We start from the raw sequence: 72,089 nt of genomic DNA, 5'->3' as shown, positions 1-72,089 counted from the left end.
TTACACTTCTAGACCATTGGTATAGAAGATTTTAGAGTAACCTCAAAAAACCCAATGCTGATGTCGTTGTGCGGTATATCTGTTTCATCCGCCCCGCATTTGGGTTATTGGCAGTTATCATCGGGTACTCCAAAAGTAGTGGTGTTGCCCGCCTCAACCCGAGGCACCTCTGGTCTATTGTGCAGTGTCCAGAGAAGTGAAGAAAAAAGTGTGCAAATTAAATTCTCAAAAAAAGGAAAAAATAGTTAAAAACTAGAGAGTCACCCTTAAAGGCTTTTAATATTGGTGTGATTTCCAGATTTACTTAAAAAAGAATAGGTACTACTTTGTAGATCGAGTTACTGGATCTAGGTAGTGTTATATATACAACGTCGACATGTTTCAGCTCTCTGGGCCCTAGGGGTCTATAGAGCTTTCGTCAGGACTCACATACAAATAAACAATGGACTTATTACTCACACCATTTGTGTAGTTTTACCAAAGTAGGTTCCTGTTTTTATTTCAGGAAAATTGCTCCTCCGGTTTCTGTAATAGAATGGGGAGAGTACATAGAGAAATACACACTTGATTTCTACATTCTGAATCAGGTTCATGCATTTAATGAATAAAATTATTATTCATTTAAGGAGACTTAGGATTCGGGAGGGGATCTGCGGTTCGAGTTCGAGCAGTAGTAATGTTTTGACAAGTTATAAATCAATATAAATAGCTTTACGCGCTGGCTCTGAATGGTGCGCGCTTATTTATGCTGCTGTTAGGGCGTCTGTATGTAACTGGAGACACTCAAAGGGCTATATTAGATTTAAGGTGACTACGAGACTAAACATTACTGCTGCTCGAACTCGAACCGCAGATCCCCTCCCGAATCCTAAGTCTCCTTAAATGAATAATAATTTTATTCATTAAATGCATGAACCTGATTCAGAATGTAGAAATCAAGTGTGTATTTCTCTATGTACTCTCCCCATTCTATTACAGAAACCGGAGGAGCAATTTTCCTGAAATAAAAACAGGAACCTACTTTGGTAAAACTACACAAATGGTGTGAGTAATAAGTCCATTGTTTATTTGTATGTGAGTCCTGACGAAAGCTCTATAGACCCCTAGGGCCCAGAGAGCTGAAACATGTCGACGTTGTATATATAACACTACCTAGATCCAGTAACTCGATCTACAAAGTAGTACCTATTCTTTTTTAAGTAAATCTGGAAATCACACCAATATTAAAAGCCTTTAAGGGTGACTCTCCAGTTTTTAACTATTTTTTCCTTTTTTTGAGAATTTAATTTGCACACTTTTTTCTTCACTTCTCTGGACACTGCACAATAGACCAGAGGTGCCTCGGGTTGAGGCGGGCAACACCACTACTTTTGGAGTACCCGATGATAACTGCCAATAACCCAAATGCGGGGCGGATGAAACAGATATACCGCACAACGACATCAGCATTGGTTTTTTTGAGGTTACTCTAAAATCTTCTATACCAATGGTCTAGAAGTGTAACAAGTGTCTGTTTCTCCTTTCTGATTAATCATTAATGATGGATTATGTCATACTTTTCAGTTTTTAATATAGGCTGTATAAATTGCTGTTTCACTTTCACAAGATCCAAAGTATATATGGCATAATTTCAACCAGGCTTATCGATTGGCTTTGAACAACCAATATGATCACCCTATGCCTCGTTTACATCGCTAGTCTGCACACCACTAAGGATGCTCGCCTTGTTATGAGTTACATTCAACATAAATATTTCCCTCAATTAATTGTATATTCACCTTTAACATCACGAGTGCTTAGACTTAACGCTACTACTTCAGATAGTTTATATACATATACAATAAGCATTCTCAATTAAGTTCTCGCCCGTTAAATATGGTGACCATGATTTATATTCTACTGTGTTTTATACTTTTACAAAATGGCTAACATCATTTAAGATTTTGATGGCGCATTTCTGCTTTCTGTTCTTAACTTTGTATTTTCTCAACTTATCAGGCTACATTTTATCGTGTATTTCAACCTTATAAAATGGCCGACACCTGATAAGACTTTGGCGAGGTATGTCCGCTTTCTGTCTCTGCATTTTGTAGTTGCCTAATTTCAACATCATGATTACTTAGACTCTATGGCATTACTTTGGATAGCTTGCAAACATACATAAGGAGCATTGTGAATAAAGTTCTCGCCCATTATAATATGGTGAGCATAGCTTGTATTTTAATGTTTATTATACATTTACAAAATGGTTCACACCACTTAAGATTTCGGGGTGCGCATGTCCGCTTTTTATTTTTATCTTTGCATGTTTTCAACTCGTCAGACTATACTTTGTCATGTATTTCACTTTTACAAAATGGCGGACACACGGTATGATTCCAGCGAGACATGTCCGCTTTCTATTGTTAACTTTGCAGGTGTTTCAATTTAGTAGATCACAGCATACAAATGGGCGCCATTACATGTTCTGCTTTGCACCTTCTCATCGACACAAGCTCAGATGCTTATTGCTGGCCACCCTGCCGCTTCTTGGTATGTGCTGCTAGAAGTTTTTGATTGCATATCTGGTCATTTATTTTAACTCATGTTGTGGTCTTTATTAGACCAAAGTAATTTAAATTTTAAAAAAAAGTTTTTTTCCTTCCTTCATTTTATTTGCAGTTGATGTTAACTTAACCATCATCGTTGTGAGGTACTTTTTTGCTTAATCCTTGACACTTGCCACGTAATTTATGTTGTAGCAAAAATATAGTCAGATGATTCTCTGTGACAATGGTACTATTCAAAGATGGCGCTCCCGCACCATATCAAGTGTTTAACTAGGTTGTGCGCACTGATTTTAAAATAAGCCGAGTGTGGGAATGGATATGCACATTTTATTACTGCACTGCTTCTCATTGCCTCTTACGCAGTATTTTTTACACAAATGCTGAGTTTATTAATAGCTATACCTATCTCATTCATACTGGAATGGCCTTGATGCTTGCTAACGTTAATCTATACTTTTGTCTGTTTATATTACAATTCGAAGATGGCGCCCTCGCATTGCAATTTTTGTCATAGCATAGAACTTATACTGCTCACGGTATTTATTCTGTTGCGTCTTCAAATATATATGACTGATGCATACGTTTTATTATTATACACTTTATCGATGCAAAATATTATTCGCTTTTTTGTTTATCGTGATGTTGTTTCCAATGGAACCACTACTGTATTTTCTACTTCCTAACAAACGGTACTCATTGGATTGGCTTTTCGCTATTATGTCTCTTTGTTTACTATAGTTTAATACTTCGTAACGCAAACGACCTTATATGTTTTTACCAATCTTCTTACTATTGGATTTTTGGATACAATACTTTGATATTATCTAGAGGTATGTTGAAGATGGAATGTGGTGTGATATCTGCAATAGTTGATTTGCTCACAACAATGTACCTCCATGGTTCGCACATATTCTACAATGGTATTAAAGATGTATTTTGTCTATTGTTTATCTAGGGTCAAATGTCACAATGAATTTTGTGAATATTGGATTTTAATGATTGCATCCATTTTTCAACAAAGAAAATAATTCTGATTATAAAGAAAACATCTGATCCTAACATTCTTCTTCAAGTCGTCATGGAAAATTTAATTTCATTTGAATTAAGAATGATATTGTAAATTGATGTGTGCTAATTCCATTCTTTTCTAAAGGATTTTTTTGTGTTTAAATGTAAAATTAAGAAAAAAGGAACACAACTCCACCGCAGCATTGAAAACTGAGGTTGAACTGGGAACTAACGTTAGAAAATATAACAAGGAATACTCCATGAGAAAAACTTGGAGATTAAAATACAGACAGAGTGATTTAACAAAGAAAATCGTATCCTAATGAGAACTCAATCAAGGAAAGTGTAGAAAGAAGAAACCCCCCTTCACTGTTGGATAAATTCATATATTTTACTATAATTGTTTGTCCTGAAACAGGTGGAGAGATCAATTAAAACAAACATCGAAACTCCTAGTTAACAACTTGAATTATAAACTTGATCTTGATATGATTTGATAATGAACATTTGAGTTACTTTTATCGTTGGTTTAAACTATTTGTGGAAGGGAAGTATGTATTGCTAGTGCTATTCATAACGATCAGAAGAAGAAAATCAGATTGAGACAAAATTAATGTATTCTGATATCTACATGTACACTAGCATATTTTTTTTGCAAAACAAAAAAAAGTTTTAATCCAGTATAATGTATTATATTGTATTTTTAAACATAACACATGTGGTATAAATTAGATATTTACACATGATACAGTGTGTTGGTGTTTAGAAATGTATACATGTTAATTAACTTTAATAGTATAGGAATAAGATCTATTTGAATGGATGGTATGAGTCAGTGAATGGGAGTAAAGAAACAAACATGGAGCATAACTGACCATACATGATGTTAGTAGATGAGAGTATGGTGAATTTTGAAAGTTCTCACATTTTGACCCAGATTCATAAATTCTAATTTCATTCAGCTTTCTCTGTTGACAGGCCTTCTACATGGCGTTGGCCTCTGATGCAGCCTGTATTTAAATAAGAACTGTATGCATGTAGTATTTCAGCCCAGGTTCCACTAATACCTTGTCAGAACTTCTGGTGGTGTGCCCATATCACACTCTACTCAGAGCATAATGGGGCTAAAAGATGCGGAAAAACACATTTGGCAACAATGGTGGAAATTCAGGCATAACTGACATATCAAAAGGCAACGTGCGATGTTTGAAGATGGCTGTCGTGTTTACAAACTCTTTTAGGAGGTTCTTTTTGATGTTGTCAGTTGCCGGTATAAAAGTGATGCAGAGGCAGGCGAGCGTCTACTATTCAGAGTATTTCCAGAATCGTGTGTGGCTGGCAGTATTCTTGGTGGCATGCAGAGGATGCGCTGTTCCACGTTGCTGGGCCACTTGTGTTTGTTTCCTCTGCAGGGGTCCCATTTCAAAGCAGTAATGGTTTGGAGTATGGGCACGTACGGCAAATGCTTGTTGGGTGCATGTGTTCCTTCAGGCAGTTTTTATTTTCTCAGAACGCGAGTCGGTCGCTGCACACATGCTACAAAGTTACCCAGTAAACTGTGCATATATCGTACTTTTTGTTTAGATTGCCTTGGGGTTTTTTTTATTGGACACTTGCAAGTCAGCAATTTCTTGGGGGCATTGTGAAACAAATTACTATTGTTAGCTCATTATCTTTGAATGCAGGTTAGGTGGGGCACTGAAATTCAAGTCTGATACATATTTTGTGTGGAATTTGAGCACTCGCTTTGAAATTCATCTGCATGTGTATGAAGCTGCATAAACAATTGTGTATTAAAAGAAGTATGAAGGGGTTACTGCCATAAGGTTTAGGCAGATGGAATATACCTTATACTGTAGCTACATATAAGGGTACTGATAGCACGACTTTATTTCATGTAGGTGAGCAAACATATGTTGATTTCCAGGCACACTAATATTGTTATACTGTGGCAATGTATGCAATGAGCAAATCACTATTCCATGCTGTAATAGAATGGGTGTAGCCACATACTATTTTGCAGGCATTTACAGCTCTTTTATGGTTGTCTTGTTTATTCCTGGCTGGCTCCCACACAAGCACTGTGTGCCTACTTCTTTTTCATTATTTTTATCTTACAGGTCTCCCGCCCTGATGTACCTTCCCTAATTTACCTTCCCTTAACCCCAACTAGCCATTCTGATCCCCTGTTCTCTTTTGTCAGAGTCGGAGCTGCTAGAAGGTGGGTCACTGGGAGACTACTGTTCCCGATGATCTCAGAAAGAGTGACACACATTGACATTGTTGGCACATAGACTTCACAAACAGCAACTATAGGGACATGTAATGTCACAAACGTTTTCCAAGGTCTCAAACTCTTAACTGGTAATGTATGAGACACTCTGTAGGGAACGTATATAAACGATTACAGTGTGTGCACAATCAAATGTTTGTTCTTCTGATCAAAACGGGGTGTCCCGTGCCTCCTGGGTATCACTCCATGAACCTGAGTGAGTTAAAGGAAGATTAGCTGCATCCCCACGGAAGTGGAGCTTGTCCCCAGGGCACCGATATTATGTCCTCTTGAATGAGGTTAATCCATTAAATCCCAAAGTATAATTCAAAACAACTTTACACTGAAGATGATATATTGCTATCCTTAGTATTGTTACATCACAACATGAATTCATTTATGTTGGTAGTTAAAGAACTACATATCCCAACGTGCATTATAAAACACTTCACTGGTCCAAATGCAATTCGGCCTTTGTCTGGGGACAAGCTGAAAATAATAATGAGAGCCACCGCTACTAGATGAAAACCACCTCTAGAAACCACATATTATAACAGAGACAAGATGTAATGCTATACCGTTCTCTTGAAATAATCAGTGATAAAGATGATAAAGCGGGAAAAATATGCAGGATAAAACCAAGTAATCTAGTGTGCTCCACCAGCTGAAAACTGAGAAAGGTTAAAAACGTGTGCGGATTGAGAGGTTTTCTGAACTGTGCTTATTGTGCTAACATGTGCCTAAACGTAGTGGCTAAAGAAAACCGTGTCTAACGATGCATTTATGCGTGAGCATGCCGTGATCACGTTATAATATGTGGTTTCTAGAGGTGGTTTTCTTCTAGTATAATGAGCGGTGGCTTTTATTATTATTTTCAGATTGTCCCCATATTATTATTATTATTATTATTACTACTACCAACATAAATGAATTCATGTTATGATGTAACAATACTAAGGATAGTAATAAATCATCTTCAGTGAAAAGTCGTTTTGATTTATAATTTGGGATTTAATGGATTAACCTCATTCAAGAGGACAAAATACCAGTTCCCTGGGGAGACATACCCCACATCCGTGGGGATGCAGCTAAATCTGTAGGGAACCTCATGTGTGCAATGCAGGGTCTCACAGGCAATCCTTGATGACTCATCTAAAATGAACCATTCCCAAATCCTCTGTTCTCTTTTCCTAAAGAGGAAAAGAGAGGATCAGAATCCATATATCTTTTCAGATCTTTATCTCCACATCCTGAGTACCAACTCGCAACAAAAAGAGACTAAGAAACTAGGGGCCAGATGTAGGTAGCCCTTTACCGGTCGGAAACGGCCGAAAATACCGATTTTCGGCCGTTTCCGACCGGTAAAGGGCAATGGAGATGTAGGGGCTAAAAAAATGTACATTTTCGGTAATTTTACTGAATGGGTAATTTTACTGAATCGGTAAAATTACAGAATCGGTAAATTTACCGATTCTGTACATTTTACCGATTCTGTAAATTTACCATTCAGTAAAAATACTGAAAATGTATTTTGTGATGTAGGTAGCACTTCTAACAGTGCTACAGGGCCTTTAGAATTCGGTATTTACCATGCAATACAATTGCATGGTAAATTACGAATTCCTGTGTACATGCACATCTGTGCATGTACACCTGTGCCATGTGGCACACAGACATGCCCTAAGGGCATGTCTGTGTGCCACAGGGCGCAAAAGCCAGTTACAGGGGTGCAACAGGGTGTCAAAGTGACACCCTGTCCCCCTTAGCAATTCGGTATTTTTACCGATTCTGTAAAAACTGAATCGGTATTTGCTATTGAATCCTATGGGCTTCAAGGCCCATAGGATTCAATAGCGAATACCGATTCGGTATTTACCGAATCGGTAAATACCAAATCTTACCGATTCGGTAAAAAATACCGCATTTTTACCTACATCTCATTTACAGATTCATAAATACCGAATCGGTAAAATTCGGTATTTATGAATCGGTAAATGAGATTTACCTACATCTGGCCCTAAGATGGCGTGCACAATCTCTAGAGCAAAACATTAGTCAAAAGCAACTGAATTGCTGGTGAACCACTTCATTGCAATAGTCAAAGCAACTGAAACTAACCTCTAGAACTGAAAAATGTGTATCTCTCCCGTAGAACTGAACTATATGGCTGAGATACCCGCCACCCCCTCTCAACACAATCCCCAAGGATGGGAAACCGGAAACAGTTCTGAAGTCTTTGGAAGACGGGAGGGAGTAACCCCCCCGGCCGTATTTATTAAAATATGAAACAAAAATTAAAACATTAAATAAACAGTTTCATATTATGTACAATTTCATTACCACATTGCGATGTTTGGCTAACCTTAACAGATTCTCTAATACAAAGGTTCTCCTAGCCGAACTAACATCCTGCAAAACATTTACTTGAAATTTTGAAATTGTACATCCTAACGTTTAAGGGCCAACGGCAAGGTCGTAACCGGTGTCAAGACCCCTAACCCAGAAATATCGCCCTCACTTGTGAGGGGCGGCCCAGAGGCGTACCTCAAGTGCAATTACCAATTTCCCTTGACTTGACGGGGGCCCCAATAAAACTCGACGCCACTTAGAGGTCGTACGAGGACTCGTGTGAGGTATCTAGAAGGTCGCGTAGACCCCCCCCCAAACTTCACACAACTTACCATATCTGCCGTCGCAGACGTCCTGGCCCCGGGAAATTCCCCAGGAGGGGGCTGTAACCCCTCCTACCCAGGAAGGGGCCTTGACAGCCTTTCCTCTTCTTTCGGCGACCCATCCTTAGAAGGGACCGCCTCCCCGTTGAGGGGCCAATGGCCACCTCCCCCGAGCGCTCCCATCCGTGCTGGGTGACGCCCACTCATAGGGATCTTCCAATTAGTGCTCACCGATCATGACCTTACCGCCCGACCAAAATAAATACGACAATGCTAACTAAATGACTAAACTACAAATACAGTAGCAACTATACTTTCATTAAAAGCATGCTTACCAATGAACACTAAAGCAGAATTTCTTTATTTGCAAAACGTAACACAAATCGACATTCTTTATTACATACTCAAAATCATCACGATAATACCACAACCTGAAAACGAAAATCAGAGTTATCCATCAACTTTATTCAAAACCACTTGCTGTCATCAGGGGCTGGTGGGTGGGTCAAAATTGGCTCTTCGTTCCGTCTCGAGCTCACGTGCAGCGAGGAGGTGCAGCTTCAGAGCACAGGAACAAGAGGATGCCTTCGGATCTTGCTTCTCCTTTTATCCGTCTTCAGGGCGGGCGTAAACCCGCCCCTGCCTGCCCCTAGGGCGTGGCCAGCCGCATCAGTGTCTAGGCCAACCCACTCTAGGGCGGGAAAAGGCGCGCCCCGGCTACGCCGCTTCGGGCATACCAGCCGAGACTCGCCTCCCGCCCAAGATGGCTTCCCGGGGGGATCGTGGTACTCTGCCATACGTTCGGGGGGACCGAGTGGTCGCCCCTTTCCAAATGCTTTGCAACTGATACTCCCATAGAACTGACAAAGGAAGTATCGATTCAAAAACATCGTGAGACAGAAATATCAGAACTTAAATATTGTGACAAACAAATTTCATGATGCACAAATATCATTGAGTAGAATATCGTTTTTTGAGGTAAGTAATATTGCAAATAATATTAATGTTGTTAATATTGTTTTCACTAATATAGAGGTAAACATTTAATTTTTTTAATGTGTTTTAGTTGATATACTAATTTTAAGCATTACTATTGTTTATATTAATGTCATTAGTGTTTTTAAATATAGATTTTATTTTTAAGTGATGTAGAATCTTTTAATATTTTTAATAGCAACTTGTAGTGTTGTAGCAGTTTGCTGGGTGTGTAGGGGATAGGGTGGGAAACTAATTAAGTAATACTTAAAGAATTATTTAATACATTTTATTTCATTATATGATTGATATTTATTATCTAATTTATGTAATACTAATTTATTTTTGTTATATGTTATTTGCGGGCTGTTAGGTTTGTAGGCGTCTAGAGTGGGAAGTTAGTTAAGCAATATTTTTAATCCTTAGTTAGTTATTTCTTTGATTTTTAATTATATAATATATGGAACACATTCATTTTGGCTATATTTTAGTTGTAGGCTACTAAATTTGTAGTGGTGCAGGATGGGAAGTTAATTAATAATTCATTAACAATTTATTATGCATTGTTAATTAATTTTTCAATTGATTTTTAAATATGTAAAATATGAAATACTGATTTATTTGACTCACATTTTAGATGTGGAAGTCTAGGTTTGTAGGGGTATAGGGTGGGAAATGTGTAATTTGCAAACTATTTAATTGTATTTGTAATATGTACATTGTGGAATACGTATTTAATTTTATTTTATTTTAGTAGCAAGATGCTAGGTTTATAGCAGTATTGGATGGGAAGGTAATAAAGTCATAATTAATTAACTAATTAACAATTAATTGTCAATTTATTATTTAATTTATTTTAAATATGCAAGGTATGGAATAGTTAATTTTTTTGTTATATTTTAGGAGCGGACTGCTAGGTTTGTAGGAGTGCACAGTGGGAAGTTAATTAACAATTTAATAACAACTATATATTAATTGATATTTTTTATTGAATAGTAATTATGTAAATTGATTCACTGTTTTTAGTTTTTTGTATTTCTTATATATATTTTTTCTATGTTTATTCATATTTTTTTTAAAGAGTTTAATATTTTATTCTACATTAATTAGATTACTCCTTAACATAATGGGGTTGATTCCGATTCGGGAAAAAAAGCATCCATCCGATTCGTATCCAGAGCCCTCTCCATACAAATCATACACGTTCGTCCGAATCGCGTAGTACGATCCGTGAAATTAATTCATGTTATGATGTAACAATACTAAGGATAGTAATAAATCATCTTCAGTGAAAAGTCGTTTTGATTTATAATTTGGGATTTAATGGATTAACCTCATTCAAGAGGACATAATACCAGTTCCCTGGGGAGACATACCCCACATCCGTGGGGATGCAGCTAAATCTGTAGGGAACCTCATGTGTGCAATGCAGGGTCTCACAGGCAATCCTTGATGACTCATCTAAAATGAACCATTACCAAATCCTCTGTTCTCTTTACCTGAAGAGGAAAAGAGAGGATCAGAATCCATATATCTTTTCAGATCTTTATCTCCACATCCTGAGTACCACCCTGCAACAAAAAGAGACTAAGAAACTAGGGGCCAGATGTAGGTAGCCCTTAACCGGTCGTAAACGGCCGAAAATACACATTTTCGGCCGTTTCCGACCGGTAAAGGGCAATGGAGATGTAGGGGCTAAAAAAACGTACATTTTTGGTAATTTTACCGAATTGGTAATTTTACCGAATCGGTAAAATTACATAATCAGTAAATTTACCGATTCTGTACATTTTACCGATTCGGTAAATTTACCATTCAGTAAAAATACTGAAAATGTATTTTGTGATGTAGGTAGCACTTCTAACAGTGCTACAGGGCCTTTAGAATTCGGTATTTACCATGCAATACAATTGCATGGTAAATTACGAATTCCTGTGTACATGCACATCAGTGCATGTACACCTGTGCCATGTGGCACACAGACATGCCCTAAGGGCATGTCTGTGTGCCACATGGTGCAAAAGCCAGTTACATGGGTGCAACAGGGTGTCAAAGTGACACCCTGTCCCCCTTAGCAATTCGGTATTTTTACCGATTCTGTAAATACTGAATCGGTATTTGCTATTGAATCCTATGGGCTTCAAGGCCCATAGGATTCAATAGCGAATACCGATACGGTATTTACCGAATCGTTAAATACCGAATCTTACCGATTCGGTAAAAAATACCGAATTTTTACCTACATCTCATTTACAGATTCATAAATACCGAATCGGTAAAATTCGGTATTTATGAATCGGTAAATGAGATTTACCTACATCTGGCCCTAAGATGGCGTGCACAATCTCTAGAGCAAAACATTAGTCAAAAGCAACTGAATTGCTGGTGAACCACTTCATTGCAATAGTCAAAGCAACTGAAACTAACCTCTAGAACTGAAAAATGTGTATCTCTCCCCTAGAACTGAACAAAATGCTTTGCAACTGAGACTCCCATAGAACTGACAAAGGAAGTATCGATTCAAAAGCATCGTGAGACAGAAATATCAGAACTTAAATATTGTGACAAACAAATTTCATGATGCACAAATATCATTGAGTAGAATATCGTTTTTTGAGGTAAGTAATATTGCAAATAATATTGATGTTGTTAATATTGTTTTCACTAATATAGAGGTAAACATTTAATTTTTTTATTATTTTAATGTGTTTTAGTTGATATGCTAATTTAAGCATTACTATTATTTATATTAATGTCATTAGTGTCTTTAAATATAGATTTTATTTTTAAGTGATGTAGAATCTTTTAATATTTTTAATAGCAACTTGTAGTGTTGTAGCAGTTTGCTGGGTGTGTAGGGGATAGGGTGGGAAACTAATTAAGTAATACTTAAAGAATTATTTAATACATTTTATTTCATTATATGATTGATATTTATTATCTAATTTATGTAATACTGATTTATTTTTATTATATGTTATTTGCGGGCTGTTAGGTTTGTAGGCGCCTAGATTGGGAAGTTAGTTAAGCAATATTTTTAATTCTTAATTAGTTATTTCTTTGATTTTTAATTATAAAATATATGGAACACATTCATTTTGGCTATATTTTAGTTGGAGGCTACTAAATTTGTAGTGGTGCAGGATGGGAAGTTAATTAATAATTCATTAACAATTTATTATGCATTGTTAATTAATTTTTCAATTGATTTTTAAATATGTAAAATATGAAATACTGATTTATTTGACTCACATTTTAGATGTGGAAGTCTAGGTTTGTAGGGGTATAGGGTGGGAAATGTGTAATTTGCAAACTATTTAATTGTATTTGTAATATGTACATTGTGGAATACTTATTTAATTTTATTTTATTTTAGTAGCAAGATGCTAGGTTTATAGCAGTATTGGATGGGAAGTTAATAAAGTCATAATTAATTAACTAATTAACAATTAATTGTCAATTTATTATTTAATTTATTTTAAATATGTAAGGTATGGAATAGTTAATTTTTTGTTATATTTTAGGAGCGGACTGCTAGGTTTGTAGGAGTGCACAGTGGGAAGTTAATTAACAATTTAATAACAACTATATATTAATTGATATTTTTTATTGAATAGTAATTATGTAAATCGATTCACTGTTTTTAGTTTTTTGTATTTCTTATATATATTTTTTCTATGTTTATTCATATTTTTTTAAAGAGTTTAATATTTTATTCTACATTAATTAGATTACTCCTTAACATAATGGGGGTTGATTCCAATTCGGGAAAAAAAGCGTCCGTCCGATTCGTATCCAGAGGCCTCTCTGTACGAATCGTACACGTTCGTCCGAATCGCGTAGTACGATCCGTATCTCGTCAATCCGTCTGAATCGTCGTGAACCGTCCGAATTGCAAGGGTGAAACCGTACGACAAGGACCCTTCACAGTGAACCGTACGATTCATAAACATGCTGTACGATCCGACGAGTACGATCCGTACCGGGGTATGAGGACGCGATTCATACGGTCCACGTCAGGTAAGACGGTTCGTACGAAAAGCACACAATCACATACACACCGTAAGGTCCGTACACCCCATGATCGCGGGGTACGGTGCGTACCCCTGCCATCATGGGGTGTACAGACCGTACGGTTGCGATCGCAGGGTGTACGCACCATACACCACATGATCGCAGGGGTACAGTACGTACCCCTGCGATCATGGGGTGTACGCACCGTACCCGGGGGTGGGGGGCGTTCCGCACCTGTTTTGGGGCAAACTCTGCTTTTACGGCTGTTTTCAGCTCCCGTAGAAAAAGGGTCGTACGGTGCGTACCCGATACGAATTGTACTTGCTGGGTCGGAAAAAAACAGTGGCGAACCGTACAGATGTCGCGTACAGCGGGTTCCAAGGGAGATTCGTGCGGGGATTTGATTCGTACGGTCTCTGTGCGATTCGTACGGAGTCCTGCTCCTGGTACGAATCGTACTTCGTCGTACGTACGGGGGACGTTGAAGGGTACGATTTGCACGGGAAAAACGCTCCGAAAGGCTATTCAGAGCGGTTTTTCCCCTAATTGGAATCGGCCCCAATGTGTTTAAAGTGAAGTATTTCCATAATCTAACTTAGACTGTAGTAGGAATAGTAAAATTAACTTCCTTGCAGTTCACATTTTCCCTACTGTTGCGCTGTTTGGAGTGGGAATTGTAAATCGCACCCCTCCAAAATCCAAAATTTTCCCTACTGTTGCCTAGACTGGAGTGGGAATAGTAAATTTCACCCCTCTGAAATCCAACGCTTTCCATACTTTGCAGAGACTGGAGTGGGAAGAGTAAATTTGACCTCTTCAAAATCCGATGCTTTCCCTTCTGTTGTACTGTTTGGAGTGAGTATAGTAAATGTAACCCCTCAAAGTTCATCCCTGTATCCTACTTTTGAGTTGGTTGTGGTAGTAATAGTAAATTTCACCCCTCTGTAGTCTAATGCTTTCCCTACTGTTGCACAGATTGGAATGGAAGCAGTAAATGTTACCCCTCCGAAGACTAACACTTTACCTACTGTTGAGTTGTTTGGAGCAGGAATATTAAATGTAACCCCTCCAAAGTTCATTACTTTTACTACTGTTGTGTAGACTTGAGTGAGAATAGTACATTACACCCATCCGAAGTCCAACACTTTCCCTACTGTTGCACTGACTGGAGTATGAATGATAAATGTAACCCCTCTGAAGGACAACACTTTCACGACTATTGCATAAACTAGAGTGAGAATAGGATATTTTATATTCTTATCCTCTATTAGTTTTCATAATATTAGTTAAATAGATTTTATAGCATTAATTGTTTTTTAATATTTTCTATATTATTAGATTTTATTGATCAATTTCTATTAATGTTTATAGTATTTTATGTTAAATATGTTTTTTTATTTTTCAGTGTCTAATATTTTATTTATTGTCTACATTCATTATTTCTTTTACACTTCATGTTTGTACCACAATCGTGATTACAAGACCCATGAGAGGTGTGTTATTTAACTTTTGCCTGCCAAATGGGCTAACTCAAGTGCAAAGTGCTGTGACTAAAAGTATTAAAATGTTTTGATGAATGAAATTGCACCCTCAACAGTGCAAATGTAATTATTTGCTATTATTCATCCATCCAAACAGAACGAAGAATAGTATGCACCACATTCCTACACATTATGACAATAAAGTGCTGTGTGCTGCTGATGAAATTATCTGTTTAACTTACACTGACAATTACTCTGTAATTGTCCACCTCATGTTGTTATCTTTTCTTATAGCCAGAAATAATAGACAGTATGTTCTTTCTTCACATCATCATACACATTATGAAAATATTTTTCTAATCATACATTTCTCATATTCTTGCCAATAAATGCCTTCATATTAATACAATTATGTTACTACTTCCTCAAATATAGCATTTAAGCATGTAATTGCCATATTATAAACTTCATGTCTTTTACCAACACACAGAGGGCCAAATTACAAGTCTGGCAATGCGAGGATGCCAGACCCGTGGTGGCAGTACAGCCACCGCCGCCCTGGCGGTCGGACCGCCCAATTAGGACTTGGGCGGTCAGACAATATTTTGACTGCCGTTCTGTGGTGGTGACACGGCAGTCAGGGGCTATGTAATATGGTTGTGCTGCTGCGCCACTACCATGCATATTACAAGTTTCAGGATTTTCAGAGGTTTCATAGAGATCTTTTCTCCACGAAAAGGCTGGCGGTGCTGAAACAAAGGAGACCATACATGGCTCCCTGTGCCCCATCAGCCCGGGAATGCATGCAGGGGGGCACAACATGTGCCCCCGTATGTGTATGCACTCAGGTTCCTGCACACCATGGAGTTTCGAGTCCATGCCATGCAGGAGCCACGTGTGGTGTTCCCATTGCAGTTCCTCTATCAAAGGCTGCACCGCCTTTGAAAGACGCACTGCAGTTGAACTGCCCCGCCGCCGGTCTGCCAGACCACAAGATTACTTGTAATCTGTGGAGCAGGCGGCAGCTACTCGTGGTGGTGCGAGCAGTGGCTAATTTGTAAAATAAAAAGTGCCGGGGCTCTCCTCAGGAGGCAGCGCTAACAGGAGAAATGTGCTGGTGCAAACTGCATCCTGACTAGAGCCCCGGCACCTATTAACCTGGAGAAGACTTGGCCTAATGGGAGGAGCTGCCGATTTCAGAGCTGAAGAACCTGGTTCGAGTCTCGGCGTGGCTCAACATCCTGTGAGTCTGGGGAAAATCATGTGCCTTTTAAATAAGTGTGTCCATTACTAGTGCTATAAGCACCGGAAAGCACTGGCTCAAATTAAGCACTGGGTGTGGGGGCACAGTGGTGGCTGTCCACCCAACCCTGCACTGCCAAAAGTTGTAATTAGGCCCATAGTCAGTAAAATTCACGTATTGTTCTTGTCCTTATTTTTACACAAACACAGCATTGGGGTGATATACTTCCTTATGGACTTCTTGTATTTTTTAATGTCCAACAGGTGCCCAAAAGTGAAATTAGTGAAAAAGTGCTCAAGTGATACTTAAAAACAGTCAATGTCTTCATATGACAACATTTAATTTAATTTCATCCCAACCTTCCCATTATATTTATTCAGTGTGTATGGTTGAGTATGTGTTGAGTATGTGCCTCTAAGGGCTCAATTACAAGTATGGCGGTACTCGGGGGGCAAGGCAGTGGCAGTCTTCCGACCGCACTATTGCAGTTAGGGTGGTCAGATTGCCATTGTCCTTCTACAACTGCCTGGGAACCGCTGTTCCCCGTCAGTGGTCTGGCGGTGTAGAGGCAGCAATATGCTAGGCAGGACTGCCGTGGTCCCACCAAGCATATTACAAGTTTCATCCCTGCCACGGTTTTCATGCTGGTTCCTCCTCCATGAAAACCGTGGCGGAGAGGAAACACTGTTGCTTCTGGGCCCTGGAGTGCATGCAAGGGGGCACAAATACGCCCCCCTGTGTGCATGCACGCCACTTCCTGCACGGCATGGAATTTACAGTGCATGCCGTGCAGGAACTGTTTTTGATGTTCCCATTGTGGTGCCCATTTTCGGAGGCGACACCGTGGGAACGTAATAAAAAGCTCGCCAAATACAAGAAAAACTCGTAACCAGACAAGCAGCCCGACTACAGGTGTGGTGGTGCAGCAGCGCGGCAGACCCAGTGCCACACCCCAAACTTGTAATCAGCTCCTATCTGTCTAAAGCTACATCCCACATATGTATAAACAATTCTAACCATCTTTTAGATTTCCAGCTTATTCCTCTCCTCATGTGTCATTATGTACTTATGTAAAATATCATACCCCAAATTTCAGCATTTGTTTTTATTTCCAAAGTTGGATACATGTCTCCATTTTTAAGTTAAGATGTACAAACGATTGCTCATCCAAAGTTATTCCTCTCAGACTCATGCGTTTTAGCTCTATTATGTTCCAGTACTCCAATTACTAATTTGCGGAAAATCTCTTCTCAATTGCACCCTCTTACAGATTTCATAAAATGATCTATAGCATAAAATGTCATCTCTTGCCAATTTGCATTGTGAAAAGATTCAATATGGTATGCCATTGCATAACAGTGATCTTTCTTTTTCACTGCCCCTATGGGCTCTAGAATACGTTTATTTAGAGTACAAATCTGGGCTGCCCACATTTGTAAATTGCATGGCAAACAAGGAAGTAAATCACATATCTCGTCTCACATGTAATATGATGTTTGATTGCATGTATTTGTCCAGAGCCCGTGACAAATTTTATTTTGTTAATAGCGATGTTACAAGCCTTGCATTTACAGCAGCTAATATTTCATGTTGAGGCCACCGTTAAATTTTGCTGATCTCACAAGGTGAATTTGATTCTTTGAGACTCTTGGCTTTCCGGTAGGTAGTAAGTTCTTTAGTGGGATGTAGACTTTTTGGGGAAAAAAATATTTTGGGGAAGTTTGCTCCCCTTGATGTAAGAACATTTATCACCATTTCGAAATTAAATTTAGAGATTGCAGGTGGCTTCATTTAAGTTTTGATCTAAAGATCAATAGTATATTTTCTGATTCCATTGTTACCGTTGGTACTGCCCTTGCTACCACTTATCTCACAGCTCAGGAAGGCAGTTCAAGTTCAAGTTCAGGGATTTATATAATGCACTACTCACCCAGAGGGTCTCAAGGCGCTTGGGGAGGGGGGGTTCATTTTTTGTCGAATAGCCAGGTTTTAAGTTCTTTTCTGAAGGAGATGTGGTTCTGTGTAAGGTGGAGGTGAGTGGGGAGTGAGTTCCAGGTCTTGGCCGCCAGGTAGGAGAAGGATCTACCTCCCATGGTGGATCTTCGGATACGCGGGACTGTGGTGAGGGCTTGATTGGAGGATCTTAGTTGGCGGGTGGGTGTGTAGAAGGACAGTCGAGTGTTGAGGCATTCGGGTCCTAGTTTGTAAAGGGCCTTGTGTGCGTGGGTGAGGAGACGGAACATTATTCTCTTGTTGACGGGAAGCCAGTGGAGGTTTTTTAGGTGTCCGGTAATGTGATCTTGGCGAGGGATGTCCAAAATGAGTCTCGCTGATGCGTTTTGGATGCGTTGGAGTTTTTTCTGTAATTTGGCTGTGGTACCGGCGTATAGTGTGTTTCCATAGTCCAGTCGACTCGTGACCAGTGCGTGGGTGACAGTCTTTCTTGTCTCGGTGGGGATCCAACTGAAGATTTTTTTGAGCATACGAAGTACGTTGAAGCAGGAGGATGAGACTGCGTTGACTTGTCTGGACATCGAGAGTGAGGAGTCTAGGATGAAGCCAAGGTTACGTGCGTGGTCTGTGGGTATGGGTGCTGTGCCCAGAGCCGAAGGCCACCAAGAGTCGTCCCAGGCAGAGGGGGATGATCCTAAGATGAGGACTTCCGTTTTGTCCGAGTTAAGTTTTAAACGGCTGTTCTTCATCCATTCGGCTACTTCTTTCATGCCTTCGTGAAGATTGGTTTTGGCGGTGTTAGGGTCTTTGGTGAGGGAAAGGATTAGCTGGGTGTCGTCAGCGTAGGAGATGATGTTAAGGTTGTGTTGGCATGCGATGGATGCGAGTGGGCTCATGTAAACGTTGAAGAGGGTGGGACTGAGTGATGATCCTTGTGGTACGCCGCAGATGACTTCAGTGGCCTCAGATTTGAATGGGGGAAGTCGGACTCTTTGAGTTCTCCCGGCGAGGAACGAGATGATCCAGTCCAAGGCTTTTCCTTGTATGCCGATGTTGCTGAGGCGTTGTATAAGGGTGCTGTGACAGTCTGTGTCGAAAGCGGCGGAGAGGGCAAGTAGAATGAGGGCCACTATTTCTCCGTTGTCCAGTAGTGTTCGGATGTCGTCTGTTGCTGCGATGAGGGCGGTTTCGGTGATGTGTTTGGCTCTAAATCCAGACTGAGAGGGATCGAGGGAGTTGTTGGATTCAAGGAAGGCGGCGAGCTGGCTGTTGACGGCTTTCTCAATAACTTTGGCAGGGAAAGGGAGGAGGGATATGGGGCAGTAGTTTTTAAGTTCAGAGGGGTCTGCTGTGGGTTTCTTCAGGAGGGCGCTGAGTTCGGCGTGTTTCCAGCTTTCTGGGAAGGTGGCAGAGTTGAATGAGCAGTTGATGACATCACGGAGATGGGGTGCGATGATGGAGTATGCTTTGTTGAAGATGTGGTGGGGACAGGGGTCGGTTGGCGAGCCAGAGTGGATTGAGTTCATTAGGCGGATGGTGTCTTCAGTGGTGATTGGGTTCCAGGCGCTGAGATTGTTAGATGGCGGTGTAGGTTCTGAGGGCGGTGGGGAGGATTGTTCGTAGGGAATGTTCTCGAAGCTGTTGTGAATGTTGGCAATTTTGTTGTAGAAGAAGGAGGATAACGAATCGCAGAGGTCTTGGGAGGGAGTAATGTCGTTTGAGGCTGCGGTGGGGTTGGTGAATTCTTTGACGATGTTGAAAAGTTCCTTGCTGTTATGGGCGCTGTTGTCGAGTTGATCCTTGAATGCTGATTTCTTGGTGGATCGAATCAGTTGGTGGTGTTTGCGGGTGGCTGCCTTGAGGGTGGTAATGTTGTCGGTGGTTGGGTTTTTTCTCCATGTTTTCTCTAGGGTACGGCATAGCTTCTTGGTTTTCTTAAGGTCATCATTGAACCAAGGAGCCTTTTTGTTGCCTGATTTGATCTGGTGGTTTTTCAGGGGTGCTAATTCGTCAGAGCTGTGAGTGATCCATTGCTTGAGTTTGGTGGCAGCTTGGTTTGGGTCCAATGAGAGGGTGGGAGGATTTTGTTTGAGTGATGTGAGGAGATGGTCGGTTGCGATTTTGTTTCAGTTTCTTCGAGGAATAGGTTGTGGGGGGTTGTGGGTCGAGATGGTTTTGTAGCTGAAGTGAACGCAACTGTGGTCCGTCCAATGGGGGGCTGTGGTGCGATCGAAGGAGATGGGTTTGCTGGAGGTGAAGATAGGGTCAAGCGTGTGTCCGGCTACATGGGTGGGGGAGTCAACTAGTTGTTTGAGTCCGAGATTGGCCAGGTTGTCCAGAAGGGTGGTGGTGTTGCTGTCGTTTTTGTTTTCCAGGTGGAAGTTGAGGTCTCCTAGTAGAATGTAGTGCTCGGAGGCGAGGGCATGTGGGCTGATGAAGTCAGTGATGTCATCGCTGAATTGTTTACGGGTTCCTGGAGGCCTGTAGATGAGGGTGCCTCTAAGTGTGGTCCTAGGGTCGGTGTGGATCTAGAAGTGGAGGTGTTTGGCGGTTGCAAGGTTATCGTCGGAGCTGGTCGTGATTTTGATGGTGTTCTTATGGACTATGGCGATGCCTCCTCCTGTTTGATTGGTGCGGTCTTTTCGGATGATCTTGTAGCCGTCCGGGAAGGCTATGGCGATGTCGGGTGCTGATGATGCGTTCATCCAGGTTTCCGTAAGGAAGGCGACGTCCGGTGACGCAGTGTCGAGTAGGTCCTAAAGTTCAGTGGCGTGTCTGTGGACCGAGCGGGTGTTCAGCAGGATGCACTTCAGGTGGTTAGAGTCGGAGCTGTGTTTGGAGGAAGTGGATTTGGTGTAGGTCTTGATGCAGACGAACTTGCAGGAGTGGCAGGTGAATGGACCGTGGGTACGTCCTGGGGCAGCCTCGTAGCATTGTGGTGTGCGTCCGGGGTTAAGGGCTAAGAGGGTGGCGGCGTCATACGATATGCGGGAAGGGTGCGGGTTGCGGGGGCCAGGGGGTCTGGCGCTGGGCGAGGTCCAGGCGCGGACGGGCGTAGACGGGCTTACCTTTGGCGCACCTTCGGCGCGCATGGGCCGCGATTGCTGTGCGTGAACGCTGCGCGCGGAAGCATCTGTCATATGTGGATAGTGGAAGGAGAGGGGCGAGGGAGGGTCAGCTGGGAGGCAGGGCGGGCTGTGGAGGATGGGCTTTGAGGCACAACAACAAGTAAGATGGCAGCGACAAACGAAACTGGAGCTAGGCTGGGGCACTGAGATGAAATAATGGCTGAGACAATGTGTCTGCCAAGCGCGACAAATATCGATTTACAATGCAGGCAATGCACATTCAAATAACGCTGTACAAATAGCACTACAGCTGGAAGAGCGCGATTCAGAGCACGGTGCTATAAAATCCTAAAAGCGCTACAAAATACTTCTAATGTTAAACAATGGAAATTGCGCTATAGCGTTATGCAGTAAAGGATTCAGCAGATTAGAGCAGCAGATCAATGAGCAGCGTCGCTAACGATACCAGGTGATGGCTGGGAGTGAAGGGAGCGACCGCTTCTGAAAGCGTCAGGACGGTCACAGCGCTTACGGGTGTTTGAGCGGGCTATGCAGTCCGTGGGAGGGAGGGTCAGCTGGGAGGCGGGGCGGGCTGTGGAGGACGGGCTTTGAGGCACAACAACAAGTAAGATGGCAGCAAAAAACGAAACTGGAGCTAGGCTGGGGCACTGAGATGAAATAATGGCTGAGACAATGTGTCTGCCAAGTGCGACAAATATCGATTTACAATGCAGGCAATGCACATTCAAATAACGCTGTACAAATAGCGCTACAGCTGGAAGAGCGCGATTCAGAGCACGGTGCTATAAAATCCTAAAAGCGCTACAAAATACTTCTAATGTTAAACAATGGAAATTGCGCTATAGCGTTATGCAGTAAAGGATTCAGCAGATTAGAGCAGCAGATCAATGAGTAGCGTCGCTAACGATACCAGATGATGGCTGGGAGTGAAGGGAGCGACCGCTTCTGAAAGCGTCAGGACGGTCAAAAAAGAAAGTAAACAGGCTTCTAATAGCCCTGTTTGTCTTTTTTAGTTTCCTCTCCCGGAACTTCTGCAAGCTGTGCTCCAGCAAAGAGCAGTGCCAGCCGCTATTTACCGGGGGTGGGTGGGTGGGTGGGCGGTGGGAGGGTAGGGTTGTACATGGGGAAAAAAACAAGAAAAAAACACTTATCAGCAGGCCTGCCACCGAGCAGGAAGCTGCCTCTTGGTAGTGGATCGGCGCTCAGAAGGGGAATGGGGAGCCTGGGACATGTTCTGCACCCAGGCTGTAATGCAGCCTGGTTACAGAACATTAAAAACTAAAAGGGAAGGTGCACTCGAATGAAGTCAATAGAGAAAAGTGTTTTGTAAATGTCTTCTTCTTTATTCAAAATATTTTTCTGTAAGCAAGGGCACAGCCAACGCGTTTCGTTCCCTTTTTGCCATGGGAACTTCGTTAGGGCTGTAAAAATTGCAACACATATATGCATAAATATACAAGTATGAAAAAAACCAAACACACAAGTGAGTATTCTCATTACATACAAACACAAAAAAGTAACACGCTAAAATTCACTAACCCAAAGGACAACATATTCAAAATTACATAAGGTATACACCCCACAAAAAGAAAAATCACAATAAATCCGATTTTCTTTACACATTGCACTAATAGGTGAATCTAAACCACACAAGATAAAAAGTCATAATAAGTATAATTTATCTATAAAATCATACTGAGTATCTCCGAGATAAGACACAGGATAATTCAGATGAGAAGCAACATTAAAAATTTAAAGTACCGGAAAAACAACAATCGGCATTGAGTCTAATTACAGATTTGGTGTGTCTGCATCAATGTCCCAAGAAGAAATGAGCAGAAAAGAAGGAATGAAAGCAAGAAATCCGTGGTTGAAAGGCAGAGAAGAAAAAAGGAAAAAAGGGGAAATAAAATAAAGAAACAAGTGTTTCCACCGAAAAAGTAAATATTATTTGCCCAGTGACAGGATACAAAAAAGAAGAAACAAAATTACAAAAGCAAGTGCTAAGAAATAGAAAGCCGTAACCAAAAATCTAAAGGACCAAATGGCATCATGAAAGAAGTGCAACATGATGTTAATTGAATTATTATTTAATTATGAACAAATGCTATTGAAATAATATACAAAAGGTTCAATATATTATGAAATATCAATTATCACGACCATAGTCCAATGTTAGGATCGGAATTGGCTCGAAAAACATCATGCCTCAAACTATGGACTTTATCTAGAGATACACTGCACACAGGATTAGTTCGAATATTGGCATAGATACTAGTAAGAGATCTTAAATATAATGGTCTCATATATACCTTAGCTGAAGTAAGAGTGAAACCTCGTTTAAGTGTACTACGGGCTCCACACTGTGAAGTAATCACTTGTAGTCCAGGTACTAAAAAGGTAGTAAAAAACAAATGACAGCTAAACATTAATAGTATACAGGAGTGCCTATAAAGTGCTCAAAAGTGTCAAGTTGATGCATAGTACCCCAAAATTGCCAATTGTACATACCGGATATTTGATGAGAGAGGAATTCTTAGTAAAATCCTGAGAGGGTTTCTTGAGCTTCAATGTGGGCTAAAAGGGGAGACCTAGACAGAGAATAATAATAAACCCCCTGCTATTTGTTCAAAAAATTATCGTCAAAACGATAGGTCCTATTTTGAAGTGTGGAAACAAATTATCACACTGTTATCTATATAGCCAAGTCTTACCTATTCAAGTCGTCAAGATCCAAAGTGAAGAAACTAGATAAAGGTAGGCCAAAAAATCATCGTCAATGTATCTACAAAAATGGGGGGAGGGAGAATGTCAAACGTAATGAGCCATGAGGGTCTACTAGTGGTTAATCAATATCAAGTATCGATATGCGACTTAGGCAAACTCATCGTTATAATCCCACCTACTCGAAATTATGGTGTTAATTACTTATGCATTTATAAAGGACTATAAAAACATTGCACGTACCTCGCTAAATATGGCGATGGTGTGACCAGTAATAACCCATCCGTATCCCACCCTATTTGAGAAAGCGTCCATACCTGTAATAAGGCGCCAGCATCAGAAATCCCCGTCAGGAAAGGCATACAGCAACCGATCTTAGGCGCCGTTGTTTTTATACCTATACCGGAAGGGTGCCTGTGTATTGCGTCAGTACGTGAATCACACTCAGGTCACCTGTCATGTGACCTGAGTGTGCCTAGCTTCAAAAAGAGGTTGACGACATTATTAAGGGGTAAACATTGTGCCAAAAACGTCATTTGCACCAAAATTTTAGGTGCCTTTGTGCTTAATATGCTCAATGAGTGCCAATATTACATCGAATTATCCCGCACGACTATTTCCGTAAATTGATAGCGGCTTGTGGTTTGTAGCAGTTTATTGCATCAGTAAGCAACTCGCACTCAGGTCACCTGTCATGTGATCTGAGTGTGCCTAGCTTCCACAAAAGGTCGCCGCCATAGTTCAGTGGTAAAAATTATAGCAAAAATTTCGATTGCACCGAAAAATCAGGTGCCTTTGTACCTAATGTGCCCACTGAGTACCAATATCATATCAAGTTCTCCCGCACGACTATTCTTGTAAATTGATAACGGCTCATAGCGGGTGGCAGTACATCAGTCACCCTTCATATGACCATGGTGTAACCAGCTACGGGCAAAAATACCCTTGTAGAAACAATTGTTTAGAGTAAATGAGAGATTTACCATGTAAAGAAAAAAGAGAAAAGGAAAGAGAAAAAGACGATCACCCAACACTTATACAGAATTTTCTAACAATCAGGGTAAGAACCACAATAGGTATTCCGTATGAAAAAACAGAGAATGAAAAATATATGGCCCAACCTATATAGTTGGCAAAAAATTTGTTGAAACGAAGTTTTTATAGAAATAAGATTATAAATAAAAATATACATATAAAAAGCATGAATAACACAATCAACAAATGATTATATACAAATTGGACATTGCCACAGTAAATGCTTCTAGGACCTCTGTGTGCAATTGAAACCATTCATAGTTGTCTATAGATTTACAGAGTACTATCAAGGGTGAGCACCATCAGATGTTATATTTTCATTCCTATGTAGATTAGCTTAAGAGTCTTTTTAGAGTATGGTTGGCAAATTTAGCAAAGAAAGTAATGGAGCTCTCTATCCATGTTATGTCCCATCTGGGTTGCCTTTAAGCGGCAAATCCATTTGGCTTCCCTTTGTCTAAGTGCTAGTTCTCGATTGCCACCCCAAACATCCTGTGGGATGTGATCAATGCCATGGAACCAAAAGGTTAAATCATTAGATTGGACCTCATTATAATGTGTGCTGACCGGGTATTGAATGTCCCTGTTTATAATTGCTCTGCGATGTTCCTGAATTCTGGCCTTCAGTGGGCGGACTGTACTGCCCACATAGATTAAATTGCATTTACAACCTAAAACATATATCACATATGCAGTGTTACAGTTGACAAATGTATTAATCTTGTACGTTTTGGTGGAATTAAATGCAAATTCAAAGGTCCTATTGCGGCCATATATTACAAAAACCGCAATTGAAAAAACCCAATGGTTTTGGTGGTAACCATGTGTCACGTGAAGTGGTCACGTTGCTGTTGCAAAGTGTGTCCCGCAGGGACCTTCCTTTGCGGTAGGTGATAAGAGGCTTGTCTGTTATCACATTCGAAAACCCCTGGATACTCTTCAAAATAGTCCAATTCTTTTTGAGGATGCCATAAACTCTACTGCTGTTAGTATTATATTGTGCTACAAATCTCGGTGGACAATCATTTCTCTGTTTGGATTTATGGACCCGTTATTTTGTAAACAGTGTATCATTCCTTTTTAGTTTGGTGGCCCTCTGTATAGCTGTATGTACAACATTTTTTCTGTAACCTCGCTTCAAGAATCTGTTGCTTGCCTTTTTGATGTTTTCAATAAAAGTGTCATCATTACTGCAATTTCTCCTTATCCTTGTCATCTCTCCATACGGGATGTTATTAATTACCGTATGTGGATGTGCACTTTCTGCGTGCAATACAGCATTGCAGGCTGTTTCTTTCCTAAATAATGTACTTTGAACAAAATCATCTTTGACAAAAAATGAATGTCCAAAAAATCAATACTGTCCCTGCCTTGTGTCATAGTAAGTTTGACGTTACAGGTGTTATCGTTAAGATAGGAATGGAATGAATGGAGTTGTTCATCAGTTCCTGACCATAGGACGATAATGTCGTCTATGTACCTCCCCCAGAACACGATGTACTCAGTCCAGGGGGAGGCACGACTGCACAATGCGTGCTCCCTCTCGTATCACCCCATGAAGAGGCAGGCGTAAGAGGGGGCAAATTTAGAACCCATGGCAGTCCCACAGATTTGATGATACCAAGTGGTGTCATGTAAAAAGTAGTAATTGCCCAGAATAATATTGATAATTTCCAAAAGCATTTCATTAAAATCATGTTGTTCAGCTCTTTCCTTGTCTAGAAATGATCGTACAGCAGGTATGTCAAATTCTTTGTGTGTACAAGTGTATAGACTCTCCACATCGAATGTTACGAAAGAGAGTTCTTCTGACCACTGTAAATCTTTAAATTTGACTAAATTGTCTTTGCTGTCCCAGATAAAGGAGGGAAGATTGGTAACGTATTTTTGTAGATTAAGATCGACAAATTCAGAGAGTTTTTCAGTCGGTGAACCAATCCCAGAAATGATGGGACGTCCCGGTGGAAAAGAGCCTCCCTTATGAATTTTTGGTAGTAAATTTATACAGGGGTATTTAGGTTTGTCCACCTTCAGATATCTGTATTCATCTTCACTTAAAAGACCGATCTCCCTCCACTCAATCAATCTGGCAGTTATCATGCTGGTAACATTTTTTATGGGATTAGCAGGGATACATTGGTAACACTTGGTATCATTCAATTGTCTTTTGATTTCGGACATGTAATCATAGTGGTTCATTACGACCACATTGCCGCCTTTATCTGCTTCCTTAATGACTATGGTGTTTTCAGTCTTAAATCTCTCTAGGGCAAGTCTTTCCTTAGCGGTAATGTTATGATTGACAGGTTTTATATGGTAATCAGTTGTTTCTAATTTGTACACATCATTTGATACCTCATCAATACCGGGATGGTAAATATAGGAAGGGATGAATTTTGGCTTGGGTTTTAGATTACTACCAGTTCCATAATCTTGTTGAATACCCATTTCCTCTAAAAGGGTTTCCATTCCATATGTATCCTCCCCATCAAGGTTAAGTAACAACTGTATATTTCTAACATCAGACACCTTATGTGTTACTATCTCCTGACCTGTCCTACATTCATCTATTCTAGGCATTTGGCGTGAAAAAAAGTCCCTCAATTTTATTAATCTGACAAATTTGAACAAGTCAATGTGGATATCAGTAATGTCCCTACCTTGAGTTGGGCAGAAAGTTAAACCTTTACTCAACACAGAGATTTCATCTTTGTCCAAAGTTTTATTAGATAAATTGATAACTTTCAAGTCAGAATTAGCATCAGTAACATTCAATTCAGTATCAAGACAGTTGACATTCATTGTTTTGGTTTTGTCCCAGTGTTGGATTTGTTCGAAGGGTTGTTCATCTGGTTCCTTACTGTACCTGCCCTTTGTCCTCCTTCCATCCCTCCTTGTCTTATTTGCTCCCTTTGGGGTTTCCCTAGTTCCCTTTTTTGTTGCAGCCTGCTGCTGATTCTTAATTTAGCCAACTCCTTTTGAAAAGAAGTGGCCCCTTCGCCTAAAGGGATCTCACTTGTCACATTCAATATTATGCTACAGGATGATGCCGAATTTATACTACTCCCTGATCTGGCATCATCACTTTCATCTTTCTCCTCCCGTTGTCTTTTCTTATCTTCGTTCGCTTGGACATTATCACATTTTTTGGCGAACGTATAAATGCGTCCGTCCTGGTAATCCTTATCGTCCCTTCTTATGTTTCGAAGTTTCTTCTCTTTAAGATAAATTTGATGCTCATTCATCACCTTTTTTAGTATCTCAAAGTTTTTATCAATAAGATCTTTCTGCTCCATCCCGTTAATCTCTAGTATAAGGGCCTCAATTTCACCCTGCAGCTTTTCTCCTTTTTCTCGTGCATGTCGAATGAGTATTTGCATCATAATTTGTGATGCATGTTCCAGATTACCCTCCCATTCATTAAGGAGACTATCGCTAAGGTCCTCAAATGTCGGAAAGATTAAAATTCTTAATCCTCTCTGTATTTTTTTATTATTCAGATACTGTTCTAATCTGGCCCCATCCCACCATCAGGACAGTTCTAATTTTTTAGGCGTTCCAGTTTGAGAAAAAGCGCCTTTAAACTCATTTTACTCGAATTTCCCTGTGATGTTGATTCTTTGGGTTTTTCTATTCCGAACAAGTTGAGGGCCAATTCCTACCTCCCGTCATCAAATCTAGCCATAATCTTATGTATGCTTAAGTAACAGAAAGAACCAGGGCAGGACAGTCAATTTTAAACAATGGAACAAAAAGGCATATAGCAGCAGACAAAGGTCAAGCACAATGGTTCCAAGTATTCACAATATTAGATGGTGCAGCCACTTCCAACACCCGCTGCTTCAGGATGTATACATTACAACAACATGAAAAACCAAAAGGGAAGGTGCACTTAAATGAAGTCAATAGAGAAAAGTGTTTTGTAAATGTCTTCTTCTTTATTCAGAATGTTATTCTGTAAGCAAGGGCACAGCCAACGCGTTTCGTTCCCTTTTTGCCATGGGAACTTCGTCGGGGCTGTAAAAATTGCAACATGTATATACATAAATATACAAGTATGAAAAAAACATAACACACAAGTGAGTATTCTCATTACATACAAACACAAAAAAGTAACATGCTAAAATGCACTAACCCAAAGGACAACATACTCAAAATTACATAAGGTATACACCCCACAAAAGGAAAAATCACAATAAATCAGATTTTCTTTACACATTGCACTAATAGGTGAATCTAAACCACACGAAATAAAAAGTCATAATAAGTATAATTTATCTATAAAATCATACTGAGTATCCCCGAGATAAGACCACAGGATAATTCAGATGAGAAGCAACATTAAAAATTGAAAGTACTGGAAAAACAACAATCGGCATTGAGTCTAATTACAGATTTGGTGTGTCTGCATCAATGTCCCAAGAAGAAATGAGCAGAAAAGAAGGAATGAAAGCAAGAAATCCGTGGTTGAAAGGCAGAGAAGAAAAAAGGAAAAAAGGGGAAATAAAATAAAGAAACAAGTGTTTCCACCGAAAAAGTAAATATTATTTGCCCAGTGACAGGATACAAAAAAGAAGAAACAAAATTACAAAAGCAAGTGCTAAGAAATAGAAAGCCGTAACCCAAAATCTAAAGGACCAAATGGCATCATGAAAGAAGTGCAACATGATGTTAATTGAATTATTATTTAAGGAAAGAAAGCAAGAAATCTGTAGTTGGAAAGCAGAGAAGAAAAAAGGAAAAAAGGGGAAATAAAATAAAGAAACAAGTGTTTCCACCTAAAAAGTAAATATTATTTGCCCAGTGACAGGATACAAAAAAGAAGAAACAAAATTACAAAAGCAAGTGCTAAGAAATAGAAAGCCGTAACCCAAAATCTAAAGGACCAAATGGCATCATGAAAGAAGTGAAACATGATGTTAATTAAATTATTATTTAATTATGAACAAATGCTATTGAAATAATATACGAAAGGTCAATATATTATGAAATATCAATTATCACGACAATGGTCCAATGTTAGGATCGGAATTGGCTCGAAAAACATCATGCCTCAAAATATGGACTTTCTTCTATAGATACACTGCACACAGGATTAGTTCGAATATTGGCATAGATACTAGTAAGAGATCTTAAATATAATGGTCTTATATATACCTTAGCTAAAGTAAGAGTGGAACCTCGTTTAAGTGTACTACGGGCTCCACTCTGTGAAGTAATCACTTGTAGTCCGGGTACTACAAAGGAAGTAAAAAACAAATGACAGCTAAAAATTAAAAGTATACAGCAGTGCCTATAAAGTGCACAAAAGTGTCAAGTTGATGCATAGTACCCCAAAATTGCCAATTGTACATACCAGATATTTGATGAGAGAGGAATTCTTAGTAAATTCCTGAGACGCTCCTTGAACTTCAATGTGGGCTAAAAGGGGAGACCTAGACAGAGAATAATAATAATAAACCCCCTGATATTTGTTCAAAAAATTATCGTCAAAACGATAGGTCCTATTTTGGCGTTTGGAAACAAATTATCACACTGTTATCTATATAGCCAAGTCTTACCTATTCAAGTCGTCAAGATCCAAAGTGAAGAAACTAGCTAAAGGTAGGCCAAAAGGTCTCCATCAATGTATTTACAAAAACGGGGGGGAAGGGAGAATGTTAAACGTAATGAGTCACGAGGGTCTACTAGTGGTTAATCAATATCCTGTATCGATATGCGACTTAGGCAAACTCATTGTTATAATCCCACCTACTAGAAATTATGGTGGTAATTACTTATGCATTTATAAAGGACTATAAAAACATTGCACGTACCTCGCTAAATATGGCGATGGTGTGACCAGTAATAACCCATCCGTATCCCCGGTAGTGAACGTAGGTCCAAATACGACCTAAACCGGACAAGAGCCACGACTGCTGCACCTAAGTCAAGGATATAGCAACAGTCGTTGTTAGTTTAAGAAAAGAAGTCTCCCAGTGAAATATCAATGGGCCTTGTAGTCACCCAGAAAGCTAAGCCCACTCTGCCCACCCTATTTGAGAAAGAGTTCATACCTGTAATGAGGCGCCAGCATCCGAAATCCCCATCAGGAAAGGCGTCCAGCAACCGATCTTAGGCGCCATTGTTTTTATACCTATACCGGAAGGGTGCCTGTGTATTGCGTCAGTAAGTGAATCACACTGAGGTCACCTGTCATGTGACCTGAGTGTGCCTAGCTTCAAAAAGAGGTTGACGCCATTATTAAGGGGTAAGCATTGTGCCAAAAACGTCCTTTGCTCCAAAATATTAGGCGCCTTTGTGCTTAATATGCTCAATGAGTGCCAATATTACATCGAATTATCCCGCACGACTATTCCCGTAAATTGATAGCGGCTCGTGGTTTGTAGCAGTTTATTGCGTCAGTAAGCAACTCGCACTCAGGTCACCTGTCATGTGATCTGAGTGTGCCTAGCTTCCACAAAAGGTCGACGCCATAGTTAAGTGGTAAAAATTATAGCGAAAATGTCGATTGCACCGAAAAATCAGGTGCCTTTGTACCTAATGTGCCCACTGAGTGCCAATATCATATCAAGTTCTCCCGCACGACTATTCTTGTAAATTGATAACGGCTCATAGCGGGTGGCAGTACATCAATCACCCTTCATATGACCAGGGTGTAACCAGCTACGGGCAAAAATACCCTTGTAGAAACAATTGTTCAGAGTGAATGAGAGATTTACAAAGTAAAGAAAAAAGAGAAAAGGAAAGAGAAAAAGACGATCACCCAACACTTATACAGAATTTTCTAACAATCAGGGTAAGAACCACAATAGGTATTCCGTATGAAAAAACAAAGAATGAAAAATATATGGCCCAACCTATATAGTTGGCAAACAATTAGTTGAAACAAAGTTTTTAAAGAAATAAGATTATATATAAAAATATACATATAAAACACAATAAACAACAGATTATACACAAATTGGACATTGCCACAGTAAATGCTTTCAGGACCTCTGTGTGCAATTGAAACCATTCATAGTTGTCTATACATTTACAGAGTACTATCAGGGGTGAGCACCATCAGATGTTATATTTTCATTCCTATGTAGATTAGCTTAAGAGTCTTTTTAGAGTATGGTTGGCAAATTTAGCAAAGAATAGTAATGGAGCTCTCTATCCGTGTTATGTCCCATCTGGGTTGCCTTTAAGCGGCAAATCCATTTGGCTTCCCTTTGTCTAAGTGCTAATTCTCGATCGCCTCCCCAAACATCCTGTGGGATGTGATCAATGCCATGGAACCAAAAGGTTAAATCATTAGGATGGACACCATTATAATGTGTGCTGACCGGGTATCGAATGTCCCTGTTTATAATTGCTCTGCGATGTTCCTGAATTCTGGCCTTCAGTGGGCGGACTGTACTGCCCACATAGATTAAATTGCATTTACAACCTAAAACATATATCACATATGCAGTGTTACAGTTGATAAATTCATAAATCTTATACGTTTTGGTGGAATTAAATGCAAATTCAAAGGTCTTATTGCGGCCATAAGGGCATATATTACAAAAACCGCAATTGAAAAAACCCGATTGTTTTGGTGGTAACCATACTTTTTTTGTGTTTGTACGTAATGAGAAAACTCATTTGTGTGTTTGGTTTTTTTCATACTTGTATATTTATGTATATATATGTTGCAATTTTTACAGCCCTGACGAAGTTCCCACGGCAAAAAGGGAACAAAACGAGTTGGCTGTGCCCTAGCTTACAGAAAAATATTCTGAATAAAGAAGACATTTACAAAACGCTTTTCTCTATTGACTTCATTCGAGTGCACCTTCCTTTTTGGTTTTTCATGTTGCTGTAATGTATACATCCTGAAGCAGCGGATGTTGGAAGTGGCTGCACCATCTAATATTGTGAATACTTGGAACCATTGTGCTTGACCTTTGTCTGCTGCTATATGCCTTTTTGTTCCATGGTTGCAGAACATGAAAAGTGCACATGACGGTTTGGCTGGCCCAAGAAGGCCGATCAAAGCTTCATTGCGCACTTTGGAGTGGGCAAACCACTCCTCCCATGCCCTACTCTGGCATTCCAGAAAATATCCTAGGTGAATTACATCAAGTACCTCTGTCATGCTTTAGGTAGAGGAGATATGTGGTTGTCTCCCCAAGAATCCTGCCCTTTTCTTTCCAAAACAATACTGAATCTCGCTCTAAGGAGGTACCGTCTGGAGTCTACAACAAGTAATCCCTCGATGGGCAGGTTAACAGATACTTTTTTGAATATCAAGGCTTATCCCCTCTTTGAAGTCTTTTTGGATGATATCCAGCCCTCCTTGGCCACGAAACTCTATATCCAGTTCAGACACAGTTCATTGCCATTGAGGGCGATAACGCACAAATGGCGGAATGCCCCCCCAACGGTGAATACTTGACGGGGGTGTTCAAGCCGCAGAGAGACAGATCTGCACGTTCTGCTCTTCTGCCCCACCTACGCCAGGGCAAGGGAGAAATGGATTTTGCAGCTATGTAGGGCTAGGGGCTTTAGCGATTACAGGGAGGTCTTTTGGATCCTCGAATACGACACTACCCCTCTGATAGTGTTTGCCACAGCAAGATTTCTCCAATCTATGTGGTACACGAGATGTGCAATACTAAAGCTGGAAGCCCATACCTCGTTTTAAGGGGTACTTTTTAGGAGGTGATACACTTTTTATACAATTTTTATACAATTTTAGAGATTTTTATACACTGATATTCTGGTGTTTTAACTGATGTTTTTAATATCTGCAGGAACTGTTTATATGAGATTTTTTTACATAGTATTACCAGTTTTGTTTTGTTATCTTGATGCGCTTATTTGTGTATGTATGGCCTTTTTAGGTCGAGCAGACCTACATTCAATGCGTAAGCATTGATGGTGTCTGCTTTAGACCTATTGTCGCCCGTATTTAGGAATGAAGACACGGGTCAGACGCGCGCTTTTGCAGTCTCAGTTTTGACCGCGGGAGCGAGCTTCTGACCCGCGCTAGCGCAGACGAACACTCAGCCCCTGCTCTCGCATGCATTAACGGCGCACAGACACAGCCAGCCCCCACCCCTCTGCATACACACACACACACACAGGCGCGCGCACACATACACACGCTGCCGCCCCCCACCCCCCTGCACACACACAGACACGCACGCATACACACGCAGGCGCGCGCACACATATACACGCTGCTGCCCCCCACCCCCCTGCACACACACAGACACGCACGCATACACACGCCGCCCTCTGCTTTCTTGGTATTATTCCAAAGTTCACTTGCCTCTGAGTCAGCTCATCGCCTTCCGTAACTTATTTTCCCGCTGAGCGCCCAGGCGCCTTCGGCGGATAAGCAGTGACGTCCTTCGAAGTCCTCCCAGTGCCAGGCTATTGGATCCCCTAACCTTGCTCCTCCCTCCAGCAGCCCTGTTGATTCCGAAAGTCCTGTTCACGCTCTGCGCAAGTTGCACAACATGTCTGTAGTTACATGGTGAGTTTGCACAGACACGCACGCATACACACGCCGCCCTCTGCTTTCTTGTTTACTATACTCGGCGGAGCATAAAAATCAGGTGCGATCCGAATGGCCCAGTCTAAACTACGCCGAAGCCCTCAAGAAGATGGGCGAGTATTGGGCGAAGCTGAGCCCGGAACACCGGCGACCATTCGAGATCCGTGCCGCAGCCCTCCGGAAAAAGTACGAATCTGATCTGGCAGCCTGCCAGGTCAGGAACCGAGAACTTGGGGTGGAAATGGCGGTTGCAAGCCCGAAAGGAGTGGGTGATGAAAAGGCGGAGGTGACACATATATCCCACAGCAGAGAGCCGAAGAACGAAGATGGATACGAGGGTCTTCAAACATCTACGCAACTCATGTCTCCAGAAGAGAGTGAGGAGATAATGAATGACTTGAGAGGCGAGGAAGGAAGCCACGAAGGAGCACTAGACGGTGGGAATCCATGGGTGGAGGGGATGAAAGCGCCTGTTCGATGACGCCTACATGGCTGTTTTCTCTTCTTAGGCTCCGTGAGACTGAGACCCAGGTTCGCTTCCTGTTTAGCATTCCGCTCAAGTAATGCCCTTTACCCAACAAGTAACAAACAGCGCCTGTTTGTTGTTTTCATTAATAATCGTCCTTGATTCAGCATCTTGTTTATAGGCACATTACTACTTTGAGTTCTTTTTACGTTGGAGAAGGAATTCTGCCCAGTGTCCTACGACAGAGATATTTTCCAGTGAAGATGCGATTTTTTGGGGGTCATCTTGTGGTATACGATCAATTTCCCGCAGACTGAGTTCTGCTTCTACACCGAAGGCGTAAAAGCTGTCTGAGGGCATTGCAGCCACTTCTGCGACAATGGAACGGCCCTTAATATTTTATGTTCCATTTTGCCAACTGTAGTCGAACTAACGCTTAATATATGTATTTTTTGTGTGTGTAAAGCAGGCATTTCACACTTTCCGAATCATATTAGGTAATGAAAGTACTTGAGTTTTTTTAGGCAGATCAACTGCAATAACGAGGTTGTTATAACATTTAATTTCGTTTTTTACGTAGCCCAAAATTTGCAGTTAACTACATACCCTTTAAAAGCCGAAAATACCTATAAGACTAATGACCTACAGTTGGCAAGTGTTTTCTGTTTGTCAGGTATTCTATTGGTAACTGGCGTTGCCACGGAAAATGCTAGTAATCGGTGGGGGGGGGAATAACATAACGCGTGGTTTGACCGTCCCACCTGTTCGCGCACCATTACATCCCTTATTCTCGGTTTCATTGCTTGAAATGCGGGATACTATAATAGTGCACTTTTCCACCTTATCAGCCAGGTCTTTTTATACATTCTGCACAACTCGTGATACCAGTTCAGACATAAACACCCATTTCCGTCGGAGTTGCTTTTACTGACAAAATCGTAACAAAGGCCTAGGTCTCAAATAACTTTGGGCCCTTGTGGTGACCAGAATTATTTTCAAAGTAACTTGGATCACGTACTAAGCCAAGTATACTTGTTCCCATAAGAGCAATGGCGATTCTTGGACATCATGTGCACTCTTCTCTTTCAGGAAACGTACTTGAATGTTATATGCCATTTTATCTCATAGGAATTAGCATGATTTGATGCTCAAGTTAGTTCTCAGGGGAGGTTAATATGTTAGATTTCAGTATAAGCCTTATTTTTGGGATGAAAATTAGCCTTTTCATTTAAAAATGCTATTTCCATTCTAGGAGTTGACCGTAAACTTAACAGGCCATTTACTCAAGACAAATGGCCATCTGTAGCTGAGCATGCCGGTTCACCCTTCATGAACAGACATTGATTTTGAAATGTCAATTTTCTACCATGGAAAAATAACGAGTTTTGTTGTTGTTGAAGTATATTATGTGGAAAAAGATTCTTCACACCCACTGTTGAAACAAAAACTTTTAGTGCACCCCAAATCAACCACTCCAAGCCCCCTAGTCTCAGATTCCTCCTCCGCATTCCCAACACCAATTGTCCCCAGTGACGTGCCCCATATTTTCTCACCTACAGTTGTCCAAGTTAACCCTAGGTGACTTAATTATTTTTAGCAGTTTCTTTGTATTCCCCATCTCTCATGTTTTCCCACAATTTATTTCTCACTACAAGCCAGAACGTTGTTCCAGATGCCTCTTCTCACTGTGCCCACACCTCATGGTCTTCAAAAGGTGTCTCTAGAGGCCCCACCATATGAGCCTACGGTGCTCCTTCTACATGCAATGCTTAATTGGCTCCACAGTGACCACTCCACACTCGCTTCATATGTATTTCCTCAATACCAATTTCCCAGTTCAATGAATATTAGATTTATAGAGAGCCACGATGCCCCAAGAATTCCAGGCACCCTGGCACTGAGGAAACAAACTACTTAACTGCACGGACACCACCACATCACTCACAGACACATCACTCTGGGACAACACCACATCACTCTGGGACACCACCACATCACTCTGGGGCACCACCACATCACTCTGGGACACCACCACATCACTCTAATACACCACCACATCACTCTAATACACCACCACATCACTCAGCCCAACCACATCAGCACTCAGCACCACAACAGCATAACTCAGCACCACAACAGAACTGTCCTTGCTTGCTACCAACAAGCATTGCCATAGCCAATAGGACTCACATTAGGAAAGTGTAAGATATTGGCTTTGTAAATAACAATGCTATTAATTTATATTTTATCAAAGCCAACACATATTAAAAAAATTGTCATTTACAATACCAATAGCTCACACTTTCCTAATGCGAGACCTATTGCATTGCAAATGCTTGTTATGGTATGTTGCAGAAATAAAGTACTTTGACTGACTGGCATTCCAGCTCCGCCCCGCTCCAGGAAAGGAAAACTAAAATAATAATGACGCTAGTTATTATCAATCTAGGTTTCTTAAACTACTGCTCTGTGATCAGCCGGGCTGCGCTCTTTAGCCTTGGGGGAGGAGCCGCCACTGGCAAAGAGGAGGCTGTTAAGGGGTCAAGACTGGAACACGGGGTCAAACTTGTGATGGTATTAAGGGTCGCGTTTAAGCAGTGTCACTTCCGCTACTCATAACCTTTTGGTGAAATACCGACCCTCACTCACACTGCCACGCCTTATGGGCAGCATGGTTACAGATGTAACTAAGAGAAACAGGCAGAGCTGAGCTTTTCCCCATGTCCTAAATTCAGCATGATTGAGAAGTTATACATTAAAACATCTTCCCCTTGCTGTTCTCCATCGCTTCTCTCTTCATTCTTCCTGATATGTGCCTTCATTAAATGCATGTTTGTACTCCAAATGCGAAATAAATGTATTACATTTAAAATAATAGGAAAGTAACATTTGCCATTTAGGCCACTTAACACCATGCATTATTAAAGGAACACTAGACACTTGTTTTGTAGACACGAACAATTCCTCGCCATCTTGCTTTTCTCTCGCGCTTTCAGTGCATGCCCCCTCTCCTCAGATATTACCAGCACTCCGACCGTGACCTTGTCACAGAGGTCAGGGACTTAAAGCTCTGATTGAACCACGATGCCAGCCGTGCAACATGAGGGATTGCCTGATGAGATTCACCTTTTGAAAAAGCTGCAGTTTGTCTCCGGGAAGACTGCGTGTCTGAGCAGCATTTCTGAGTTTAAGGATAAAATATTGCAACTAGCTGTCAAGGAATATTAATCTCAAAAAGTGGTGTTTGCTGCAGATGGCATATGCTATGCCGGAATATTCCCTACAGGCCCAATTAAATTTGAAAACTATGATAAATGGCAATCTTTGTGCAGTAAGCCCATAGAATATGAAAATCTGCTTGGATAAATCTCATTAGAGACCAGAGCGCATTAACTTCGAAGGCAAGCCTCTAATCATTGCACGAGGAACCTGTTGCTGTGTGTGGGCATTCTGGCACAGTCATGGTAATGAGCTGCGCACGACTCGAGTCAATAAAGGTTGGTGTCACGCAAATATCAAATCGATAGCAAACTCGAAGGCTAGTTTGTTATTTCTGGAAATACAAAGTTGAAAAATATGGTTCAATATGTAGTCCCCGAAGAAAGGTGTTCAGCTAGGTGAACCGTGATTGGTTTTGGCATGCGCGTATGTTAGGTGCCATGTAACGTTTTTGTGAACAAGTTTGAAAGATTATAATTTTGAAAGTGGCTTTAGGCCCGAAATACTCAACTCTGAATCCTGGACGTCTGGGTGATAATCAAAGCATTACCACGCAGGGCCCGAGTCTATGTGCTGAGCAGATGCGGAAAAGCAGAACAGTAGACTCTCGCAAATGTCTAAAGCGGCAACAGCATTTTCGGTGCCTATCGCAATTCTGCACCAAATTAACAACTACGCAATATTTTGGTGGCGAATTGTGACACAAAAAGGAGTGCTGCACTGACGTACAAATATGGGGCCTTTGCAGGTATCATTAGGGTGACCAACTGGCATGGGTGCATGTTCACGACGGGAAGTGTAAAAATTCAGGACAAAGGTCAGAACAGAAGGTCAAAATTAAGGGACAAAACGTACGTTTTACAGACACATCAGAGGAAGTTGTGCAATAGTATAAAAGTAAGTAAATTGACAACCACTTAAGTACAAGTCAAAATAAGTTTCTATTAGGTTAGACAATCTTGCACTTTGCGTTTTTTCGGTATACGCGCAGGTTTGAGCAACTGTGCGAGTCTTTTTGTGGTATTTCATATGATAATAATCTATATGGCTACTGCACTGGGTTGTCCAGTCTGATATTTTGTTCACAACTCATGGTCCTGAGCAGGCATGTTTGAAGAGAGAAGTTGTTGGGGAAAATCTGCTCGGATAGACTTTGTTACTAGCATCTCATAACTAAGTGCCATTGCGCGATGTAAAGCAGCACGCATAGGTGGACTAAAAGGAGGATTGCTGTGATGAACGCACTATAGGGAAAGCATTATGGGTGGTTCAGCAAGTGGAACTTAACATATGGAATCTGACTTTGCTAATGGGGGCTTCGCAGGGAGTTGCACTAGCTGACGGAAATCACAAAGGTGCTTTTTCCTGCAGCTTTCTTAAAGAAGGCACTGTCGATACACTATTACATAGTTTATTTTTAGCGCCTTGCCTACTGCTACAAACACAATAGGCAAGGCGCCAAAAATAAACTATGTAAGGGACGCCCCTTTGCTGTCGCAGCCGTGCGCTATACAAGCATAGTAAGGAAGCTTGTTTCCTTCCCAGTGAAAGAATTGGCTTTGTAGTTTGGTTTGTCCTGTTCCCATCATGCACTGGGACAGGAACAGACTAATTTGCATACAGCCAGGTTCTAAGCTGGGATGGTGCAGTGAGCTAAAAAACGGTGTTGGATCTAGCCCTGATCTCTTGACTGGGTGAGAGTATTCTGCTTAATTCAGAAACTCTGTCCATCACCACCCCTTGTTGTTTAATTATTTTGTCCACCATAAGCGTGGAAGGGTATACTCAGATGTGAGTCCCTTGCTCATTGCACCATCAGGATTCAAGCAAGCCGGGCCGAAGACGGCTGTAATGCCAGAAACCGGTCCCCGGAAGCTTGTTTCCTTCCCAGTGAAAGAATTGGCTTTGTAGTTTGGTTTGTCCTGTTCCCATCATGCACTGGGACAGGAACAGACTAATTTGCATACAGCCAGGTTCTAAGCTGGGATGGTGCAGTGAGCTAAAAAACGGTGTTGGATCTAGCCCTGATCTCTTGACTGGGTGAGAGTATTCTGCTTAATTCAGAAACTCTGTCCATCACCACCCCTTGTTGTTTAATTATTTTGTCCACCATAAGCGTGGAAGGGTATACTCAGATGTGAGTCCCTTGCTCATTGCACCATCAGGATTCAAGCAAGCCGGGCCGAAGACGGCTGTAATGCCAGAAACCGGTCCCCGGAAGCTTGTTTCCTTCCCAGTGAAAGAATTGGCTTTGTAGTTTGGTTTGTCCTGTTCCCATCATGCACTGGGACAGGAACAGACTAATTTGCATACAGCCAGGTTCTAAGCTGGGATGGTGCAGTGAGCTAAAAAACGGTGTTGGATCTAGCCCTGATCTCTTGACTGGGTGAGAGTATTCTGCTTAATTCAGAAACTCTGTCCATCACCACCCCTTGTTGTTTAATTATTTTGTCCACCATTAGCGTGGAAGGGTATACTCAGATGTGAGTCCCTTGCTCATTGCACCATCAGGATTCAAGCAAGCCGGGCCGAAGACGGCTGTAATGCCAGAAACCGGTCCCCGGAAGCTTGTTTCCTTCCCAGTGAAAGAATTGGCTTTGTAGTTTGGTTTGTCCTGTTCCCATCATGCACTGGGACAGGAACAGACTAATTTGCATACAGCCAGGTTCTATGCTGGGATGGTGCAGTGAGCTAAAAAACGGTGTTGGATCTAGCCCTGATCTCTTGACTGGGTGAGAGTATTCTGCTTAATTCAGAAACTCTGTCCATCACCACCCCTTGTTGTTTAATTATTTTGTCCACCACTAGCGTGGAAGGGTATACTCAGATGTGAGTCCCTTGCTCATTGCACCATCAGGATACAAGCAAGCCGGGCCGAAGACGGCTGTAATGCCAGAAACCGGTCCCCGGAAGCTTGTTTCCTTCCCAGTGAAAGAATTGGCTTTGTAGTTTGGTTTGTCCTGTTCCCATCATGCACTGGGACAGGAACAGACTAATTTGCATACAGCCAGGTTCTAAGCTGGGATGGTGCAGTGAGCTAAAAAACGGTGTTGGATCTAGCCCTGATCTCTTGACTGGGTGAAAGTATTCTGCTTAATTCAGAAACTCTGTCCATCACCACCCCTTGTTGTTTAAATTTTTTTGTCCACCATAAGCGTGGAAGGGTATACTCAGATGTGAGTCCCTTGCTCATTGCACCATCAGGATTCAAGCAAGCCGGGCCGAAGACGGCTGTAATGCCAGAAACCGGTCCCCGGAAGCTTGTTTCCTTCCCAGTGAAAGAATTGGCTTTGTAGTTTGGTTTGTCCTGTTCCCATCATGCACTGGGACAGGAACAGACTAATTTGCATACAGCCAGGTTCTAAGCTGGGATGGTGCAAGAGCTAAAAAACGGTGTTGGATCTAGCCCTGATCTCTTGACTGGGTGAGAGTATTCTGCTTAATTCAGAAACTCTGTCCATCACCACCCCTTGTTGTTTAATTATTTTGTCCACCATAAGCGTGGAAGGGTATACTCAGATGTGAGTCCCTTGCTCATTGCACCATCAGGATTCAAGCAAGCCGGGCCGAAGACGGCTGTAATGCCAGAAACCGGTCCCCGGAAGCTTGTTTCCTTCCCAGTGAAAGAATTGGCTTTGTAGTTTGGTTTGTCCTGTTCCCATCATGCACTGGGACAGGAACAGACTAATTTGCATACAGCCAGGTTCTAAGCTGGGATGGTGCAGTGAGCTAAAAAACGGTGTTGGATCTAGCCCTGATCTCTTGACTGGGTGAGAGTATTCTGCTTAATTCAGAAACTCTGTCCATCACCACCCCTTGTTGTTTAATTATGCAAGCATAGTTAACATAACATAACATAACATCTCAAGCTCAGCTCATGGCACCATGAGGCTCTCCCTAAAACCTTACACCTAAAACAAAACATGCAAACATTTACAATTACTAGTTTAACATTCAAGTAGTAGTTGGGTATCACTCAAACTCAAAATGTCATATGCATGATGTATAGTGTTATATTCCATATAGGTCCCCTATATACGCTCAGGTAACATCATAACCCTTCACCTATATTCTCCCCTACATTACATACATAACGGTTCTTTGGGACTGACCTTTTACCTAGATATGACACTGCATTCATAACGCAGGATTTTCCCTCATTAAAGCCTCATACATTAGGCATGATGATTATTGGAAGAACAGCAGGGCTAACATCTCCTGTATAATATCTATGTACAAAGTTCATCCCCGACTCATCCTAAGTCTGACAAAGTAATATAGCGAGGTAGAACCGCCCGGGGAGACCTATGGGTATACATATATCCCATCTTGCTAAGACAGACAGAGGGGACCAAGACTTCCTGGCCGACACACTGACCAAAGATGCTGAGGTTCCTGCATGCAGAAAATCCAGCTCGCAGTGGTCTAACATCCCTTGCGGAGTGTCCAACCCAAGACCAGGATGGGGTCCCACAGTCTCTCCATCCAGGTAATGGGGTTGACTTCATCCTAGAGGGATTCTTGGCTTAACACCTACACACATGCTAGGTACACTTAGGTACGTCTAGTTAGGAAGGCATCGTAGGAGTACGCACTTTTATTATCGTATGTATTCATGATTATTGCAAGATGATAGAACTCTATCATTCTTTTACTTTCGTAGTGCTTCTAATCATTTATATCTGTTACTGTCAAGTGGTTGTTGCAGCTCATCTATTTTACACTAGAATAACAACTGTTCAATAAATGTTTAGTGAAGAACGTCCAGACCGTTTATTCTGTGTATCTCTCTGAGACTAAGTGAGCACGAGTGACTGAGGTAAAAGTAGTACACGGCCACACCGGAGAAAACGGAGTTCCTGAAAACGTATGGGTGGAGCACATTAATCAACTTTATAATGGCGGGGCACGGGAGAGCTCATCTACCCATACGTCCCTAGCCCCACTCAACGGAAATACCCCTGGTTTGGCCTTACCTGAAAACGTAGTAAGTAAGATCATCAGCCGCATGAAGAATGATGGAGCACCAGGGCCAAACGGAATACCTGCAGCAGTCTTCAAAAAATTCCGCCAGTTCTGGGTAGAACTCCTTTCACCCCTTTTTGCACATGCTTTTCTTACAGCCAAAATTCCACCTTCCTGACAGGGCTCAATTCTACATCCAATGCACAAAAAGGGCAACTTCTCAAATCCGACCAATTACAGACTAATAGCCTTGCTGGACATTGATGCCAAAGCATACGCCCAGGTTTTACTGGCGGAACTAGAAAACTGGGCCAGCGAAAATACCATCCTGCCTCACTCCCAGTCAGGCTTTAGAGCAGGCTGCTCCACGATGGACAACATAATAGCACTGTCCTATTTGTCGCGGAAAGCTACCCTGGCTGACCAGCTACCTTTATTCTGCTGCTTCGTGGACTACAGCGCAGCCTTCAACAGAGTCAACCGAGGGACGCTGTGGAACAAACTAAATTCCTGGGGAATATCACCTCCTCTTCTCTCAGCCTTGATATCCTTGCACCACAATACCTGGGTCAGGATTAAAACTAGCACACAAACATTATCCAAAAAAATTGGAACCGAAAACGGCCTAAAACAAGGCTGTGTACTTGCCCCGCTACTATTCAACCTTTACACCGCTGATTTACCAAAGGAACTGGCAGACGCAGCCCTGGCTGCCCCAAAACTGGGCGGGCTGCGCCTACAGACAATGCAATATGCCGACGACATCATCATCATGGACCATACGAAAATAGGTTTGCAAAGATCGCTCACTGCTCTCAACAAATATAATACAAAGAACCATCTTGTGATGAACGAATTCAAAACCAAAATTTAGACTTTTGGGAGCTACAAAAAGAAAAATCTTACCTGGAGAGCAGGGGGATCCCAAATAGCGACCTGTACCAGCTACAATTACCTAGGAGTTTGGTTCAACGCTAGGGCAAACCAAGCAGCACACCTTAGATACTTAAGGCCTAAGGGTATGGGGATCATTCACAGCCTGAGGCGTTTGAATCGTCACTTGCACAGCCCTTCAGCCGAACCAATCCTAAGGGTGTTACGGGCCAAACTACTACCTACAGTGACCTACGGCCACTTGGCCTTTCCCGGGAAAATGGATGTATTTCTGGAAAACCTACAAATCAAAGCTTACAAGAAAATCATCTCTGTTCCGCAGCACGCGAGGAGGTCGAGGTTGAGACTTGAGCTGGGCCTGACACGAGCAAACCTCTACTACCTGGGAGACCTAATCAAATACTACATACACACCTTTTACGAGCACCAGGACAATCCCTGAAAGAGCAACTACAAGCTGTGTTTAAGGACGAACACTCCCTTTGGCATAAACAGCTGCACCTCGCTATCTCCACATTAAAGATTGAACCAACCTCTCTCCCTAATCCAACTATCCCTCTGTCAACGTGGAAAAAAACAATAACAAAACAAACCATTTTAGTTTCATTTCAGACTGACGTTGCTGGGCTATCTAAAAACAAACTTTTTACCGCCTTGAATGAATCATATATCAAGGGGAAACCTCATCTATACTTTAACTACTCCCTCAACCCCCAGACTCGCAACAAAATATTACACATGAGGCTGCTAGCCCTACCAATCTTTGACTTTAACCCACAGTGGGCTTGGTGGAATGAGCAGCCCATTTTGCAATTACATACATGAGTCCTGGCTCCACCTGCTTTGCTGCTGCCCATTCTTTGCTACGGATCGACGCCGCCTACTGATCCCTGTCTTTCGGGAACAATCACTGAGACACTGTAGGGAAGCATCGACTTTGTGTTTTAGCAACAATTCAGCCCAGGCCCTAGCAAGAGCTGGGAAGTTCGTTAATATTATTTTAACCGCACTGCAGAAACATTTAGCATTAAGAATCTGATCATGATTTTATACATTTTAAAATGTTATTTTAACATCCATTGCTATGTTTGTACATTATGGTTTTTATTAACTGTATAATAAAGATTCAGATTCAGATTCAGATTCAGAACTGTACAGAAATATGACACAATTCATGATGAGGACACTCACGGTTCAGCCAGAGGTAGGTCTTGCCTGAGGGAGTTCAGTACTTTACAACAGGAACATGAATTACCTAAAATAATTGAGACTGCATATGCAGAATTAGGCAGAGGCAGCTTGGGGGGAAAAGCAGTAAAACCTCAGCTGATGAATAATCCAGAGAAGGACCCCTTCAAGCAGGCACCTGCTTCTTCTAGGAAGAAATGGGAAAATAAAAATAATAAAAAATAATAAAGAACATAGATCTCAATGCAGAGGTAGGTCTCCTCCACAGGAGTCCTCTGAAAGGAGGTAAAACCTTAGAAATAGGGACAATATTAGAAAACAAGACAGGTATCTGGATACTGATACATGTTCCTCTTGTTCCTTTCAGGGTTCAACGAAAAACTCAGAGAGGGAAGGACGGTCAGACAGACAAGAAGAGCATACAAAGTCCAGAGATAAGCAACAAGCTCCAGACTACACTTCCAAAAAAGAAGAAAAACCTAAAACAAAACCTCAATTCCAAAAGAAGAAAGTTGCAGACATATCCAGAATTCTGAGGACTCAACTACTGAACGGGGAATGGGCTCTGACTATGCAAGACAGTGCGGCAGAAGTAACAATAGCTCTCCAGAACCTGATGGAATTTCTGGTGACAGCGGACTTAAATGATTATATCATGGTGGAAACACCAGATACTAGGGTAAGCATCCCACATAAGTTATGTGAAATAACACTCCAGATGGATGGGACAACCCCAGGAAAGCTAGAGGTCTCTTTTGGGAGAACTTGATGTTTGGCTATGACATTTGTTTGGCTGAACAAGATTGGCCACCAGCATTTGTTATGGATTGCCCTAGAGGGGAAATAGTAATTTTGCCATCCTTTTCTGACCCTGTTCCCAACTACCTGAAACACACATATACACAGGAGGGGCCCTAGCCCCTGACTTATATTGAAACCATGTTGGATGGGATGAGGATTCAACCCACCACACAATACCATTGAAAACTACTCTGACTCCACATAGACAGTATCCGATAAAGCAAGAAGCTAAAAAACAGGTCAGGGAGATCTTAGATCAACTTGAATACCAAGGGGTTATTGAAAATTGCTCCTCTCAAATGAATAATCCTTTGTTTCCCATAATGAAACCTGACAACTCATATCGTCTAGTTTTGGATTACAGAGATTTAAACACTTGCACAAAAACATTTGCATTACAAAATTTACATAATCAATCAATCAATTAATCATCGCATTTATATAGCGCACTACTTACCCAGAGGGTCTCAAGGCGCTGGTGGGGGGGTCTGTTACTGCTCAAACAGCCAGGTCTTGAGTTGCTTCCTGATGGCGAGGTGGTCCTGGGTCAGGCGAAGGTGGGTGGGGAGGGAGTTCCAAGTCTTGGCGGCGAGGTAGGAGAAGGACCGTCCCCCTGTGGTGGTTCTACGGATGCGGGGGACGGCGGCGAGGGCGTGGCTGGTCGAGCGAAGCTGGCGTTTGGGAGCGTAGAAGTTGAGGCGGCTGTTGAGGTATCCTGGGCCTTGGCTGTGTAGGGCTTTGTGTGCGTGGGTGAGGAGACGGAAGGTGATTCTTTTGTTGACCGGGAGCCAGTGCAGATCTCTCAGGTGTTCGGAGATGTGGCTGCGACGGGGGATGTCCAGGATGAGTCGTGCTGAGGCGTTCTGGATCCGCTGGAGTCTCTTCTGGAGTTTGGCAGTGGTTCCGGCGTAGAGGGTGTTGCCGTAGTCCAGACGGCTGGTGACGAGGGCCTGGGTGACCGTCTTCCTGGTCTCGGTGGGGATCCACCGGAAGATCTTGCGTAGCATGCGCAGGATGTTGAAGCACGACGAGGAGACGGCGTTGACTTGTCTGGTCATGGAGAGGGAGGAGTCCAGGATGAAGCCCAGGTTTCATGCGTGGTCTGTTGGTTTGGGTGCGCTGCCTAAGGCGGGGGGCCACCAGGAGCCGTCCCAGGCGGAGGGTGAGGATCCCAGGATGAGGACTTCCGTCTTGTCCGAGTTCAGTTTCAGGCGGCTGTTCTTCATCCATTCGGCTACCTCTTTCATCCCTTCGTGAAGGTTGGCTCTGGCGGTGGCGGGGTCGTTGGTAAGGGAGAGGATCAGCTGGGTGTCGTCGGCGTAGGAGATGATGTTGAGGTTGTGCTGGCGTGCGATGTCTGCGAGTGGGCTCATGTAGATGTTGAAGAGGGTTGGGCTGAGCGAGGAGCCCTGAGGGACGCCGCAGATGACTTTGGTGGCTTCAGATCTGAACGGGGGGAGGCGGACTCTCTGTGTCCTCCCGGCGAGGAAGGAGATGATCCACTCCAGTGCCTTCTCCTGGACTCCGACGTTGCTGAGGCGTTGTACTAGGGTACGATGGCAGACAGTGTCGAAGGCCACGGAGAGGTCTAGGAGGATGAGGGCCGCTGTTTCTCCGTTGTCGAGCAGCGCTCGGATGTCATCGGTGACTGCGATCAGGGCGGTCTCGGTGCTGTGGTTGGCCCGGAAGCCAGACTGCGAGGGGTCGAGGGATCCGCTCGTCTCGAGGAAGGCGGCCAGCTGCTTATTGACGGTCTTCTCGATGACTTTTGCAGGAAACGGGAGCAGCGAGATGGGGCGGTAGTTCTTGAGGTCGGTGGGGTCAGCCGATTGTTTCTTGGGTAGAGCGCTGAGTTCGGCGTGCTTCCAGCTCTGCGGGAAGGTAGCGGTATCGAAGGAGGTGTTGATGATGTCCAGCAGGTGGGGTGCGATGACAGCGTCGGCCTTGTTGAAGACGTGGTGAGGGCAGGGGTCGGTCGGAGATCCGGAGTGGATGGAGTTCATCGTGCGGACGGTGTCTTCGGTGCTGATCGGAGTCCAGGCGCGGAGGGTGGTGGTGGGGGGCTGTGGTTCGGTCGTGGCGTTCGTCGGTTGGGTGCTGAAGCTGTTGTGTATGTCCGCGATCTTGTTGTGGAAGAAGGAGGCGAGGGAGTTGCAGAGGTCTTGCGAAGGGTTGATGTCGTTGTTTCCAGCGTTGGGGTTGGAGAGCTCTTTGACGATGTTGAAGAGTTCTTTGCTGTTGTGTGCATTGTTGTCCAGTCGTTCCTTGAATGCAGTTTTCTTGGTGGCGCGGATGACTTGGTGGTGTTTTCGGGTGGCGAGCTTGAGGGCAGTCATGTTGTCCGGAGTTGGGACTCTGCGCCAGGTTCTCTCGAGGGCTTGGCAGTTCTTCTTGGAGCTCTTGAGTTCGTCGGTGAACCATGGGGCTTTCTTGCTGCCGGGTCTGCTAGGCGGGGTCCTCAGGGGGGCGAGCTCGTCTGCGCAGTCGCTGATCCACTTCGTGAGGTTGGTGGCCGCCTAGCTAGGGTTCATTGTGCTGGTGGGACGGTTCATGCTCAGGGAGGACGCGAGCTGGTCGGCTGTGATCTTGTTCCAGTTCCTGCGTGCAACCTGTTGCTGGTGGTGGTGGATCGTGGTCCTTGTGAAGCTGAAGTGGACGCAGCTGTGGTCCGTCCAGTGGAGTCCGGTGGCATGGCTGAAGGCGATGTCCTTGCTGGATGCGAAGACGGGGTCGAGTGTGTGTCCGGCATAGTGGGTGGGGGTTGTCACCAGTTGCTTGAGTCCCAGGTTGGCGGGGTTGTCCAGCAGGGTGGTGGTGTTGCGGTCGTTGTTGTTCTCCAGGTGGAAGTTGAGGTCCCCGAGGAGGATGTAGTCAGCGGAGCAGAGGGCGTGTGGGCTGATGAAGTCGGCGATGTCTTCGCTGAACTGTGTGCGTTGTCCAGGGGGTCTGTAGATGAGGGTGCCTCTGAGGGTGGTCTTCGGGTTGATGTGAACTTGGAAGTGCAGGTGCTCGGCGGTTGTGAGGGTGTCATCGGTGTTGGTCGTGATGCGGATGGAGTTCCTGTGGACGATGGCAATGCCTCCTCCGGTGTGGTTGATGCGGTCCCGTCGGATGATCTTGTAGCCGTCTGGGATGGCGATGTCAGGCGCAGAAGAGGCGTTCATCCAGGTTTCCGTGAAGAAGGCGACGTCTGGGGCTGTGGTGTCGAGCAGGTTCCAGATCTCGATGGCGTGCCTGTGGACGGAGCGGGTGTTGAGCAGGATGCATCTCAGGTGGCTGCGGCTGCTGTTGCTCATCGAGGTCTTGGGCACTGCTGGAGTGGTGCAGGTCCGGATGCAGGTGAACTTGCAGGAGTTGCAGCAGAAGGGTCCGTGGGTGCGTCTCGGGGTGGCTCGGTAGCATCCTGGGCTTCGGCCGGCGTTGAGTGCGTTGAGGGTGGCGGCGTCGTATGTCCGGCGGGTGGGCTGGGATCTGCGGGGGCCAGGGGTCCTGGCGCTGGGCGCGGTCCAGGCGCGGACGGGCGTAGACAGGCTTACCTTTGGCGCACCTTCGGCGCTCAATCGGTGCTCCCGCTGCGCGCGTCCGCTGCGCGGTCGCTCTGGGGGCGTCATAAGAAGCGAGCCGGTCGGGAGGGTCTGCGGGGAGGCGGGAGCGCGAGCCAATCGGCTGTTGGGGGGGCGGGGCCACGGGCTGGGGCGGCGGGAAAAGCTGGAGCCGGCTTGGCGGCCCTCGGGTGGCTGGGGCTGCGGGAGGCTGGTGTGGGCTCGGCGGCCCTCGGGTGGCTGGGGCTGCGGGATCGGGAGCAGGCACAGGAGCGTGAGGGTGACCAGGCCGAAGGCGCAGTGGTCACTCCCTGGATCTTGGTCTGGCTCCCCTTAAGAAGGGAGCCGGTCGGGAGGGTCTGCGGGGAGGCGGGAGCGTGAGCCAATCGGCTGTCGGGGGCGGGGCCACGGGCTGGGGCGGCGGGAAAAGCTGGAGCCGGCTTGGCGACCCTCGGGTGGCTGGGGCTGCGGGAGGCTGGTGTGGGCTCAGCGGCCCTCGGGTGGCTGGGGCTGCGGGATCGGGAGCAGGCACAGGAGCGTGGGGGTGACCAGGCCGACAATAACATTGTGCAGAAAAAATACAAAACCACATTATACATCTCCAATGGATTCTTCTGCTTAAGTATAGCACCTGAAAGCAGGTATTTAACAGCATTTTCCACATTAGGCCCTCAGAGTTCATTCTGTTGACTCCCCCTGGGGTATAAGAACAGCCATGGGTTGTTCTCAGCCAGAGTAACTAAATTACTTCGAAATCTGGTTGTAGAGGCATTGTCCTATGTGGATGACATTTTTTCTAACAGATGATGACCTGGAGGAACACTTGACTAGAGTGAATACCATAATTTTGGGATTCACCTCTGAAGGCTATAGATGTCATTTTAAAAATTCAAAGATAGCTCACCTCAAAGCCCTATTTCTGGGATATGAGCTCTTAAGTGAAAGAAAAAGCTTAGCAGCTAACTTTTTAGAAAAGTGTGTGCTGCTACAACCTTCAAAATCATTGAAAAATGTACAATCAATACTGGGATTCCTGAACGTTGGCAGAACATACAGTTTGGATTATGCAGAAAGGGTTAAACCTTTCTACAATCTAATAAGACCTGATTATTCAGTTAGGCAATGGCACAGGAACCCACAAATATACTATGTTCCCTATAAGTAGACATGATAGCGTATAAACACTTAAAAACATGTGTGAATGTTCACAACCTAGTGATCCGTATAGTTGCGTGTCAATCAGGGTACACCTACCCAACATACAATGAAGGTGAAACAGTACCAATAGCATACAAATCACATTTGTACACAAATGCTGAAATGCGTTTTGCATCAACAGAAAAAAATCTGACAGAAGTACAGACTGCTGTAGTAAGAGAAAGAGCACTGGCTCGGGGGAAACGAATAATTGTCGTGGCTCCAGTATCGGCCTTAGAGGCTGAGACGAAGGCAAGCGCCCCTAACGCAAAAGCCGTACATCCGAGATGGATACAATGGGCTAATTCTCTCACTGCGACAGACATAGAATACAGGTACGACCCAAGTCTAAAAACACAAGCATTCCTGCAATATGAACAAGAATATCCTCTACCGATATAATAATGCCTCTAGATCAGTATGAATTTACACTGACAAACCTGCTCAGCCAGCCATTTGAAGTAAACAACAATACAGGGCTGCATGCGCAATCGTTAAGGGACACATGCAGAATGGAAAATTTAATCCAAGTTGTACAAAAACACAATCTCTAGGAGATTGCACGGCGCAGCTAACCAAATTAAAAGCTCTATTACTAGCACTGGTAAATACGGATTGAGGATTCCCCACACTAATTTTGTGTGAGTCGTACGATGAGTATTTACACCACTGGGGTCAAAATGGGTTCAAAGACGAAAAAGGTGGAACAATTAAGCAACAAAATGCTATGGGAACAGGTAGTGGAGTTGAAAAATGAACTACCAAGAGCTCATGTGATACACACACTGAGTAATCAACGTGATTGTGTTCACGTTGAAGGGAGTTCATTGGCTGATGAAGCTGCAAAGAGAGCTGTACGCACGGCTTCCGTGGCTGCAATCACTCGTTCAAAAACGAGAATAGACTGTGAGAGTATGGTGGCAATTATTTTAACATGCAATAAATCGACACTTCCGAAAAGATTTCCACTCATGTACTCCGACAAGTTAGATGCAAACAACATTCCATTTGCTGAGATTCCTGGAGTGGGGGATAGAGTAATACCAAATATGGATTCAAGATTAGGCTTAATATTAGCTGCACACGAGGGTGTGGGTTCCACTCATGCAGGGGGGACAGCGACTGTTTCCTTGCTGAAACAACGAATTGGTGGCTCGGATTTATGAAGCAGTCTAAAGATTATGTCTTGCAATGCGACATCAGCCAGCAGATGAACGGCTCCACCATAACACGTCCAGCGCAGACACCATTATTCGTATCAGACAAACAACTTGTGTGTCTATTTGGACCACTGCGGCCCTTTTAACACAGATGGGGCTTACAAGTATGTATTGGTTGCATTGGATTCCTGCTTGAGAATGCTATGGATGTAGCCCCAGCGCTCAGCTGATGCTCAAACTGTAATCAAAGATTTAAGAGTCTTTATAGGGTCATATGCAATTGGCACACTACATTCTGACCGTGACCCTGCGTTTAGCTCTCAGGCATACGAGGAAGCCATGGGGGTTTGGGTGTAGCATTGCGGTACTCCTCTCCATACCATCCTGAGGGAAATTCGGTTGTGGAGAAGAAAAAAAGGGACTTAAAGCAATCTTTAACAGCTAGAGTATTAAGGTTCGGGTGGTAGTTGGGTCAAACATATATATGGAGTACAAAGAGCATTGAACAACATGCCATGAAGTTCTCTAGGGGCGGTCCCTCCTTATGAGGTCCTATTTGGGACAAGAATGTGGGTACCTGATCTTGATTGTGAAGGCACGGTGGTGGATGAAAAACCTTTTGACATCCGTAAACATTTGGCTGTTTACAGGATCTGAACGAATCCAGGGCACTACAAAGCAATGTCCAAGTAAAGCAGACCGCCACTGGGGAAGTCAAGCCAGTCACAGCAAGACCTGTCTGGGTCCCTAATGTTGGGATCTGGTCAGAGAAAAAATAGCGGACAAAAAAGAATTTGGGCCATCATACAGAAAGTCTGTCCCTGTCCTGGGAGTTGAAGGAACAAGAATTGTACTTCTGCCACCTCTTGCCGGAAATAAGGAAAAAAGATTTGTCTCCATTGACCTAATTAAACCACACTATGTGGCTGATACTGAATAGTAGGCCTCGTGGACTCCTGAGTAGTCGACGCCCTTGTCTCGCTACTATACAGGAAGTTCAAACAGAAAGACTCATCACGTTCGAAGAGTCCCCAGCACGGAATGATGGACTATGCAATAATGCCATGGAACTCGTCTCTCCTAAAAATTAAGTTCAAACTCAAATTTAAAATCAAAATGAAAGACACATTTCTATGCCACCAAACACTGATGTCTACATCATCATGCCTCAACGAGAGCCATCTATAATTTCAACAAAACCTGCAGAACTACAAAAAATAGATCAAACTGCATTTGGCTATTTCATCGACTTTGATACCTTTTCATTGGATCCAAGTGAACCTGAAATGATGCCAACCCAAAAAACTCATCAGCAGCAAATAAAAGACTTCTTGCTTTTCCTTAAAAAGACATACCTGGTATCACCTTGGATAGAACTTTGGGTAATCACCGGGATACTTTTCTTTCTTTTCTGGATAGGCTTAGTAACTAGGGCTTGGCGGAAGTCGCATAATGGACTTTCGTGGAGAGGCACGGAAATTGAACCAATTTCCGTGCCTCTCTGCAAATTTTCGTTACGTGGCACCCGCCCGCCGCCCCCGCCCACCTACCGCCCGCAATATTAAAAATATTAAAGCCTGAAATAAACTTTAAAACTCTTACCTTAACGCGGGGACATCTCTTCCTGTCTATCGCGCCTTCTTCTTGAAACTGCACATGGGCGGGAGCCTGCGCATGCGCATTCCTCACCAGGAATGCACATGCCAAATGCTCAGGCTTTAATATTTGTAATATTGCGGGCAGGAGGCGGGCGGGAGGCGGGTGGGAGGCGGGCAGGAGTGTGCGGAAATTTGCCCTGTTTTTCTGCCTTCTTTTGCGGAAGGCGGTAGGGCAAATTTCCGCACATTCCGTGGGCGGAACGGAAATGTCCGCCCACCCCTATAAGTAACTGTTTTTAGCGTGCTTATTAAAGTTAATCTGATTCTAAAAAGTCATCTATCATCGCATAGTGAACAAAAAGACTTGTCATCAGTGAACATTACAGCAGTTCCTATACCTGATGGTATAGTGTGGGACAAGGTTGATTACAATATATTTGGTCTGACTGAACTTTTAAAAATACCACATTTATTTAAAATATTCTTAAATGATATCATTACCTCCAGTACATTCTCCAATGATTGAGATTATGAAACTGTGCATAATATGTTGTCTGATTTAGAAAATCTGCTGCCTTTTCTAATAATGAAATGTTGGAAGACACATCAGATTTTGACACATTATATTGCTATCAGAATTATGGTAATAATTTTTTGCACAAATCTGCTAATCCCAGAAATGTTTTCACTTACCATAAATGGGAACATTGCCCAACACTGCCAAAAAGCAGATCAAAAACATTTGCACATTTCCATATTTTTCAGGGTTTAACATGTCTGACCCAGCCTCATATTATTATACGGTTGCACCGACATCAGCACTGAAAAATATATTGCCAAACAACAAACAGATTTACTCTGCTTCCTTTATTAGCCAGTTGTCTGAACAAGGTTTCGACTTATGGAAAGAGACAATAGACACAAAATCAGTCTGGGGTTCTAGAGACTGGCAAGTCCAGGGAACAGAAATGCTATTTATAGCATACCTCATTTCTCAGCAAATTATGTTTCTGAATGACACTGTGCAACAAACTACCTGTCTTGGGATGGCCAAGAATAAGGATTTGAACCCACCTCAGATTCCAATACTATCACGTACCTAGGGCAACATTACAACACGAGATGGGATTAGGTTGGATGACATCCTGCTATACAATAGATCAGACCACAATTGGTAGGGATGGTTGGTTTGGCCCACAGACACTAATAGATGTCAGGAAAGATTCAACACTGCCCAACACTGCCCAACACTGCCAAAAAGCAGTTCAAAAACATTTGCACATTTCCATATTTTTAAGGGTTTAACATGTCTGACCCAGCCTCATATTATTATACGGTTGCACCGACATCAGCACAGAAAAATATATTGCCAAACAACAAACAGATTTACTCTGCTTCCTTTATTAGCCAGTTGTCTGAACAAGGTTTCGACTTATGGAAAGAGACAATAGACACAAAATCAGTCTGGGGTTCTAGAGACTGGCAAGTCCAGGGAACAGAAATGCTATTTAGAGCATGTCTCATTTCTCAGCAAATTATGTTTCTGAATGACACTGTGCAACAAACTACCTGTCTTGGGATGGCCAAGAATAAGGATTTGAACCCACCTCAGATTCCAATACTATCACGTACCTAGGGTAACATTACAACACGAGAAGGGATTAGGTTGGATGACATCCTGCTATACAATAGATCAGACCACAATTGGAAGGGATGGTTGGTTTGGCCCACAGACACTAATAGATGTCAGGAAAGATTCAAAGGTACAACCAAAGGGTTTAGTATCCACAGGCCAGACCCATGCTATGTACAGCGAGAACATCCAGGGGTAGTGACGTCATACAATGTTGGGAAGTTATGCACGATTGGTTAAAAACCTCAACACTCACACAGATGAAACAACACTTATCCTTACTTAAAGTGGATGTGGAACTACAGAATTTTTTATTGGGTCCGATAAAAAACTTTTCTATTATGCTGTCTATAACGAAATCTGGAAAATCTCCAAACAAGAGGTTACGAGAGGTTACGAGAAATAGATCAGATTAACTTAGAGAAAGCTTAAGCAGTAGTTGATAATGGTATGACTACGTTAACTTCCAGGATACATTCACTGGGCAGCATTGTATCTTCTGCTATTGGTGTACAAGAACAAGATTTGTTCATACTACAGCACGGGCAATCACAATGGTGTTCTATTATGTTAATAAGCTGACCCTGCATCCTTGCGTGCAGGCTACGTGCCTTGGCATTTTATCAACAGTACATCTCTGTTTTCTACTAACAATCTAACAGAAAAACAGATAAAAATGGCACAAAGATGAGCAAAATATATGATGCTGTGTATTGAAAGACTTGACAGATTAGCTTTTACAGTGGCAGAATCACAGTCCACAGAAAGGTTAATCCATGGCCATTTCACTCTAGCGGTCACAGCTTTCCAATTTCAGTATTGCCTGGAAGGCAGGCAGGCAGAAATAAAGTAATGGATAGGGAATTCATCAAGAAATCTTGGGAATTACGGTACAGATTTTGATTCAGGAGTGGGGATCTAGAAGTGTTTCTATGTGTTACGAACTGTGAGAACGTTTTAAGTGGATTTCTCAAATGCCACGATATAATGCTGCATGGGGCTTGCGATGGTTCCATAGCTAACTTATCCTGTCACTTGGGGGGGTGCCCCGGCAGCCGGGATTACTCCAGTATTCAGGCTACTTTTGAATGGGAGTTACTTAATGCTGAACAATCAAGGTTGTTGTGGGATGCTTCCGGGGATTGCATATCTGGTAACCATGAGCTCCAGGGTTACTTGCTGTATGCTAGTTTTGTTTCCACCAACACATACAGTCCGGGAGGCGCCGTTATGTCTTTCACTAGGTGTTTCTTTAATACGGTTTGATACTTTGAGTAGAATGAACGCTATGCTTCTACAGAAGACAGTGCCCTTAACCTCCGCTCAAGAGACTTTTTATCTCCAGATCGCATGGACCTCAGCCCAGATACAGGCACTCATACGTACAAACTGCCCCTTTCATTTCGCAGAAATTATGAATCATATCTTTAACATGTCTGATACAACAGGTATTGTCCACATATTTAAGACCATATGTTCAGGACTGTTAAGCACCTTTCCGATGATCTCAGAGTTATACCGAACTTTATACACTCTGTCTTCGGAAGCATTTTAGGAGGAATTCCGCTCATCCTGTTTCTAACAGCAAGTATCCTGATTGTAATTTTTCTGCTACGCAGTGGACATCCCAGTCTACAAGGAGATGGAAAAAGCACTCCAGGAGTGTAAATACTGTGATCGCATGGTACAACATCTGGGCACATCTCTCCCAAGGGAACAAAGTGCATCTTAGTTCTTGTCATTTTGACCAGTTCCATGTTCTTCAGTGTCCCCAGCATATTCCAACGTTGATGGTGGCATTCCTAGAGCCTCCACATGTAGTCTCGGCTTCTGTCGGAATGGGTACTGGCTCCTCCACTGACACCCAGGCCTTGGACGATGCACAGGCTGCCCCAGAGTCGGCTGCAGGCAGTACGGAAGATCATCTGTGCTCAATTGACGTAATCTGCGAGGTGTTACAGGGATCATCGTCTGCGAAGGCAGGCAACAGTAATGGTGCGTCTACCAGCAAGGGCACATACAATTGGCTCATTGTGTGCTGGAAGAAATTAGGCCTTTTTAAACAAACTAAAAATTGGAAGAAAAAAAGATTTGACCCTTTTTATGGAAATGCATGGCTTTCACATGCTTGTATTAGTTCAAACTATACATACGGACATATTAGAGCTTTATTACAGCTATGGCTTGAGTGACAATTTCCTCTTTTAATTTTTAAACATTTTTTTTGAATTTTTAGAAACCTTTTATTAGCATGACTATTTGTTTTACAATAGTTTTTTGTGTACCAGTGCCTAGTCAGCCTAGTAGTACATTTAGAATTTGAATTATATCGTCCAGTCAGATGAGGAGTAGGTGTTATATTCCATATAGATACCCTAAAATAGGCTACGGTAACATCATAACCCTTCACCTATATTCTCACCCACATTACATACATAACGGCTCTTCGGGACTGACTGTTTACCTAGATGTGACACTGTATTCAAAACACTGGTTATTCCCTGATAAAAGCCTCATACATTCTGCATGAGGATTCTTGGAAGCACAGCAGGGCTAACATCTCCTGTATAATATTGTTATATTCCATATAGGTACTATAATATAGGCCTCTGTAAACGTGTTACCCTTCACCTATATTCTCTCCCTACATGATCTTTTACCTAGATATTTAACTGCATTCAGAACCCGGGTTTTCCCTAGTTCGAAATCTCATACATTATGCTTGAGGGTTCTTGGAAGCATAGCATAACTGCTATCTCCTGTATAAAATCTATGTATAAAGTTCATGCCCAACGTCATCCTTTAGCAGACACAATAACACAGCAAGATAGGACCCCTGGGGAGACCTATGGGTATACATACATCATATCTTGCTAAGATAGCTAGAGGAGATCAAGACTTCCCAGCCGACACACTGACCAGAAACGCTAAGGTTTCTGCATGCAGACAATCCAGCTCGCAGTGGTCTAACATCCCTCGTGGGGTGTCCAGCTCTAGACCAGGATGGGTCCCACAGTCTCACTTAAGGTAAGGGGGTTGACTAGATTCTAGAGGGATTCTTGGCTTAACACCTACACCCATGCTAGGTACACTTAGGTACATCTAGTTAGGAAGGCATCGTAGGAGTACGCAATTTTATAATCATGTATTTTATATACTCGTATGCATTCATGATTAATGCAAGATGATAGAACTCAATCCTCCTTTTACTTTCATAGTGTTTCTAATCATTTATATCTGTTACTGACTAGTGGTTGTTGCAGCTCATCTATTTTACACTAGAATAACGACTGTTCAATAAATGCTTATTGAAGAACGTCCAGACCGTTCATTCTGTGTACATTTAGATAGGGAGTTATCATAGGAGTACGCATCTTTTATCATGTGTTCTATATACTTGAATGCATTCATGATTTTAGTAACATGGTAGAACTCTACCATCCTTTTACTTTCATAGTGCTGTTAATCATTTATATCCTGTACTTTCTAACGGTTGTTGCAGCACATCTATTTTACACCAGAATAGCAACTGTTCAATAAATGATAATTGAAAACGCCCAGCTTGTTTTATTCGGTGTATCTCTCTGAGACAGACTAAGTAAGCACGAGTGACTGAGCGAAAGGTAGTACATTGTATCAACAATCCTGAGGGATCAGGGTTGTCATGTTCTGAGGTTGCTAGAATCTATTCTCTCCTTGGTAAGAGGAGATTATAGTGGCACTGTGAGCTAGCTGTTACAGACAGGCTAACATACCCGGTGGAGGTGCAAGGAAACAGTCTGCCACCAGTCCCACAGTTTATGTTATCCAAACGTGCAGATCCTGTATAGGTCATATGGGAACTACACGACAATATCTATGTACAAAGTTCGTACCCGACATCATCCTAAATTCAACAAAGTAATACTGCGAGGTATACCTATGGTTATATATACTTCACATCTTTATGACAGACAGAGGAGACCAGGACTTCCCAGCCGACACACTGACCAAAGACGTTGAGGGTCCTACATGCAGATACTACGGCTCACAGTGCTCTAACATCCCTTGCAGGGTGTCCAACCAGAGACCAGGACAGGGTCCCACAGTCTCTCAATCCAGGTAATTGGGTTGACTTTATCCTACAGGAATTCTTGGCTTAACACCTACACACATGTTAGGTACACTTAGGTACATCTAGTAAAGAAGGCATCGTAGGAGTACGCACTTTGATTATCATGTATTTTATATACTCGTATGTATTCATGATTATTGCGAGATGATAGAACTCTATCATCCTTTTACTTTCATAGTGCTTCTAATCATTTATATCTGTTACTGTCTAGTGGTTGTTGCGTGTCATCTATTTTACACTAGAATAACAACTGTTCAATAAATGCTTATTGAAAAACATCCAGACCGTTATTCTGTGTATCTCTCTGAGACTAAGTGAGCACGAGTGACTGAGCAAAATGTAGTACACTGTGTCCACGGTCCTGAGGGATCAGGGCTGGCATGCTCGATAGTTGTCAGGAACTATTACCTCCTTGGTGGCACTGTGAGCTAGCTGATACAAAAAGCCCAACATACCCGGTGGGGGTGTTTAGAGTCAGTCTGACTCCAATCCTACAGTGTATGACGTCCGCATGCGCAGATCCTGTATAAAGTTTATAGGAACTACACGACAATAGAGCCCACACATAAGTTCACAGCAAATGCAGAATAGTAACACCTAGGCAAGGGAGTAGCCAGAAAATTAAGCTCTTATTGAACCAAGAAAGCACAGTAAGGCATTACAACCCTCCCCAGAAGAGCTCTCTTGTCCAAGGATCTAGCCATTCATCCTTCCATAAAACCCCTGATATCCACCATTTCAAATGTATATTCTGTCATCTATTAATTCTTTCATCCATCATTCAGTCTTTCACCATTCATTCTGTCATTCCATCTGTGTGCCCATCCATATCCAAATCCAACCATTTGCAAACCTATCCATCATCTATCCTTCCATCGATCATTTCACTCATCCATCCCTCCACCCACCCTTTCTCTCATCCATCCATCATCCATCCAACCTTTCACCCCAATCCATCCTTTCACTCATCCATCCACTCTTTCACTCATCCATCCACTCTTCCACCCATCCATCCAGTCACACATCCATCCAACCATTTACCCTTTCACCAAAGTCATCCTTTCACTCATCCACCCACTCTTCCACCCACTCATCCATTCACTCATCCATCCAACCATTTATTCTTTTACCCATCCAGCCATCCTTTCACTTACTCATCCGTCTACCTAGTCACTCATCTGTCCACCCATTCACTCATCCATCCATCCATCCTTTCTTCTAGCTCTACACCCTCCCTTTCCCTCATGTATGCATTCTTTCAATCATCCATCTTTACATTCTTCTTTTCACTCATCCATGCACCCATTCACCCATCCATTCTGCCATTCATTCATCCATGCTTTCACTGATCCATCCATCCATTCATCTTCCCTTTCTATCTCCATTCCCCTTTCACTTAGCCATAATTCACCCATCCACCCAACCATTTACTCATCCACTCATGAATCCATTCATTGACCCTATCACTCATCCATCCATCCTTCCTCTCATCCATCCACCCTTTCACTCATCTATATATCCTTTTGTCCATCTACACTCCCTTTCACTCACTCATCGATCCACTCTTCCACTAATCCATTCACTCATCCATCCAACCGTCTACCCTTTCACCCATCCTTTCACTTACTCATCCATCCACCCAGTCACTCATCCGTCCACCCATTCATCCTTTCACTTATCCATCCATCCATCCATCCTTTCTTCCAGCTCTCCACCTTCCCTTTCACTCATGTATGCATTCTTTCACTCATCCATCTTTACATTCTTTTCACTTATCCATGCATCCATTTGCCATCAGTCCATTGTCCATCCTTCCTTTCTCTCTCTATTCCCCTTACACTTAGCCACCCATCCTTCCATCACCCTTCACCCATCCACCCACTCATCAACTTACTCATCCACTCATGAATCCATCCATTGACCTTATCACTCATTCATCCTTTCTCTCACCAATCCACCCTTTCACTTAGCTATCTATCCTTTTGTCCATCTACCCTCCATTTCACTCACTCGTTCATCCTTACATCCATCCTTTCACTCATCCATACATCCATTCACCCTTTCTCTTATCAATTCATCAATCCATCCATCATTTCTCTAACCCATCCACCCATTCACTATGCCCCTGCACATAGGCAATCTGAAAACTTGGAAGTCATGAGTCATGCATGATGCACAGTGCCAGGACGTGAGGTGACTGTGACATGGACAGGGCTTTAAGTGGGATGAAAAAACTGGGGGTCTCTCCAAGGGGAGTGTCTGATATAATTAAGGGCATGGCTTAAAACACCTAAGCTAAAAATATGTACGGAGCATAATGTGCTGCCCGACTGGAATTTTGCTGTTTCTGTCATTGCATCTTGTAACAGTAGCGATACAACAAGCCATGACTATTGGCTTTGTCAAAGGATGGTAGTTGCATAAAATAAATAAAAAAGCAGCAACTATGGTTTCGTTGTATATACTATTAGAAATGCTTCAGCTCTGAAATGATGAGACTGTGTAAGAACTTTAACCTTTTTTACTTCTTTCTATGGGCGTTTTTGTATATTTGTTTTGTGCATTTCATCAATCTAACCCAAACAGAAATCCCTGCCCTATACCAAGGCAGGAGGAGGCCCACCACATGCTGTAACAGCCCCAACTGGCCCATTGTCACTGTATGTGGCAATCAGCCAGCATTTAGAATGACAATGGGTTGGGATGTGGCTGCTCTTGAGCTCCGAGGATGAGTGCGAGGGGGCCCCATCAGGGAGCTGAGAGTTCTCGCAGGGGAACAGGGCTGCTCCCCGCAATGCCCAAAATTACGTACAAAAGGCGTCTGTGAAAGGGATCACCACCGACAATGGCTGTGAGGTCAAAATTATGGACGGTCCATGAAACTTACGGACGGTTGGTCACCCTAGGTATCATAGAAACAATTTAACCAGTGCACATCCCTACTCGTAACTATTATCCAATACAATCAATTCAGTACTTCTTTTCCAGTCCACACAGTTATTTAGATAGCACAGAGTCCATTGGTTCGTAACGTTCTTATTTATTGATTATTTTCTTGCCACATCGTCACAGCCGACGCGCGTTTCGCCCTCCACGGGCTTTTTCAAGGCTGCAAATTAGTATACAAATACATACAATCAGTAAAACTCATATCTACCAAGCCACCTTTACACATCCATACTTAGTCAACTCCAACCCTTGTTTTCCTCCATTTCCATTTGGAGCTACTAACATATATCAATGTCATTTTTCAAATCTTGAGTTCATATTGTAAAACACTGCACAATTGCTTAATCAATCTGGCATGCTTGATGTCATATAACAGGTTAAGTACATCCAATTATTGTGGCCATCTTCCTTCACATGATTATACTATGCTGGCATTAGTCATGCATTTCCGAGTTATCCCTACAACACCTATCTCTCAAGGTGGCCACCACTTATGCCTCAGTGTCTTTTGTTCAAACGCATGTATCAGTGCCCATATTAGCCACATTTTTATCCCTGTTTTGATGTTGTTACTAATCCAATTATACCCATGGAAACTCTCAACTTAATGAATTCCACTTACCAGATAAGTATAGTATGGTGAGTGGCGTATTTTCGTATAATTCAATAAAAACCATAAAATTCCTTTGTCATTGGTCCTATAAAACCAAACAGTACCGGTATTTAGAAAAGATTTCATACATTTGTGCGATACATCCTATTACTTAATTATTCAGTGACAGACCCCAGTCGACCGGCTTACCTTAAAAGCCTGTGATCATGGAAGTGAAAATTATTCTTTTGTATTCTTGTACTTCACTATTCTTTTAGTCACTCAGTGGTCTGTTATTTAATAAAGGAATGCAGGAGCCATGATAAGTTCCATCTGAAATAATAAACCAATCCTATTTTAGTTGTTTATAGGGGAAAGTCCAGGCGTTCTATACAGGTCTGTTATATTCCCAAATGTATGCCTCATTGTGTTGCCCCCGAAATGCAACCAATTTCACCGCCTTTCCAAATACCGGTCCAAACACTGTTAAAAAACGTCCATGATACTACGTGTTGCTTCTCTAGCAGCAGTGTGGCACACCGAATTCATACTGTCCATTGCCACCTCAATCTTAGCGGCGTCCCCATCATCTGTTTAAGCTGCCCCTCGTAGTGCATGTATCTCTCTAGAGCCGACTTATATTCCTAAAAATTGTATAAAATAGCGGGCACCCCTCGTGTTTCCAATCGATATGAGTGCGCACTCCTCATCCGGTTATTTCTTTTTTAGCTTAGTTTAATAACCGGAAACAAATAAAGACATGTCAGACCGGGTGCATCTGTACATCGCGCCTTCCAAGTTAATTAAACCCAGTCTCTATTAAGCGCCAAGGAACAGTTGTCTCAATCATGTTTTAAACTATCAAGTGCTATTCCCGAACCCATTTTTTTGAACTTACCGCCATCACGAAGACCGGTCGCGTCTCAGTAAGGCGTCTCTCTTCCGCGTTCGTCTAGCAGGAAGTGACTACGTCCTCCTGGCCCGCCCTTTACATCAGTCAAAGAGAAAGGACTAGGCCCGCCATCTAGTGTCAATACTCACTCAGGAGAAAGTAGTGGCCATCTTGGAATATTTGGGTCTCAATATACTGCACGAGCAAAGGGCAAATACTATTTGTTTCATCCTATTCATACATTTTATGCACCAATTTCAAGCGCTTTATCACATGCATATACATCACATCAATATAATTGCTATGGGCACATTTGATTAATAAGATTTACTTTGTTTTTCCTCGATGCTGATGAAGCAAATCTGTATATGTAATCATAGAAACTCACACATCTCTTTATCCATATTTGCTCCCTTTTCCACTGCTCTCAAAGAGATGATCCATTTACTTTCCAACTTTCGTAAATGCTGTTCACGATTACCACCCCTATTCCTTGTCCTCACAACCTCTATGCCATGAAATCTGATTTTGTGTAAGTCATTCGGCTGATGCGCCATATTGAAATGTACCGCCAAAGGGTATTGGGCATTATTGTTCCGCATCGCCCTAACGTGCTCCTGTATTCTTTCTTTTAACGGCCTTATTGTGCTGCCTACATATATCCAATTACATATACATTTTATGCAATATACCGTATACGTGGTATTGCAGTTGATAAAGTTTTGTATCTTGTGTAATCTAGGACTATTGTACCTGAACTCCGTTATTTTGTTTAATGCAAAACAACAAATGCAGCAATTGCCACATTTGTAGAACCCTTTTGGTGGTACGGGCATCCAATTTTGTCCTTTTGGCGGCGGGATGTAACTTGGACACAGTTCTTGTCTTAAAGTTCTCCCTCTACTCCAGGTGATCGATGGTTTTATTCCCACCTTGTTGTGCAGGCTGGGATCCTCCAATAGTAAGTGCCAGTTTCTATTCAGTATCTTGTATATATCTGTACTGGCAGTGCTATACGGAGTAATGAACCTTATCTTTCCTTTTGTCTTGCCTCGTTTGCGTGGTTTGTTTACAATCAGTGAGTTTCTATTGATTTTATCAATTCTGTTTCTTGCTTTAGTTACTATTTCCTTACTGTAACCCCTGGATAGAAATCTCCTCTCCACTGATTCAAGTTCTGTCTCTAGTCTTTCCTGATCGCTACAGTTTCTTTTAGTTCTTAGCATTTCCCCAAAAGGGATTGCATTGATCTGCGAACTGGGATGTGCACTTTGGGCATGTAACAAAGAATTACATGCTGTATCCTTTCTATAGGGGACAGCATGCAATCTACTGTTCTTAGCCACAATGGTAATATCCAGAAAATTTATCTTGGACACACTTTCTTCTTTCGTGAATTTCAAATTAAAAGGATTATCATTTAAGAAGTCAAAAAACATGTCTAGCTCCTCCTTGTTGCCCGCCCAAAACATCAACAGGTCATCTATATAGCGGCCCAAGTAGGCCCAAGTAGGTTGATGACCTGTTGATGTTTTGGGCGGGCAACAAGGAGGAGCTAGACATGTTTTTTGACTTCTTAAATGATAATCCTTTTAATTTGAAATTCACGAAAGAAGAAAGTGTGTCCAAGATAAATTTTCTGGATATTACCATTGTGGCTAAGAACAGTAGATTGCATGCTGTCCCCTATAGAAAGGATACAGCATGTAATTCTTTGTTACATGCCCAAAGTGCACATCCCAGTTCGCAGATCAATGCAATCCCTTTTGGGGAAATGCTAAGAACTAAAAGAAACTGTAGCGATCAGGAAAGACTAGAGACAGAACTTGAATCAGTGGAGAGGAGATTTCTATCCAGGGGTTACAGTAAGGAAATAGTAACTAAAGCAAGAAACAGAATTGATAAAATCAATAGAAACTCACTGATTGTAAACAAACCACGCAAACGAGGCAAGACAAAAGGAAAGATAAGGTTCATTACTCCGTATAGCACTGCCAGTACAGATATATACAAGATACTGAATAGAAACTGGCACTTACTATTGGAGGATCCCAGCCTGCACAACAAGGTGTGAATAAAACCATCGATCACCTGGAGTAGAGGGAGAACTTTAAGACAAGAACTGTGTCCAAGTTACATCCCGCCGCCAAAAGGACAAAATTGGATGCCCGTACCACCAAAAGGGTTCTACAAATGTGGCAATTGCTGCATTTGTTGTTTTGCATTAAACAAAATAACGGAGTTCAGGTACAATAGTCCTAGATTACACAAGATACAAAACTTTATCAACTGCAATACCACGTATACGGTATATTGCATAAAATGTATATGTAATTGGATATATGTAGGCAGCACAATAAGGCCGTTAAAAGAAAGAATACAGGAGCACGTTAGGGCGATGCGGAACAATAATGCCCAATACCCTTTGGCGGTACATTTCAATATGGCGCATCAGCCGAATGACTTACACAAAATCAGATTTCATGGCATAGAGGTTGTGAGGACAAGGAATAGGGGTGGTAATCGTGAACAGCATTTACGAAAGTTGGAAAGTAAATGGATCATCTCTTTGAGAGCAGTGGAAAAGGGAGCAAATATGGATAAAGAGATGTGTGAGTTTCTATGATTACATATACAGATTTGCTTCATCAGCATCGAGGAAAAACAAAGTAAATCTTATTAATCAAATGTGCCCATAGCAATTATATTGATGTGATGTATATGCATGTGATAAAGCGCTTGAAATTGGTGCATAAAATGTATGAATAGGATGAAACAAATAGTATTTGCCCTTTGCTCGTGCAGTATATTGAGACCCAAATATTCCAAGATGGCCACTACTTTCTCCTGAGTGAGTATTGACACTAGATGGCGGGCCTAGTCCTTTCTCTTTGACTAATGTAAAGGGCGGGCTAGGAGGACGTAGTCACTTCCTGCTAGACGAACGCGGAAGAGAGACGCCTTACTGAGACGCGACCGGTCTTCGTGATGGCGGTAAGTTCAAAAAAATGGGTTCGGGAATAGCACTTGATAGTTTAAAACATGATTGAGACAACTGTTCCTTGGCGCTTAATAGAGACTGGGTTTAATTAACTTGGAAGGCGCGATGTACAGATGCACCCGGTCTGACATGTCTTTATTTGTTTCCGGTTATTAAACTAAGCTAAAAAAGAAATAACCGGATGAGGAGTGCGCACTCATATCGATTGGAAACACGAGGGGTGCCCGCTATTTTATACAATTTTTAGGAATATAAGTCGGCTCTAGAGAGATACATGCACTACGAGGGGCAGCTTAAACAGATGATGGGGACGCCGCTAAGATTGAGGTGGCAATGGACAGTATGAATTCGGTGTGCCACACTGCTGCTAGAGAAGCAACACGTAGTATCATGGACGTTTTTTAACAGTGTTTGGACCGGTATTTGGAAAGGCGGTGAAATTGGTTGCATTTCGGGGGCAACACAATGAGGCATACATTTGGGAATATAACAGACCTGTATAGAACGCCTGGACTTTCCCCTATAAACAACTAAAATAGGATTGGTTTATTATTTCAGATGGAACTTATCATGGCTCCTGCATTCCTTTATTAAATAACAGACCACTGAGTGACTAAAAGAATAGTGAAGTACAAGAATACAAAAGAATAATTTTCACTTCCATGATCACAGGCTTTTAAGGTAAGCCGGTCGACTGGGGTCTGTCACTGAATAATTAAGTAATAGGATGTATCACACAAATGTATGAAATCTTTTCTAAATACCGGTACTGTTTGGTTTTATAGGACCAATGACAAAGGAATTTTATGGTTTTTATTGAATTATACGAAAATACGCCACTCACCATACTATACTTATCTGGTAAGTGGAATTCATTAAGTTGAGAGTTTCCATGGGTATAATTGGATTAGTAACAACATCAAAACAGGGATAAAAATGTGGCTAATATGGGCACTGATACATGCGTTTGAACAAAAGACACTGAGGCATAAGTGGTGGCCACCTTGAGAGATAGGTGTTGTAGGGATAACTCGGAAATGCATGACTAATGCCAGCATAGTATAATCATGTGAAGGAAGATGGCCACAATAATTGGATGTACTTAACCTGTTATATGACATCAAGCATGCCAGATTGATTAAGCAATTGTGCAGTGTTTTACAATATGAACTCAAGATTTGAAAAATGACATTGATATATGTTAGTAGCTCCAAATGGAAATGGAGGAAAACAAGGGTTGGAGTTGACTAAGTATGGATGTGTAAAGGTGGCTTGGTAGATATGAGTTTTACTGATTGTATGTATTTGTATACTAATTTGCAGCCTTGAAAAAGCCCGTGGAGGGCGAAACGCGCGTCGGCTGTGACGATGTGGCAAGAAAATAATCAATAAATAAGAACGTTACGAACCAATGGACTCTGTGCTATCTAAATAACTGTGTGGACTGGAAAAGAAGTACTGAATTGATTGTATTGGATAATAGTTACGAGTAGGGATGTGCACTGGTTAAATTGTTTCTATCTATGGTTCATGAAATTCTGCTACACTTGCTGTGGGCAGAGGATCGTGACGGAAAGTGCTTAAGGGTGAATAAGCATCCTATCAGTTGGGCACTCCCAAATTGAGTATCTCTGCATGACTGGACAATTGAATACCATGGGACAAATACAAAACTGATGTGCAGATCACAGTAGCAAATTCACCCTGGCTTTTTGTATGTGTACCCTAGGTATCATATTTATACCATAATCCGCACAGGATGTTTTTCTACGCAGATGCTTGTAGCCATATTTTTTTTACTATGGGCACATGGAAAGCTTCTACCCACGTATTCCATTTGGAAAACAAATTAGTGTACGTATGTGACAGAACATTAAGGAAGCATTGGCCATAACTACATGCTATGATGCTTTCTGTTTGCAGTGTGGACGGGGATAAGGGACTGTAAGGAAAACAAGCATTGGCAAACCCAATAGGACTCGACAATACAAGAGCTGTTGGTGGTTTTGCCAGGTTTTACAACAGTGTGGCTGCTGTTCAGCATGGCTAAAAGTGGTGTGGGGTGTGCTAGAGTGGAGCGGGGGTTGTAGAGTGTCGTAGAGTTGAGTAGTGGGGACTAGAGTTCAGTGATTCAGTGGCAGAGAGTGTTGTAGAGGGAAGATGCATAGAGTGCAGTGGCGTTGAGTGGAGTGGCGTAGAGTAGAGTGGGTAAAGTCGAGTGTTGTGGGGCAGATGTGGGGGGGTGGAACCAGGGTGGAGTGGATTGTGGTAGTGGGTTAGATTGGACTGGAGTAGATTGGGGTAGATTAAATTGGGGTAGAGTGGGTTAGATTGAGTGGAATGGCCTGGATTAGAGTAGGGTGATTTAGAGTGGAGTGAATTGGAGTGGAGTGGAGATGGGTGGATTGGATTGGACTGGACTGGAGGGGAGAATTGGACTGGAATGGGATGGATTGGATTGGAATGCAGTGGGGCAGGCTGTTGTGGACTGGAGTGGGGCAGATTAGAGTGGGGCAGACTCTTTTGGACTGGAGTGCAGCAGATTGTTTTAGATTGGAGTGGGTGGATTGTTTTGGATTGGAGTGGAGCAGGTTGGATTGGGACAAATTGTTTTGGATTGGAGTAGGGAAGATTGGAGTGGGGCAGATTGTTTTGGATTGGAGTGAAGCTGATTGGAGTGGGGCTGATTGTTTTGGATTGGAGTGGGGCAAATTGTTTTGGATTGGAGTGGGGCAGATTGTTTAGGAATGGAGCGGGGCACATTGTTTTGGATTGGAGTGGGGCAGATTGTTTGGGATTGCAGTGGGGCAGACTGTTGTGGACTGGAGTGGGGCAGATTCGAGTGGGGCCGACTGTTTTGGACTGGAGCGTGGCAAATTGTTTTGGATTCAAGTGGGGCAGATTGTTTAAGAATGGAGTGGGGCAGATTGATTTGGATTTGAGTGGGGAAGATTGTTTTGGATTAGAGTGGGTGGATTTAATTGAAGTGTGGTTGATTGGGGAGAGAGTGGGGTGGATTGTATTGGGGTGAGGTGGTTTGGATTGAAGTTGGATAGATTGGATTGGGCTAGATTGGGATAAGGCGGATTGGAGTGGGGTGAATTAGAGTGGGGTGGACTGGAGTGGGCGGATTGGAATAGGGCAGCTTGTTTTGGATTGGAGTCGGCAGATTGTAATGTTTTGGTTTGGAATGGTGCAGATTGGAATAGGATGGATTAGAATGGGGCAAACTGTTTTAGATAGGAATGGAGCAGACTGGAATGGGACATATTGTTTTGGATTGGAGTGGGACAGGCTGGAGTGGGGTGGATTGGAGTGGGAAGATTATTTTATATTGCAGCGTGCAGATAAGAGTGGGGCAGACTAGAGTGGGGCAGATAGGAGTTGGGCAGATTGTTTTGGATTGGAGTGTGGATTTGATTGAAGTGTGGTTGATTGGGTAGAGAGTGGGGTGGATTGTATTGGGGTGAGGTGGTTTGGATTGAAGTTGGATAGATTGGATTGGGCTAGATTGGGATAAAGCAATTGCATTGGAGTGGGGCAAATTAGAGTGGGCAGATTGGAATAGGGCAGATTGTTTTGGATTGAAGTGGGCAGATTGTATGGTTTTGGTTTGGAGTGGTGCAGATTGGAATGGGGTGGATTAGAATGGGGCAGACTGTTTTATATTGGAGTGGGGCAGATTGGAATGGGGCAAATTGTTTTGGATTGGAGTGGGACAGATTGTTATGGCTTGGAGTGGGACATGTTAGAGTCGTGTGGATTGGAGTGGGAAGATTATTTGATATAGCAGTGGGCAGACTAGAGTGGGCAGATTGGAGTTGGGCAGATTGTTTTGGATTGGAGTGTGGCAGATTGGAGTGTGGTAGGTTGTTTTAGATTGGAGTGGGGCAGACTGTTACAGTTTGGAGGGGGGCACATTGTTTAAGATTGTAGTGGAACAGATTGTTTTAGATTGTAGTGGAACAGAGTATTTTCGGTTGGAGTAGGCAGACTTGTTAGATTGGAGGGAGGCAGATTGTGTTGCATTGGAGTGGGGAAGATTGAAGTGGGGTACATTGTTTTGGATTGGACCTCGGTAGATTGGAGTGGGGAAGACTGTTACAGTTTGGAGTGAAGCAGATTGTTTAAGATTGTAGTGGGGCAGATTGCTTCAGATTGTAGTGGGGCAGATTGTTTTGGATTGGAGTGGGGCAAATCGGAGTGGGGCAGATAGGAGTGCAGTGGGCTAGGAGGATTTGAGTGTGGTGGATTGGATTGGATTGGGTTAACGTGAGTAGTCTGGATTGGAGTTTGGTGGTTTGGATTGGATTGGATTAGTTTTGGGGGGGATTACATTGAGTAGGACAAATTGGTGTGGGGTAAGGTGGGGTGGATGGGTGTGGATTGGAGTAGGGCAGATTTTAATGGATGGGTGAGTAATGCACGATGTGTTAAAGCATAATTACAGAATTTACACATAAGAAAAGAACAATGCTGTTTTGCAATAACATAATCCTCATTTTTTGAGAACAGCTACAACAATCAAAAAATGAAGAAAGCATGAGTGCAAAGTGAGAAAAGAAGGCTTGCCAAAATAAAAGAAATTAACTATAGAAAATAAAATCTTTGCAGTTTTATTCGTCCTGCTGGGCACATTTTTGTAAGTCACACACCTTCTGTTTGCAGGACATTAAACGTTAAAAAGAATAAAATAGTACCTCAATCACGTCGGAGGCAGCGGACAAGCACTGATTAAGTTGAATCAATCAGTGACTGGTCCCTGCTGCACAGAGTGAGATGCAAAGAAGAGTGTCACACAAGCCAAAAAATGGTAAGCAATAGATGGGCTCCAAGCCCTTTTCTGTATACAAGAGTGTCTAACATCAAAACACATGTGCATGCTCTTGCAGACTCTACCCTAAACAACTGGTCAAGGAACCTCAAATCAAAAGCACTTTTTATTATTACCCATTGCCTCATCATAAGTAACTATATTTGATTCACAAAGAATCATAAAAGTATACATTTTTAACATACAATTTCATAAACGGTTTTTCTTGTCCAGAGGTTCAGTCACACAACATACGTAGAATCACAAACACATTTACAATAAACATTATCTTCTGTGTAAAATTTTTAAAACATTCCAATATTTCTAAAAATAACATCAAAAGGAGAATAAAAACACGATCTAACAGGTATAAAGTGCACTGTGCATTAAAAATCATATGTGTGAATTAATGTGCCACTACTGCCATCCTACCTAATTTTACAAATGTAATAAATTATTTACATATTTTATGAGCTGTATAGGGCAATATACACTTTTGCTGTGCATTATCAATCTAA

The sequence above is a fragment of the Lissotriton vulgaris genome, chromosome 7 (genome assembly GCF_964263255.1).
Source record: "Lissotriton vulgaris chromosome 7, aLisVul1.2, whole genome shotgun sequence".
In the NCBI taxonomy this organism is placed as follows: domain Eukaryota; kingdom Metazoa; phylum Chordata; class Amphibia; order Caudata; family Salamandridae; genus Lissotriton; species Lissotriton vulgaris.
This window is presented reverse-complemented; position numbering follows the sequence as displayed.